Source organism: Lipophrys pholis, assembly GCF_963383615.2.
Source record: "Lipophrys pholis genome assembly, chromosome: 23".
Lineage (NCBI taxonomy): Eukaryota > Metazoa > Chordata > Actinopteri > Blenniiformes > Blenniidae > Lipophrys > Lipophrys pholis.
The window spans coordinates 5,755,009-5,810,180 of NC_137645.1; the positions used below are offsets into that span (position 1 = coordinate 5,755,009).

Consider the following 55,172-nt stretch of genomic DNA (forward strand, 5'->3'; position numbering starts at 1 on the left):
CACAGTGGACCAATCCTGAAGGAGGACACAAACACACACACACACACACACACACACACACACACACACACACACACACACACATTCCTGTTCTTACTACATCTTGTGTACGTACTCAGCAGAGCCAGTTTTAGCAAAGAAGAAAAGCATTTTGGGAAATAAATTGTACAAAATATGCAATACATTTTCCATGATACATTACATGTTATACACTTTACACACACATATACATCACACATGTCCATATTACTACACCTTCATATTCTTCACACACACACACACACACACACACACACACACACACACACACACACACACACACACACACTGCTCCACTAGTCCATGCCAAGCAGCCGTAATTGCAAACATTTGAGCCGAAATCTCCTGTTGTACATTCCTCAGACATGAGGCTGAGCTGCTGCAGCAGATGGGAATTATTGTAACCTCTCCCGTTTCACTTATGTCATCACACACACTGTATGTGAATTAAGAGTGACGTATAAATCTGTGAATGTTTGGGCCGTTCGGACTGTGTGCAGTTGATTCTCTGGCGATGATCATGCGCAGGCAGCACATGTGGAAAAATGAGAGTTCTATTCGTGATGCAGCAGTGGGATTATCAACCTGTTTTCATGGCCGTGTCTTCATAATGCATAGCGAAACGTTGCACATGCTATGCCATATTAAGCTATCAGACCATAGCTTCTACATTTCCATAACTCTCATGCATTTAGAGCGAGAGGCCGGCGGTTTCGTCTCAGTAAAGTGTTTACTGAAAGGAAACTTTCGACACAACAGGAACCAGCCTTCAATTCTTCAACAATATGATCCCGAAAACAGGAAGTGATCTGTTAAGCCAGCTCAAGTCGCCTTCGTTTGATAAATTGGATTAACTTCTAACAAAGTGTATCCTGGTTGGAAGGAGCCACACAAGCTGACAACAACAGGAAGTTTGCATGTATCATTCAGTTTGGAAACAGTTTGAGAAGCTCTCCTCTTCCCCCACAGAGCCAAAACCACATTCTGCCCCCTGCTTCTCATGCCACAAGATTAGTTTCATTGCAAATGATGCTTCTGGTTGAACAACCCACACTTTGGAAGCCAATAGTACGAGCATCTGGGAAAGAGTTTGGCTTAGAAAGGGCAATTAAGTGACTTTATAAGGAGTAGTTCATGCTGGTAATTGGACACAAATGATATTTCATGTACACACAGCGTACATGAACAGTGACTAATATGAATTCATCTTCTCCCCGTTAGTCCACATGTGTTTGTAGTGGCAGTCTGGAGACTTCCTAACTCCTCTGAATGAGACTTTAAACCTCTCCCACAGCAACCAAGAGATCTAATTTCTCCAGTGGTGTCCTGAGTCGACCCCCGGGTCTCCTCGGAGCTGGACGTGCACGTACACCTCCAAGTGGAGGCAACCATGGGGCATCCTAAAGTCTGGATCATCTCAATCTGTTCCAGTCTGGCAGCAACTATATTGGTATTGGTCCTATCATTGAAGAACTAACTCCTGGTTGCTATAATATACATAAACAACTTCTTCTTGGGGCATTTTCCTGCAAAGAGTTACCACAGATTACGGGGCAGCCACATTGCTGCCATTTCCGTCCATGATAAAACCATGTGATATGATCAATCGGTTCCAACAAATCTGAGCCGTCCCTCGAGCCTATTCATTCCTCACCCTGTCGATTTGGCTTGGTCCCAGTGAAAACCTCCACATCCTCACTTCTGACACTTTCAGTTCAGCCTCCTGTCTTTTGGTCGCTGCCGCCGTCTCTAAATCAGACAACGAATGTAACAAGTGCGACAGTTTTAATGTCAAGGTTTGTTGTCGACTTGAGTGGAGACAATTTTAAGTGTTTTAAGTGAGTGACTCACTCTTTCTGACGCATTCCCATGTTTTAACTTTTATCTGAGAAGTTGTTGAAGACATTGTGGTTGAAAGTTTCTCGTCGGGGCCTGTTTACTCACTCCCGTCCTGAAAAGCCTTCCCTTCTGCTCCTTCTTCCTTTTATTCCTTTCCCTCACTGTACAGTCTTAAGAAACATGGCGGGAAAAGCCAGGCATGCCTTTGTCTGATTGAGACGGAGGGGGGGGGGGGGGGGGGGGGGGGGGGGGCGTTCGCTTCGGACAACAGCCGACCAATAGGAGACCACCCCCCCCCCACTGCGCCAGCTGCCATGCTGTTTCACTGATCTGTGAGCATTCCTACTCATTAGTGGCCTTTGTTGTTCATTTTGTGAGTGTCCGTGTGTGTGTGCCCACTGATGAATCGACCGTGTCAGGTAAAGTGAGATGGACCGAATGAATATGCATGAGACGTCTCGGTACCCGAGAAAATATTTGTGAGGGCGTCTTTGTTCATGACAAGAAGCTGCACAGCAGGTGCAGCCCCAAGACTCATCAAGTCCCTTTCAGTGTTTGGACGGCGGCTGTGCCGAGGCTCCACCTGCGGTCAAAGGTCTGCTCTCTGAGGAGGTCCGAGGAGTGATATTCCTCCTTTCAGGCATGTTTGTGTGTGTGTGTGTGTGTGTGTGTGTGTTTATGGACAAAGCTCAAAAATGTGGCTCTTACCTCATTTTTTCACCTTTTGCCAAGTGCAAGCATGCACCCATATTTGGACACGAATGAACTTGCTCCCATTTCCTGAGCAGGAATTTTCTTATCAGTGGTTATCAATGCTGTGATAGCGTGTGCTTCTGACCCAGAGATGCCTCTGAACGGCTCTGAAAAACCACATTTCAGATCTCTTCTGATCATCTTTAGATGATCTTTAATGTAAAAATGTTGCATCAGCTCATTAATGTCCTCAGCCTGGAGCAGGTCCTCGATGTGCATGCCCAGTTTTTGCCTTTCAGAGCGGGCATAAAGGTTTTCATGCATGAGGTCAGCTCTGAGGAATGTGGGCCGCCCCTTCCTCTGTTACACTGAAACCAGCCAGATAACCTGCCCCTTTACCGGTACAATGTGTTACCACATCAAGAGGGACTTTTTCTCTCTTTCCCTCTGCCACACAACCCCGAGCTCAACCGTCGATCTGTTTTGGTGCAGAGAGCAGCCATTGTTTGGGGAATGTGGGAGAGACGGTGTGTCTATTAAGGCGAGGGCACGAGCCAGGAGAGTCACCAAGCAGCGTCACATTTTGGTGTTGGGACACGGCAAGTCATGGGTTTCAGCAGGACTGAGACCAGAATCCAAATGCGAGGACGTGTTCTCTTAAAGGAGCCGGAAGACCAATACCATCAACTTCCAAGTTTTGATTAACAGTCCTATGACATGTTTGAGGTTAATTTGTGACTTTGCACCTGCAGGTAATAAGGTCTGTGTTTACTAGGTGATAGATTGGTGGCCAGTCCAGGTGTGACCTGCTTTTAGACACATTTTTAGTCAGCAGGGATCAACCCAGCACTGGAGGGATGACATTGCTCTGTTTGCACAGACAAACATCTCAGCTTGCCTCATCTAATACCCATTTGTTTTGTTTTGTTATCAATGCACAAATGCTTTGCATGGAACTCCAAACTCTAATTACTGCCTGTGGAGGTCAGAAACCCACAAGCAATTTAACTTTTTGGTTCATAAAAGAAGGATAAAGCTGGTTCGTTGAGCTTTGGAGGTGGACACCAGCGGTCTGTCAGGATGTGAGTGGCTCTGTTGTGGATTCTGATAACAGAGAGGAAGAGGATGATGAAGACGTTCAGAATGAGAACTGATAGCGACATTTCTCCTGTTTCGAACCCTCTACACTTCTGCATTCGCCCTCACTGAGGAGGAAGTGGGAGCGCTGACTTCCCGCTGCTGAAAATGGTGTGGGCGGGGCCTGTTGTTACCCAGAATCCCTTGCACGGATTGGAAAAGCAGAAAGGCAGGAAGTGTGACCCAGGCTTGATAACAGCGGGGGTGGCTATTTGTGAAAACGGCGTGCACAGAGCAGACAAGGAGGTGTCTGTTGAGTTTCCTGTTGGTTGTTTTGTCAGATGTGAGCAGCTGAATGTGTCTTTATGTGTCAAAATGAACTGTTTGTGCTCTGAGGTCGGGCCTGCGACTCGGCGGCACACAAAGACAGCCCTACATGAGCTGTGAGATGAGCTCGGGTGGTGTTTTTTTTTTTTTTTTTCAGTTCAAAACCATGAATCCTCTTGTTGTGATCACCGTATCATTTGATCACTACAGTGAAGGAGGAGTGGATCTCAGGAAAAGGCTGCAAGGCCTTAGAAAGGTTTGATTGCCTGCAGATATTGTTGTTCAGCGTTTGAAGGAGAATTTCACGCTGTGCTTGAAAGCGGTTTGATAAAAACCTGATGTGGAATTTTGGCCCTCGTCGTCTCCTTCCTTCCTTCCTTTTTTTTTTTTTTTTTTGCCTATGACGCCAAATAAGGCCCGTTTGCCACATCTGCTGAAATTGGAGGCCTGCATTGTTGCAGTCCTTCTGCATCTCGTCATCAGACTGAAAGAAGGAGGGAAAAGGGGGAAACATGTGTTTGTGTGTTTGCTCTGCTGACTTGATCCCCTACTTTTACTATAAAATGCGAGATGACATCATCTAGTTTCTTTCCCTGCTCCCTCCTCGATCATTCCCTTGTTTTTTTTGTTTTTTTCCATTGGCCTTTTCTTTCTTTCACATGCTCGTTGTTATGTAACTGCATGCAGGCAGCCAGGACCAGATCTTGAACCTTTGCACTGAAAACATTTCCCCTTTTTCACCGCTGGCCACAGCTGCTGCGTTTCACAGACTGTCGGTATCAGAGTACACACTATTAACCCACCACTCACCGCACATTTTTGGCTTTATTTACACAGCCTAAAATGGTAACTTACAAACTCTCACCAAGTACGTCAACGGATGACATCACCTTTGGGTTGGAAAGAGGTTTGAAGATTAATCGGATCTTCTTTTTACAGAAGCTGTGAAGTTGTGATTGTTAAAATTGATCTTCAGAAGGATTGATCTTTGTAAAAGATTATTGTGCAAAGACACCAACGCTTAAGATGCTTGGTTATTGTCGTGATGCTGATTTTAGGTCAGGCTAGTTGACCAAAGTTTCAGTTAAGAATAGTGACATATGTCAGTGTCGGTATGGTTTTACACTAAAACTGTGTATGATTATTTATAGTCTGACACTTTAATGACACACCCATAAACATATAGAGGCACCTCATTTACTTAAATTACTATTTAAGGACGTTTGATATATTTTGTTTTGCTTCGCTTCTTGAGTCATGTGATCATACCTCGAGCAGCAAAGTCCTATTTGTGCAAGAGATTAGTCAAATCTGTCTGTCATATAAAGTCGGCATAGAATTCTTCAAACAGAGTTTTTAGTATGTTTTGGCGTTATTTTGGTAAAACAAACCACAACTGCAGTCTGCATGTCTCAACGCTACCTTCCTGTTAGATGCTACTTCCTCAAAGCGCTGAACACTGAACAGTATGTGTTTTTGACTTTTGAGTTCCTCTTTTGGGATGAGACGACCGCAACATGCAGGCTCAGAGTGAGGAAGTGCGCTGCAGTGATGTGGTTTACCTCCGATCACCCAAGTAGCGAAGCACTCCAGTTCAAAGCCACGGGGGGATGAACAGGGCATGACCTGTGCTCTGTCTCCACACGTCCCCACTCACAGAATGCATGTGTGCTTTTATTGTGCCAGCCTCATTGTAGGAGCAGCTTTCATCCTCCGCACAGGGTTTTCAGCCACAGATGGGATTCGGTGGCCGACGCCTCCGTCTGTCAAATCCACCGCAGAGTCCACATGTTCAGAAGTTCAGGGGTTAAATATCTGCAGAAATAACAGGGTTGAGGGAGGCACTGGTTATTTCAGACAGCCAGTCATCAAATGTCTGCAGTTGGAGGAGTTTCAGGGTGTGTGTTTATGCTGGGCATGTTTGAAGGCCTCTGCACTGCAATAATGCTATTTAATAAAAATCTAAAAAACTTTTTTAAATTAAGCACTTATTCAGTTATTTCTTCGAGGAATCTGTAATGTGGAGTTTAACTACTGAACCTGAAATCTGATTTTAAATTTGAAAAATATGCAAAAATCCCTTCAAGCTAAGGTCTGACAGAGGATTTGTTTGAGCTTTTCCAAGAAATATTACAGCCGTACGAGTGGCTCTGCATGGCTTTACTTCCCACGAACTGGACAAAGACGATGAAGTTATCTAAATTCAGGCCTGTGGTCAGAGAAAAATGTAATGCATCTAATAAGTGAAGACTTTCTATTGAAACGCAAAGAGAATTTAGGACCTAAAATGGAACCTGATGTTCTGTTTACATGGACTCTGATTGGATCATAAACAACGTAAAACCACGTCTTCACATCTGATTGTTATTTTAAGTAGATAAAGCCAATCTATTGAGTTAAAAGTGTTTACATGGGCTGACATTCATGAAATCAGCTTTTAATGGAATTATTGATGGTTTGTGTAGCCTCGGCTTGTGGAATTTGGATTTTACTTGAACCCTCATCTCATAAGACGCCTGCTTTCTAAGAAAGATCAACTCAAATATTGACTTCCTCAAATTTAGGGTACCATTATTATCTTTACCCTCTTCTGTCAGAACATGAGCTGCTGCGATCTGAACCATCAGCATCCTTAAATTACAGAATTGGTTATATCTTTACAATGTTCCTATCAGGAAAGAGATTTGGGTCACATTGTTTATATCAGCATTTACGACAACCAAAGAAGAAACCAATAATTATAGCTCACTCCGTAAATAAAAGAGAAAAATGATCTTATGGGGGACATTATTGTGCTTAATAAAGACATATACAACTGCATATCATCAACATAACAATGTAAAGAATTCCCAAAAGAATCAGTGTCAAATAGAGAAAGAACATTAGTGGCCCCAATACAGATCCTCCAGGATCTTTGATTTCTTAGTTGCAAGCATAGATTTTACAGTGTTTTTCCTCAGCTCAAACCAGAGAACTGAAGGTGTGATTGCATCTTTTTTCACATCTTATCTGCTGCCTGCTTCTCTTAACTTGACTGTGTGTGTTTGTGTGCATTCCTTTTGTTGAATACTCAAAGAGAGAGAGAGGCGACGACGCTCTATGTTTGCTCTGATGCCTTTCCCACATGACCCATCAGGATTTTGTTTCTTTCGCACATGAAAACAACACTTACACAGTTCAAGTGTGTGTGTGTGTGTGTGTGTGTGTGTGTGTGTGTGTGTGTGTGTGTGTGTGTGTGTGTGTGTGTGTGTGTGTGTGTGTGTGTGTGTGTGTGTGTGTGTGTGTGTGTGTGTGTGTGTGTGTGTGTGTGTGTGTGTGTGTGTGTGTGTGTGTGTGTGTGTGTGTGTGTGTTAAAACACACCTCGTCCCACACTTCCTCTCTCACCCCTTTCTTTTCTCATACAATATGTCCCCCTGCGGCTGAGCAGTTTGGATTCTGCGAGCCTCCAACCATCAGACGACTGGAGAGGAGGACAGGCGCCGGGAGGAGGGGTAGGGGGTGGAGGAGGGGAGGGGAGGAATGTCAAAACTGCAGGGAGGGAAGAGAGGAGCAGTGATGAGGAGGAGCAGACTGGAGACGAAGGTGAGGAGCAGGAAATGAAGCTCAATAACAAGATGGCCAGCAGAGGGGGAGGCAAAGGAGGGATCTCCATCCACACATACCAGAGGCCCGTGAATCTTAACTGTGGGATATCTGGAATTCACTCAGTCATCCAACGGAAATGACCAAAATGAGGAGTGGGGAGGGGAGGGGGGGGGGTGCAAACTGAAAATATTAAACACTGCCTCAGTCCTCTCAGACAGAAAAAAACTAGTTTGCATGAGTTTGATTGTTGGATCGCTGAACCGTGCAGACATGGATCATCTCTGTCGCGTTTTAACATCCCAACATGCAAAAGAGGTTCATAATGGTCTCAAGAGGAGGGACTTTCTTATGTTGCAAAAGCTACAGAAACTTTTGGGACTTTAAAGGTTTTCAGTTCTTTATTCATTCAGTTCTGGTGATGTTTGGGGGTTTTCTTTCAACAAATTTTAATGATCTAACTGTAGGTTTTCTTTCAGTTCTTCCTATTTAAGAAGACATCATGGGTCACACGGGGCAGAAATAGGCATTTACACACAAGGCGACACCCATCCAAACAAAGGCTCTTTCAGCTGTTATCATCCGTGTGCTTATCACGCCTGTTAAAGCCTCGTCATATAGGTAGATATTTAACAGTGTGTGGAATCTGTGTGGTTGCAGCTGTGTGTAAAGAAAGAGGGAGAGGTTATCTGTGTAATTCTATATCACAGGAGTTGGGCGTGAGCAAATCTTTGGGAAACTTCTCCCAGACAGCTGACCCACACCAAGCAGGGGATCGACCCACCTGTGCACGACCGACGATCGTGTTACAAGTCTGCTCTGATGCTGCACAACTGTGAGCCAGAAGAGAGGATGTGGTCATTTGTGACTGCCGGCCCACTGGTGGAGGATTTTCCATAAGTGCAAGCATGTGTCCAGTTGATGTATTTGTGTTAGTGGGATAGAGTGGAGAATCAATGGGGATTCAAATCAATACCGATGCTTTCTCCTATTTCAGGTCACTGCCTGGAGAGCAGTGCCAACGTACTTGCAAATAACTCACATATTTTCAGCTCTGAACTGCAAACCATGAAATGTTGTGTCGCATCAATGGACGTCTTCTTCCTCATACTTTCTTTTGTCACAGAGAGAAAATGTTATCATCATCAGCCACAGTGAGACATAACAGTCGTAGCTTTTGCGGTTTTCTTGTTTGTGTCACTTCCTGCCCGAGGCGGAGCGGGACCCTTAGTAAACACTGTTACACTTTGTCTCCATTGTAGTGATTAAATAGAAACATCGAGCTGCTCTGTAAAGCTTGCAGAGTGTCAGTCAAAACAGAAGAGGAACAACTTCCACTCCAAATGTCTGCCATCGCCCTCAAGGTCATGATGGGTGGGTGTGAGGGGACAGGCAACCCCCCCCCCCCCCCCCCCAACACACACACACACACACACACACACACACACACACACACACACTTTCTCGTAGACGCCCCTGTCAAGAGCATTCAGCTCAAATCTGCACCGAAGGCAGATTTCGCTCTCACAGCCTCAGAGAGGCGGCGACCTCGTGAATCCCAGACGTGTCAAAACAAGCAATCTAAACAGAAATCTTCATCGTCGGAATCACGTGTAATAATCTCTGTTGAATTTCAGTGGAAATTACCTGACAAATATGAAATAAATAATGCATAATGTAACAGTAGAGAAGGACTGGTGCAAACAGGATCTCAGGTTGTGTCGGGCTCTTTAATCATCTTTGTCTGAAACACAGTGCTACAGACTAAATTAACACTTTCCTGAACTGTGGTTGGAGCGGTAATCACACTAACTGAACCTCTCAGGTGTTTTTCTTCACAGGAGGGAACATCATCTGAAATGTCACAGCTTTTCAAGAGGTATGTGGAGCAGAACTGAGTGAAACCAGACTCACTTGGTTCCTGTGCTGTGAACATTTGCAAGATTTAAAGAAGAATTTATGTACTTAATGTCTTCATAATGACATATCAGTGTGAGAGAACAATTCTAAAATGTAATTTCATAGAGAAATGTTGATTTATTTGTGTTGGAAGGAAAACAAACCCTGAGACTAACCCTCCCCGTCAGCAGAATGAAAGCATGCAGCAGCCCCACTGTTTTCTCAGCCTCCCTCCCTCCTGATAATGTGTGTTACAGTCTCTCAGCGAGCTGAGTCTTACATTGACGGACACTTTGAAGCATGTTATGTCTGACTGCTCCTCCTCCCTCTACTGCTGTGTGTGTTTTACACGTGGAGAGGTGGGGGTGCCTTCAGGTTCTGGCTTGTGTTGGATGTGTGTGTGTGTGGGGGGGGGGGGGGGGGTGATTGAGGGACTTAGCATGTTGTCATGAATGTCTGCCCATGAAGAAACTGATCATTTTAACAAGAAAGCCTCCCTCCTCCCCCTGCTCCTCCTCTTCCTCCTCCTCCGGGTTTCTCAAGCTCTGGGCGGGGTTGTGTGTGTGTGTGTGTGTGTGTGTGTGTGTGTGTGTGTGTGTGTGTGTGTGTGTACTGCACTTGTGAGGTCCATGTCACCTTGTCTGGACCGAAATTGAGGATTTAGCTCCATTTCACATAGTTTCATGATACGATTTCATTGAAAGGTTGTTAAGTTTAGATTACTAAATTATGATGGTTGAGGTTTGGGATTACCATACGTCTGTCTATAAATACATGGGTGTAAGTCTGTATTACTGACATTGTGGGGACCAGTACATATTGGTACATCCATAATAGGAGGCCTTGTCCATAACATGGGGACACCAATCATCTGCTATGTGACTGAGTTGGACAAATAGTAGTCATGCTTAAGGTCTGATAAGAAAGCAGAAAATGAATGTAAGTAAACGAAAAGTCCCCTGAAGAGATAAAAACAAAACTACGCGTACACGTGCGTGTACGTGTGTACATGCATGCCATCAAGTGTGGCGTGGTCTGTGCAAGAGGCGGAGACAACAAAAGCAGGATGTGATACAGCAGGAATCCACTTCCTCATGGAGGCTCCGGGGAAACCAGCGCAGTGCAGAGAGCGCCACCTCTTGGTTAGGGCCCGTCGCAGCAGCATAATGCTGGTAAAATTCCATTCCTACAGATAAGGAGAGTGCCAGTGCAAACAGGCCGCAGTGAAGTGATTGGATCAGATCCGAGCACCCTTCTGAGTGTTTTGGGGAATTCCAGCACTGCGTGGCTGGAGGAGGAAACGCAGAGAACCTGTTGTGATAAACACCTGGAAAAAAATGAATGCTTTTGCTTCTCATTTTTGTGTTTGCCATGTGTTCACAGAAGCCTCAGCCAGACCCCACCCAATTCTCTCACTGGGAAGCCTCCTGTGCCTAAATTGTTGTGCATTGAACTCACAAAACCTTGAACACCAACTTCAGGCTTCACATTTCCTGAAGCTTCAGGTCAGAGGAGGAAAAGTTAAACATTAACGTTGCTTAAAAGCCTCCTGGAAGCCGCCTCCTCCATTTGAGGTTTTAAAAGCTGCAGTTTGAAGACTTGAGAGCCAGAAGCTATTAAGCAGTGAGACACTGTATCAATTTTCCCTCCGGGCCTCCAACGCTGCACGAATCTTAAAAGCAAATTTTTAATGTGAGATTAAGAGGGTGATGTCATATATAAGTTACATAATGCTCATCTATTTATATGTCATGGAGGTCTTTCTGCATGACTAATAAAGTGTATAACTTCAAAGGACTCCTTTTCAATGTGCTTCGCCGACTGAACAGGTAATCTGAGCTGAAACTCACTTCCTAGTGAAGTTTCTGTCTAATTTAGGGAAGTTGGACGAGCCTGGAACTGACTGTTCGTGTTCAAACACATTAATTCATCCTTTGAATATTTCACTCTGTCCACGCCTAAAAGTAGGGAAAAATGGAAATGCAGTTTTGCGTGTTTGAAAAAGTCAAACAACCCCAAAATGGTCATGCAGTCTTGAATTTGCTACCCAGGTTTGGCTTTCCAGTGAATGCATATCAGGCACACAGAGCTTCCATTTTAACCTTCTTGAACGTAACTTCGACACACTGAGGGCATCATAACAACTACCTGCAAACTGGTCAGTCCACTGCAGCAGGTCTGACGCACAGAAACACTTCTTCTCTCAGTTCCCCAACCATGAATTACCCCAGGAGCCTCTTCATCTGCTTTCACAACATGTAATTGCGCCACAGCTGACAGACTTGTCACATCATGTGTGATACTTTACTCTTTTGGATGCTGCAGGATTTGTGCTTGTTTCTGGAGCTCTAGTCCATAAACTACTCTTGCATGTCATCTATCTAGAGCTGGATATGCTCTTATTCAGAGAGTTTTGTGCGTAGTCCATCTTAAAAGCCAAATGCACACCCAGAAATCCCTGCAGTAATCCCTCAATGACATGGCTTAAGACACCTTGGTACGTAAAACACACTCTGCAGGATCAGAGTGACACTCACGTCACTAAGAATTACATTTAAAATCTGACGTGGGCCTAATTGACTTCTGCATCTGAATATTTCACGTTTGCACGTTTGTTTCCATTTGCAGAGTTTGATTATGTGAGGCTGCAGCTCCATCTAGCGGTGAATGCAGGTACTTTCCCTTCTGAGGAAACATTCAACATGGCTGCCCACATGCAGACGGGTTTCTGGTAGCAGGAAGGAGCTTCAAACCATGAAGGAACTCAGGTAAATAAACACATGCTGAGATTAACTTAATGTTGCATCATGATGAGCAGTGCATCATGGCTTCATTTTGCATCAACAGAGATCCTAGAAACAATGGTCACGTTTATTTCCCTGCCTTCATTTAAAGGATTACAGTGTTTGTCAGTTCATCTTCACTTGTTTTTCTCTGCAGCCAGCATGGATTCGAAGGAAATCGTCCGCTACGCTCTTCAGATCCAGAAACTGAAGGGCGACAGAAGCTACGGGAGCATCATGACCTTCCTCGGTGACCTTGATCGGGCTCAGATCACAGCAGAGCAGCTGGAAACCACAGACATCGTCACAGTGCTTTACAGACTCCTGAAAACGTGCTTGGACCCGAGTGTGAAGAAGACGGTCAGGAGCTTGTTGTCAAAGTGGAAGAGAGAATACAAGAAGGTGGTTTCCTCAGCAGAGGATGAAGATTCAGTACAAACCTGTGACAATAAGGACGACGCACCGTCCTCTGCAGACTGTATGTCTTCTTCTACAGTGAGAAGCAAATGTGAGCAGCTCCTCCTCGCCGCCCTCCAACCTGAACCTCCCGATGGAGCGAAGGTGGCAGAGCTGGCAGGAGCCATCGAGCAGCACATCCACCAGCTCCACACACACAACCAGGCCAAATACAAAGCCTGCGTGAGGAGCAAGGTGGCCAACTTGAGGAATCCCAAGAGTGGCCACCTTCGCAGGGGCCTCCTGAGCGGCGCCCTTTCCGCCGACGCCTTCGCCAGGATGTCTGTGGAGGAGATGGCGAGCGCGGAGCTCCGGCAGCTGAGGGAGGAGTACTCGTCTCGGGGCGTGAGCGAGCGGCAGCTTCCTCAGGCGGTTGAAGGGACGCCCACTCGGAAGATCCGCTGCAAGAGATGCGGCAGGTCCGAGTGCACGGTGACGCACGTGTCCCGGGGCGCCCTTTTCCTACCTGCGTGGGTGAGGCGGGGCGGCCCTGATGAAGACGCAATGACCTTTGTGACCTGCAGCGGGTGTGGGCAGCAGTGGTACCACAGCGGCTGGGTCTGCCTCTGAATCCCAACGTCACACCCATCAAATCAGGAATCATGACAATAACTGGATACACTCTGTTCAGCATCGGTATTTTTATTTTAAAAAATGTATGTGTTGAGTGATTGTATCATAAAACACACTAAAGATATAATTTTCAGTTTAGTTGAGTTGTTGGTGTTTCATGAAGACCCGAGGACACAAGCCTCAAAACTGCTGAGTAATGCTTTTGTGCAGCAGCAGACTGGAACCACAGCCTCGTCATCTTCACCTCGTCACTGAATCACTTCCTACTTCCTGTTCTCTCCGACAGTTCAAATCTGCTTACAGAAGCTCATTAAAGACTTTACCACAGCTTCCGCTTCCATTTTCTGTTGAAGAATCATGTAAAAGCCACTGAAGTGTTCTTTTCCTTCAATCAGGGGCCTTTTGTCCTTTGTGCAATAGTTGTCAGCGCTGACTGACATGGCTAAAATAGAATTGTTCTTGTTGTGCATCACTTAAGCCACTTAGGATTTGGTTAAATAGTTGGAAATGACACAACTTCTCATGCTCCTCACATTATTGGGGTTCCTCAGGGTTCAAATCTGGGCCCATTATTATTCACTATAAACATGCTACATGAGCCAACATGACATTAATTTATCATCCACATCATGGATTGTTTGACTAAAATAAGAAAACTTGATGACACAAACTGGAAATCAGCAATCGTCATGATTTATTCTTTTTGCTCCAACAAAGAAAATTTTAAAAATCAGCACAAATGGTCAGGCTCCTCCTTTATCACAAGAACTTAACTAATTCATTTAAGAACCTTCCTGCAGGAGGTGAGCCCACGGGAAGGTGGCGTCCAGCGTGGGACATGAACCCACTACCCTGAGATTGTGAGTCTCATGCTCTACCAACTGAGCTAGCTGGGGGACATAACTAAACTAAACTTAATTATGAGCCAATTATCAGACGGCAGCCTGACATCCTCGAGTCTGTTCTGTTTAGTTGGGCCAAAATCCCAACTCATTGAAGGCCTTTGTTCTTAAGGTTCCATAGTTGTGTAACTCATTCACTCTTTAAAAGTCAGCGTCCTCTTTCAAATCTCTCACAACTCTTTCTTTTATCCAAACTCACTAGTGAACAGAGATAAGTAACCACACGCACTCACATTCACACCTCGGGGCAATTTGGGGTCACCAATTAACCTTTGCATGCATGTTTTTGGACTGTGGGAGGAAATCATAGTACACACACAGGAAAACATGCAATCACCGCGCAGAAAGGACTGGCGTGTTTTCGAACCCATGACATTCTCGCTGTGAGACGGGAGAGCTAAGTAAATTAAAACATTTATTCCAAGAGTGAGTCATAAGGAAGGCCTGAAGTATATGGAGTCAGAGTAAAAGAAGTCTTGTTTGTCATTTTTATGGAATAAAATTTGTTGGAAATCAGTTGAATAAATGTTTCTCAAATATTGCCTTCTACTAAGTAGGCCTAATACCATAACCACAGTCTTAATATATAATATATAATATATTGCTACATCCACCGCCCCCTCTGGATCTGCCCATCTGGCCTCCAGCTGCATGTAATCAGAGTAACTGTGGGTATGAAAGTCACCTGAATTCCACTGACAATATCTCATTCATCGAAGGCAACATGTGGCATTTGTGAAGCATGTGACCTCAGAGAAGCATGTGAGGCAGTAATCTGCCTTTCGGAGCGACCCCGGGGGCAGATATCCCATGATGCTCCACTCCGACGTGGCACACTGACTCACTGTCTCATCACTGTGACGTCACACAGCAGGAGTTTTCAGGGCCAAAGTGTCATTTTTAAAGTTTGCTTATTTGTTTTTCATCATACTTATACTTAACCGGCTCGAGTTCATACCATGACTCAGCTTCTGCCAACATGACTCAGCTTCTGTCACCATGACTCAGCTTCTGTGACCATGACTCGGCTTCTGTCACCATGGCTCAGCTCCTCCATCACAACTCAGCTTCTCCATCATGACTTGGTTCATCCATCATGACTCGGCTCATCCATCATGACTCGGCTCCTTTATCATGACTCGGCTCATCCATCATGACTCGGCTCCTTTATCATGACTCGGCTCATCCATCATGTCTGGGCTCTGCATGTTGTCAGATATGAAGCTGCAGGAACTTTTCCCAGGCTGATAATCAGTCAGCCATGGTGCTTTCTTTCACACACACTAGATAAACCTACAAACCTGCAGAGATGCTGTCTTGTTTTGGACCGAGGGAAATGGTAAAGTTTTGCATCTGACAAGAAAACCAGCAGAAACTCACTAAAGACTAGAATAGATTAGAATATCAATGTGCACGTGATTTGCCTGCAGTTATCTTGGGGCCCCTCACGTGATAAAAGAAGCCCCCACTCTACATTATGTTATGCGTTTCTCATGCAGGTTTTTAAAAGTCAACTCTGTCTGTTCAATGTGAAACGTCCCCAAGCTGGTGCAGACATCCAGGGAAACGGCGGCTGACAGGAGGCGTGTCACCGCCGGTCATATGAGCGCGATCAGCGGCCGCGTGGCCAGTCAGCAGCCGGCGGACACCGGAGCACCATGTGAGCGTCCTGCTGGAAGAAACACCGGGAGATCGAAGCTCTGGGAACCGGCAGTGTTAGCAGGGATCAACAGGTACGGTGGATGAGGACTGATGTGAGTGATGAGAGCGACCAGAAGTGGGGCTTTTTGTGTTTTATTTCGCGTTTGGGAAAGTTTTGGTGGGTGCGCCCATTATCGGACGTTATTCATTAACAGAATGTCCGACAATGAGACTTTAGTGATCAACTAGAATATTATCGGACAACCTGGAGGTATTTAGAAACGAAAAGTTTTTTTTTTTAAAGTGTTGTGTCCGCCCTATATTCTATTGGACAAACGTTGGTAGCTGTTTATCCATTATTCTGTAAATAGATTGTGCTTATTTAATAGTATGTAGAAATCAATATACACACATCTTTACCAACTTGCATTTTTGTTTTGCGTGTGAAAAAAAGTAGTTTGTAAAGGAACCAGAGAAACCTGCATGCCACAACACTTACCTGCAGGTTTCTATTTTACTTGATTCTCATGAAAATGAAGGCTTGAACGTATAAATTTCATCAGGTAAAACTAGAAGCCCAGAGATTTATGTTGAGGATGATAATCCATGTAGGCACCTGATGGATGCTTTTAATTAAAACATTTTTTAAGCAAGTTGGGAAATAGAGACATGGTCCAGAATAAATGGTGATACTGTCAGAAGGCCATTTAGTTTATGTCCTGCAGCAATAATACATTTTTTTTATGAGAGTAGTACATCTGATGTTCTACAAGTAAAACGGCAATAACAGTTTTAACATCACGTGTTTAGATTAAACCACAAACAAGTCGAAACTCCTAGTCTTCCAGCGTTTCTTGCAGCTTTACATCCAGGTTCAAAGTTGCCTCACTGTCAGCTGAGGTGTGACATCTGAACCATGTGACCAAATTAGGTCACATATTTGTTGGAAGAAAAAAAAAAAAGGGGGTTTTGGAAGTAGGCGAAAGAGCAGCCGTCTCCTCAGTTACAACCCTCCTGCTGAACGAAGCACATGACCTCTGAGTGTGTGACTACGTGTTCATTCATTCCAGCTTCTTACTCTGAAATGTGCCCTTGCTGCAGATGACAGGAGCAGCTCTGTGTGTTAAAGTCCTGGGGGACGTTTGGTCCATGTGACTGGTCTCCACTCTACAGTGTATTTAAATCATGCATACTTGGTCACTTTACATACAATCTCTGTATTTATCCTGTGACCCCTGAAGGATTTAGTGAACCTGTAGTACCTGGACCTTTGCTGGTGTCCAAGATGAGAAGAAAAATGCTGATATTTCAGTTAAATACATTATTTTGATGCAGTGAATGGGGTTAAGAAGATCTGAAGAGTCTACATGGCTTAAAAGAATGGTGCAGCATTCTTTAAGTCTGCTTTTAGCCCCTTTTATGAAGAGGACATGTGGATCTAGTGTGATTTTATGGCTGTAGAATTGTCTCAAAATCAGCTGTGAATGAATCTTGCTGCTCTTAGTAATTGCTGAAAGTGTTTAACAGTTTTTGAATTTTCTATCATGAACGGTGGAGAATTGATGGTGAAGAGAAGGATGCATGCTGGGAGTTAATAAGTTACTCAGTAGAAAACTACAAACAGTAAGAATATCTGTTTGGAAAGTTATTTCTTTGTAGAAGGCTTCATGGTATTCATTCTTGTTTAAAAAAAAAAAACCAACACATTTATATTCCTTTTTAAAATGGTGACAAATTTGTAAGGACCATACATTTGTGGGATGTGCAGCAGAACCCATTAAAAACATCCCTTCTTTGCTCTTTCTTTGAGCTTCTTTCAGCTCATCCCACAAATACATGTTCCTTACCAAGAAGCTTTGATACAGAAAAGAAATGATCTTCTGAACACGTCCAGTTACTTTAAATGAAAGCATCAAAACTCCCCCGATAAAGATGAAACCTGCTGTCGACGAGGCTCGCTGGGACGTTCAGTGTCGCTGAAGCAGTGACGGCTTCAGGACTCAGATCTGCTGCAGGGCTGATGGAGAAAGTGTGTCTGTGTGTGCTGCAGGATTACATCCAGACCGAGATCCTCGGTGGGTGAATTCCTTCTAATCTGACTCTCTCTCTCTCTCTATCTCTGTCTCCCTCTCTCTCTCGCAGATTGCTGATGTGACGGTGAGCTGAAGGTTCATTATGCAGTTGGCTGACGTGCGGTCCTGTGATCTGAGTGCATGTGATGTGCTGCACGGATCATTTCACGCTTAATACATTACACAAACAGCAGCGTAATGAGCAGGCCGTGGCTTCTTTATAAGGTTATCCGGTGCACTGATGGAATCAGCTCCTTTCAGGTCAAGTTTGATCCAACATGTAAACATCGTCATGTTTTTATGGGCCGTTGATAATAAAATGGGAAAAGTAGGTTGTCGTTCCCGAGTTATCTTGAAGGCCAAAGGTAGAAAAACACTGAACTTGTGCCACACCTGCTGTTTTTCTCTGCCTGCCAAACAAATACAGCCTGACGTCAGCTTCTCTTCACAAGATAGTTCCAAACTGTAAAAGGGGATTTAGATTTTAGAATGAATTTATTTATTCAAATTTCTTATTTCAACAATTTCAAGTTTTTAAAGTTAGAAGTTATCTTCATGTTTTATCATTCATCTGGCTGTTAAAATCAGTTTTAAGGCATTTTTCTAACTTAACTAATACGTGAACCGCACACAGCTTCTTAAAGGTTTTTCTTTTTCCCCCTTCAGGTTGAGCTCTCTTCCGTCTGTCTTCAGCCCGTCTGACCGCCAGTATGACGTCCAAGTCCACTTTCCTGAAGGTGATCCTGCTGGGCGACGGCGGCGTGGGCAAGTCGTCGCTCATGAACTGCTACGTCACCAACAAGTTCGACTCGCACCTCTTCCACACCATCGGCGTGGAGTTCCTCAACAAGGAGCTGGACGTGGACGGGCACCGCGTCACCCTGCAGATCTGGGACACGGCGGGTCAGGAGCGTTTCCGCAGCCTCCGCACGCCGTTCTACCGCGGCTCCGACTGCTGCCTGCTCACCTTCAGCCTGGACGATTCACAGAGCTTCCACAACCTGGCCAACTGGAAGAAGGAGTTCACTTACTACGCTGATGTCAAAGACCCCAAGAACTTCCCGTTCGTGGTGCTGGGGAACAAACTGGACGTGGCCGAGCGACAGGTGTCGGGGGAGGACGCTCAGAAGTGGTGCCGCGAAAACGGGGGGCACCCGTACTTTGAGACCAGCGCTAAGGACGCGGTTAATGTGATGTCTGCCTTCGAGGAGGCGGTTCGTCGAATTCTGGCTTCCAGCGACCGGGACGAGCACCTCATCCACGCCAACACGGTGGACCTGCAGAGGAAGAGTGAGTCCGAGGGCGGCTGCTGCTGAGCCGGGCCGCCCGGGCCCCCCGGGCCACCCGGGCCACCAGGCAGCACGTGACGCATGCTCGGCACCACATGAGGGCTGCTCTGTGTGACTGCAGAAAGAGGAAGAACGACGCTGCATGTCCTCGGTTGCACTCAGATGCCAGATCAGCAGTGTCAAACCCGCACAGACTTTCATTTCTAGTTTGTCGCTCTTTCGACTTTTTTTTTTTGCATTTGTTCTTGCATCTTCTGCTCCCGTCGCTGTTGTTTGGCCTCGGGCAAGCTAGAGCTGGATTTGGCCTCATCTTGTGGTACAAAGTTTTATCACATGTTTTGGATTCACATACATGATATGTCAGAAATACTGTAAGTCATCAGGATCTTTATGTTTTGGTGTCTAGTTTGGCCTCAGTTAAGCTCCTGAAATGTTGCCGGTCAAATACAAATATTAATTATCTGTCAGTCAATCTCAACAGTTATATTTACTATTTCATCTTCTATGAGACTGAGGGCAAACTAGAAAATAGAGCAACTTCCAGCAAAATGCTAAATTCTCTTGAAAAACAGATATTTTGATAAGTTCTGATTACTTCATCACATTTTGAAATTTAAAGGTGTCGAGTTTGAAGTTTTTTCCCATAATAGCTGTGTTTGCTTTTTTCTAAATAAATTATTCATGGTCACTTTTTCTTACTTTATATTAGATTTAGATTCTGGGATTGAGTGAAATTATTAGCATGTCACACCTATAAAACAGGAACACTCCCTTTTATCTATATGATGAGATTGTCTGCTTCTCAATGAAAAAATCTGAGTGGATTACATCTAGAACAATTCCAATGAAATGTTTTGATTTTCAAGAGTTTTTAGTGGAATTTACATCTTTAATAGACCTAAAATTAAATTGTTGTTCACATAGATCAATAAATGTATGTGTTTTTGTATTTTGTAAGCTTGATACACACACTCTCTCTCTCACACACACACAAACATTTTTAAAGCTGTTGATGGTTTTTACAGGTGATCCCAAAAATTATCCAAAGAGGAAAAGCTGTAAAATAAACTGGCGTTATTCACAGCCTGTGTGAAGTCTTTATCACTTCTTGCTGGGCTTTAAAAAAAAAAAAAAAAAGCTTCACACTGGAAATAAATCAAACTGGAGAAGAAAAAAACGTTTAATTGTCCTTCATGTTTTGATGATTGTTGTAATATTGCGTATGACCAGAGAGGGTGCTGTTGTATCAGGAAAGAGACAAAAGGCTCTTTCTGCTCAGCCTGGTGCTGAATGGAGGTGAATACTAATGAATGACGGCCCTGCGGGCCGCCATCAGCGTTCACCTGACTGACCCAATATACCCGGATGTGACGCAAGCAGGTGTGCAGGTGCTAAGAAAGTCTCCAGGATCAGAATCAGAATCAGAAGCTGAACCAGATGCTGGACTCCAACTCTTCAGATCTGTATGTGAGTCCCATCTGTTTCCTCAGCTTTATTTACCTAATTAAATTGATAATTTTCCATGTTTCTTACTTTTTTTCTTGGTTGATCCAACTTAAGATAATTATTTCCTACATGTGATTGTGGCCTGTTGATTGTCATGGAGCATAACATTGCATGTAAGATAGTTACAGATGCACTTAACTGCATTGGTTCAGTTACTGTACTGTCCAGTCTGTCACTGATTTGGGTCTCAACCAAATTGCTACTAAACTGAGGACAGACAAATCCGTGTGGCATAATACACCATCTTGTGATAGTAATCCAATTTCATATCAAATTAAACACATTCATTAAGTCACTTTTATAAAGAAAAACAACTACTCCACATGAGTAAAGATCCAGTTCCACTGTCGGAAAACCTGCAGGATGGTACGAAAAGAGAGAGGGGAGGAAGAAAGAAGCAGAGACTAAACATATTGCAGTTTCACTCAAACAGTTCAGCTGGTTCCACATGAGAGGAGCCTGATTGCTGAAACTTCTGCCTCCCATTCTACTCTTAGAAAATCTAGGAACCTCCAGGAAGCAGCACTCTGAGAACCAAGTGTTCTTCTGGGGTGATATGGGACAGACCTCTCTTTAAGATATGATGGAGCCTGGTAGTTTAGAGCTTTGTAAGTTAAAAGAAGGATTTTAAATTATATTCTAGATTTAACAGGAAGCCAGTCAAGAGAAGCTAAAATTAGTAACTGCCAGGTTCCTCACAGTAGTACTGGAGGTCATAATACCTCTGAGTGTCACTGTGTCTTTTGACTTTTTCATACTGAGATGTTTGGGGCCAAACAGAATAACAATCTGACAATTATGAATCATGCAAACTTTTATGTCATTAAGACAAGCGTCTAATTTTACATGTTGATCAGTATCATCTGGTGTCATAGATAAATAAAATTGTGTATCATCTGCATAACAATGGAAGCAAATGGGCCGTTTCCTTATAATAGTCCCTCCGGAAATCCTGGCTTACATGGGTTTGTCTTGAAACATATGTGAATGAAAATGTACTTATACTGGTTCTTCTTGTTCTTCTAGAGGACAGGCCAAACACTCATGTTTTCTAATGCTAATCGGACTAATATCAGTATTGTAAAAATGCAAATTTTTGAGTCCATGTAAAACAAAATGCTATTATTGCAATCCTCAGACTAATTTTTTGAACTCTCACAAAAAATGCTAATACTTTTATCCTTGGCAGGCTCATATATCAATGCTTGCACTTAATTCTACAATGACAAAATGCCAATATCGAAACCCTTGCAAAAATTGCTAATATATGAATCCTAGCAAAAAAATACTAATGTCTGAACCTTTGCAAAGAATATTATCAGATTAATTAAAACAATGCTAAAATCTAAATAATTATTAAAATGTTATAATGGAAATACTTGGTAAAATGCGATTATCAAAATTCTTGCTAAAATGCTATTTTGTAGATGAAATCGTCGATCTTTTTAAATAATAATGATGAAACCAAGAACGAGGCATGAGACAAGTGGGTCACGATAATAAAAAATATCGGTTTTACTAGAGAAGGTTACAAAAATCATCACTATATAGGAGTCATAGAACTATTTCCAACTTAAAAAAAAAATCAAAGCATAATGAAACACCTACAGGGACTACAATGCCATCAAAGTACAATGGAGTTTGTTTTAGAAAAGAGTGGGGCCGTGGGGGGTCGGGGATCGGGAGGTCGAAGGAGGGGGGCAAACACCGCCTACCATAGTTGTCAGTACAATTGACTACACATCACCTGAAAAACTGCAAAGACACAGTCATGTCTCCTTCATGCAAATAACGAGGAAACAACAACACCCTGACACGCATCGTCTTATAGGAAACTCAAGTTTGCCTTTACATCAACCTGGCGGCAAAGCACGTATATTTATCAAACATAACACACATGGCAATATAGTCCTTTTTTTTTTCTACAGAATAGACAGCTGCACACATGGACGATACTGACATGCTTCATCTCATCCCAGGTCAAAAATGTCGTCTTTCTTCAGTGTTTTCTGAGGATCATCTAACCAGTGAAGAGTCCCGTTCGTGACCACTAAACAATATCTGGTTATAAAATAAACGTATGAAAATTCCTGACTTGTTTGATTTCAGAGTGTAAACATCCCAAAACAGTCTGAGAGGCATGAGGAGGAGGCGGGGGGACGGGGGGAACGACAAACAAGAGAAAGTGTCCTCAGCTCACGCGGGTCACTCATTCGGCTGAACGTGGACAACATAAGCACAAACATGATCCGTAAAATAATCGTTACCCAACCACAAGCTGCCTAAAACTGATAAAAACATTAAAAACCAACGTCGTCTTTTTTTTCTTTTTAAAGTCACATTTTGAAATGTATACGTCACATCATCCCTCCCACCACACGTCATCCAAGATGTTACGTTACAGTTTTTATATCCAATGCAGAACTAGTATTTGAGTGCTAAACACAGATCCCAAAGGGTACATTTACACATATTTGAGGAGAAAAAGAAAAGATCATGGCAAAGTAAACACTGATTGTGTTGCTCCTGATTGGAGGAGAGGTGTAACTCCATCTTTTTGGGCTATTTACAGGTGAGGAGGAGGAGGAACTGGAGGAGGAAGAGCGGGGTCTGACTGTATGATCCTGAACCCAGAAGCTTCGGAGAACACAACTGCTGAAGATCAGATTAGCTTTGATACCTGAGGTGTGTGTTTTGTTATGTTTTGATCATTTCTCTGACTTCTGCTGCCGCTGGTGACGAGTGAAGCAAAAACCCCTCACAGGCCTCCCCAGGATTAGTTTTGCTATTTACCAGGACGCGGATTCAGTCTGGAATGTAGAAATTAGCTCGCCGAGCTCATTTGCAACTGCACAATCTGACCTTGTTTCTTAAGCTTTCGCACGTTTGCACACTCGTGGCTGGAGTGTTCACACTGACCAGCTGGGAAGTGGGTCAAACAAGGGATAAAGCTCTTGCATTAATAAAACAAAACATAAAATAAAATAAATTGCTAATATCTGAATCCTTAAAAAGAAAAAGGTAATATCTAAAGCCTAGCCATTAATGCTATCATGCAAATGCTTGCAAAAATGTTAATATCTGGATCAAATTCAAACCCAAAGAGAAAAAAGTGAAATATAAATTAAAAAAAGCTTTTTGAGTCCATGCATTAAAAAAAACATGTTTATATCTAAATCTCAGTTTAAAAAAAAGGCTGAAAAGGAAGTGTTACAAAAAATGCTAATATTTGAATACTATAATATATATGCATCATTATTAAAATTGCTAATATCTAATTCCAAGAGATTAACAAAGAGGAAAAAGGGTAAAAGATGCTAATAATAACACCAAAATAAATATCTGAAACCTAGTGACAAATGCTAATATCCGTATTGAAATTGAGCACCATGTAGATAAGAAGCGCGAGGGGAAAAAAGCCAATGTATGAACACAAGCACAGAAGAAACGACAAGAAAAGTAAAATAATAAAGAATGCTAATCCTAAAGTCTCACCAGAAAACGCCTCATCAGTGTGAACACTGCCATCAACGTGTATTTGGATCGGAGCTGGATAATGTTGCTCCGATCAGCACTAATATTATTTTTGAAGTCATAAACGTCAAAGCAAATAAGCAAACTACTCCGTCAGCTTCAGTCATGGCTGCTCGTACCTCGGTGGTGAAATCAAGAGACGCTGTGACTGCAGAGAAAACCTTGAACGATCAGGTGAAATATGAGGGAAAGTGAGGAAGAGGGGGGTCGGATTGGTTTTGTGTTTTTGCAGGATTTCTGTTTCTCCCTTATTTTTTTTTGTTTGGTAAATAGTGCAACAACGTGTCGAGCATTAGCAATCAAAAGTTAAAGATGGAGAAAAAAGTAAAGGAGGAGAGAGAAAAAAAAGCCATTGTGAAGAAGACGAAAGATCAAAGTAGTACCTGGCATACTTTTCAGAGTATTAAAAAAAAACAACAACATTCGTACACATTCGCACAATATATTCATATTCATATATATATGCATATAAAACACCAAAAAAAAGAGGAAGTCGGTTGCTGCCCGGCGTCACTGTGGCCGCGGCAGACAGCCAACAATGTTTTTTTTTTAATTTTTCATATTTTTTCGGCTGTGAGGAGCTGTGTGTCGAGAGGCTGTGCTGGCTCAGGGCGCGACGTCGTCACAGCCGGGGAGGGGAGGGGGGGAGAGGACGCTTCTGAGCTGGTGTGCGGTGCTGGAGCCCCGCCCCCCGTGGGGCGAGCTCGCCCGGCCCTCAGCGTCTGCTGCCGCTCCTGACCCTCCACCCTCCGTGGCGGGTGCCCACCGCCCTCTTCACGAACACGGCGCAGGGAGGGGAGAGGGTGGAGCGTCAGGAGGCTGTCCAACATGACACGGGGTGGGGGGGGGTCATCTTACTGGAGGGAGGGAGGGGGGCGGGGGCGTGGAGGCGTGGAGAAGAGATGGGTGATGACGGAGGACGAGCTCTCGTCCTTACGAGTAGGAGGAGGAGTTCTGGCCCTCCTTGGACCGCGCCTCGGCCTCCAGGTCCTGGTCGTCCTTGGTCTTGATGTCTTGATACTCGTGCGTGGAGACGGCGCTCTTCAGATAGGCCCAGTTAGCCGCCAGAATCATCAGATAGTGGATCTGAGGGGAGAGGAGCACCAACGTCACGCTTCATTCTCATTCCTACAGATCCCGTGTCATTGGAGCGTGAACACTTCAGAGCTGTTCTAATTTTACATCATGTTTAACCTTCATCACAGCCTCCTGATGCATGCTGGGAGGAGGCGGGGCTACACACTGCAGAGGGTCTTCAATCAAGCTGCTGACCAGGTGAGTCAACGTCAAATGAAGCCAAACTGAACACCTCTGTATACGACTGGAACAGCTTCACACCTGCCCTCCTAAATATGCTTCAGATTCTTAACTCTCCACTGCGTCTTCATGTAGATTCTTCAGTCGCACTGCGAGAAGCTCTCTGCTGCCATCTAGCAGGGTGGGAAGGGGAACTACTCCGGGTTGTGAATATGTGGACTGTAATTTTGCAGCATTAATCCATTTTTAAAATACTGATAGCCTCGAGAGCTCTGACTCTCTAGATGTCTGACATCCTCTAGAACTCTTGTACCTTTGAGAGGGAAGCTGTGGCCTTTAGCCTAAATGGTGAATTATTATTATTATTATTCCAAATGACTTAATGACTCTAATTTGCATCATACCTAAGATTATAATAAATCCAGTATCTAAATGAACAATTGCTTCTTTAACTGAGCGTCTGATTGAAAGAAAAACACAGATCATATTTTCTTTCACATAACAGCAACTAAATTCCGGCAGTAAGGCATCAAACCTCGGCGCAGGCTTTCTGAGCATGCATAAATCTCTGCTTTAACCAGATGAGCGTTAGCGGAGTCGCGGCTCTCTGCTCCGTCTTTAATATTTATCTGGAGAACATCAAAGTGTGCGGGCTTCCAGGAGAGTCGGCTCAACATCTGGAGAAGTGCTTCTTGCTTTTTTTAGCATCTCCATCTCCCTGCACTCGGAAGCGTCCGCCTCTGCAGGTCGCACGTGGAGCCGGGCCGCCCATGCAGCGACACGTATGAGAAATGCCTGGTTGCTGCAGCAACAGATCTGCACGCCATGGCAACATGAAGTGACGAGCCGGATCAGCGGGAGCGTACCAACGCGATGACGGTGGCTCCGGCGCCGGCCAGCGCAACGATGTAGAGATGGTAGGACAGGTAGAACTGTGAGAGCGGGGGAGGAGTTTATTAGAACCGCAAAACCGCACAAAATGAAAACAGTAAAACTCGCATTGTGAGCTCGCCTCACCTCGCTGGTGTTACAGATCTCTCCCAGTGTGGCTCCGCAAGCTTTTCCCGGATTGGCGGTCCAGGAAATAATACCTGGAAGGATGAGAGAGATGAAAACGTCACAGAGACGAGAAGCTTTCTGCTCCCCAGGGACTGTGTGATTGAAAGCATGATGAGTTGGGCTCAGATAAAGATTAAAGGGAAAAATATGGGTCATTACTTTGAGTTTGCTTGGGAAATCACTTCCATCGTGCTTTTTAGTGTTTTAGCACCTCCGCAGGTTTATCTGCGTCCTTTAATCTCTCGTATGGACATTTAACACAGTGACGTGACGACTGCCAGTAATTGGGGTTAATATTTCATGCGGCTCACTGGTGCAGCTCTGCAGCCAATCAAGCATATGCCATCATCATCCGACTTTGCGAGCGGGCCAGCTGCCTCTCAAATGTGGGTCACATACTGTACATTAGGCCGAGGAGCAGATCAGCACAATATGGGAAGTTTGCATTGAGAGAGAAAAGCTGCTTTCTTTCAGCAGGTGAAACGGCGCAAGATGCAGCGAGACGCTCTTTGATGTGCAGTTAAAAGCTTTTAAGACGAGTACCATCTCCTTCAGTTCTGCAGAGTATGAGAATGTGCAACAAGTGTTTTGATGAACACCCATTGCCTTCGTTGTGGTCATTAAGTTTGAAAAGATTTTAACTTCACAAACAGAAACGTTGAATGTGGAGGCGGAGTCACTTACCGTACTGTCGGACGTCCACGCAGATGGAGTCGGGCGAGGTGATGTTGGCGTCGGGAGACTTCATGGCGGCGCAGGTGTTCCACATGTTGAAGAAGAGGTACACTGGGATGGCCGTGAAGCCGAAGATGGCGAGGAAGGCCAGGAAGAGGATGTAGGTCAGGAACATGAACTGAGGAGAGCGAAGCGGTTTGTCTTTTAAATGGGAAAAGGTTAATGCTATTCCTTAAAGAGCACAGAGAGGCTAATGCTCGTGGACATCTGTAGCAATTAGGCTACTCAGGAAAGGACAAACTGTGCCAGAGTCGCCCTGGAGGCTGCTGCTGGGAGCGCCAATCAGTTAAAGTGAAGTGGTTGTTCCACATCAGGAGGCCAAACTGAAGTGTAATGACAATGATTATAAACAAAGCGTGTGTGAGTGCATGTAAACATATGGAGGTGTGCCTCTGCAACTGGAAAATAGGAATCCTTTTAAAATACAGTCCAGAGTGATTTTAATGTCACTTTGACCTGTAAGTGGGTCAGAGGGTGTGGTGATCTGCAGTGTGTGTGTGTGTGTGCGTGCGTGTGTGTGTGTGTACGTACGAAGGCGGTGATGCAGCGTCCGCACACGGTGGTCTTGAAGTCGCTCTGCAGCTCCTTCTTGATGGCGCTGGTGGTGTAGAATCCCTCGGCTAACAGGATGATGGCGTAGACGAAGAAGAAGGAGGCGATGCCGTAGATGATGTACTGAAAGATCTGGATCCTGGAGAAGTGACCAAGATCAGGATTTAAACTGGAGCGGAGGCTTTTATTTTGTAATGATTATCTGGGTTTGTACTGCTGTAAATGCTGCGTTTAGCTGATTATTCGACTGTTTCAAACTGTGTCAAACTGGATCAATGTCTCATTGACGGATCCTCCACACCATTACTACCCTCTTTATCTGCACTTTATCTGTACTGGCTCAGGGACGCTCTGACTAATAGTGAGGAGATCCCAGGTTAGAGTCTGGCTGCTCTTTTCAGCCTTTCCTGTTTGATTTGACTCTCAAATATCATGAATTCAGTTTCTTTACCTTTCTCAGTTCATGACCAACGGAATCCAAAAGTTGCTCTAAATGATAGAAGCCTGCAAGACTTGCAATAAATACAAACACTTCCGTAGATGATGTTAATGTGTTGGTACTTAGAGATTGGTTTGCTCTGCTAATATCAGAAGCCGTGACTGGACGGTCTTTGTTCCTTTATCACATCTGCTTCCCATCAGAGGACTTGGTTGACTGGTGTGTTTGTGTTGAGGCGTGTTTGTGCGCGTTTCCTGAGGACTTACACCATGGCCAGGTTGGCGTGGTCACTGCTGACCCTGGAGAAATGGTTCTCCAGCATGGTCAGGGTCCCGGTCAGCGCCACGTGGCCGCAGCCGCAGAACAGCGCCACGCCGGAGAAGCAGAGGATGGTGGCCACCAGCGAGGCGTACGGCACCCCGCCCAGACACTTGATGCAGCACTCGAAGCATCCTGCAGGGGGGGAGAGGGAGCAGGATCAACTTGGAAATATGCTGATGACACTCGGCTGCAACGTTGGACGTTTTTGACGGTCTCTCGTGCAGAGACCTGCACGTTCACATGTGTGTGTGGGAACTGCTCGCCCTGTCAGGGGCGTCGAGCAGCTCGTCGTAACTCGGCGCCCAGCGAGAGCGTGTTCACTTTGAGCTCAGCTGGGAGTGCTGAATATTACATGGACGCTCTGCGCCGGCGTCGCTCGCTGTGAAAAACTGCTCTCTTATTCATGAACGAAAGAAGAAATCTCCATTATTGGCCTGTTTTATAATGTCAGTTTGATCCTGGAGTTCTGCTCCTTTATGTTCTGAACCCATCAGCCAGAACATTACGACTACTGAGAAGTGACGCAAAAAACACTGATTATCTCTTCTTCATTGGTTCATTTGACTTCAGTTTAACAAAGGTGTGTTTGTGTGTACTTTTGTATTTTCTCAAGACGTGTTTTGGATGTAGTTTATAATAAATTATAATAATTCTTGGATATATTAAACCTAATTTACACTAAATAGGCCGCGAACCACTTCAGCAGTATTTCTAAATACTTGTCGTAGCAACAAGGAACACAAGGGGAAGTATGCAATTCATCTACGTCCCTAGTGTTATGGCGCCAAATTACTTCACGGCACATACAACCTTGACGTAGGACTTGTGTTAAAGCCACGTACTTCCCAAACAGTACTGGAATATATACTAGCCTGCCTGAAACTGCACATTCCTGAAACCTTCCCCCTACAGGTCTTTCGTTTCTCTCTTTTTTCCGAAGCTCTAAAATGATGATAAATAATTGAAAGTCGTCCCACGTGCTCAAGTGCTTTCTCCACCACGCTGATGATGAATTAGTAAATTTGTTTTCCACTAACGGAGCTGGTGCCCGGCGCCTCCTTCAGGAGTTCTGGAGCTTCGGATGCGCGGGTCCCGTCGTCGTCCAGAGGAATGAAAACGATGGGGGGGTAAACACATTGTATTCAAGAGTTGCATCTTATATAACGGCTGTTTAAAAATAACTCCTCCAGCTAAGCAGGAAGTAACTCCGGGGAGAGAGAGAGAGAGCGAGAGAGGGAGGGAAAAAAAAGACAAAAACGGTTCGTCTTGTGTGCCACTTTGTTGTTTCCATGACAACCTGCTCCAATCGGCATCTCTGAAGCATCATTATTTCACAAGTTTGTTGAATCCAAACATTTCTATTTGCCTTGAACGCGTCACCTGTGCAACTCTCGGGATGATCCCACCTGACAGCCCGAGCTCAGGGAGCGACGGCGAGCATTAAAGAAGAACACACTTTCTGATGGGTCCTGCGAGAACACGCCAAGGAGCCCAGGCCGTCTGACGGCTCCTCTCAACATCAACGTCCACCGATGGACTCTGGCAGCTGATGACACGGGGCGATATCCTTCCACACTAAGCAATTAAAGCACACACACACACCCCCAGAGAGGCAGCGTGTGAGGCTAACACACACAGGAAACCGCTCCAGCAAGGATATGATACCTTTTCTTGAAAATAATCTGTGGTGTTTGCAGTTTTTTTTTAGAGATGTGAGGAGCAGAAAATCATACTTGATGTAGTTTTAGTGGGTATTCAGTGACTTTCTGGGGTGTTTCCATCGACCACAGGTGGTGTGGACGGTAGTTATCGATGGCTTTAAAAGAGAATTATTGATTTGAGCCCCCCCCCGAGGGGAGGAAAGGAGTCAATAAAAAGCAGAAACACAGCAGAGTCGGCCTAAATGTGGAAAGGATTTTATTTCAGTCGTGGCTTCAGGTGCTCCCGTTTGTGGAATATGACAAAATCTACTTGATTCGGAGAAAAAAAGACTAAACTGCTGAATGATACAAACGATGTGGCAGCAGAGAGGAAGAAGCCAGAGCAAACACTTCACTCGTCCACTCTTGATACCAGAAAACCATTTTCACTGCCGCTCACACTGAATATTAATGAGGTTTCTACTTTTGTGACCAAATGTTTGCTTCAGCAGCCCTTTGTGCTTCCTGTTAATCTGCAATTGTTTGTTGAAAGCTGAACTTTCAGATGAAGAAAGATTTGGTTTATTATTATTACCCACCGATAGTAAAATCAAAAACTCTAATATTAACAAAAAAGTAAAGATTGTAAAAAAGAATAATAGTAAAGAACTGGAGCAATAATTGTAAAAAAGAAATTTCTACTACAAAAACTAGTAAAAATGAAATAAGAAATAATGGAAGCAAGTAAAAAATACCTAAAACTTAGGAGTAAAAGCAGTCGTGAAAATAATGCAAATTCATTGGGAAAAGGTTGAAATGATAATATAAATAATTTTATCAGTAACTCTTTTCAAAAAGTTTTCAAAAAGCAACAACGAAAGAATATTAATCCAAACAATACGTATTTACATGATAGAATCTATAACAAAATGTGTATCTAAAACTTAATTTATATTATTGATTTGCTTTAAACGGTGAAATGTCCATTTATGTTCAATTATTTCACAAACTAGAATATTTCAAGATTTTTATCATTTTAGTTTTTGAGTTTATAAGTCATGAAACTAAAATAATATCTCTATGAATTTGATTTTTATTAAACCAGAGGAAATTTAAATATGAAAGAAAAGAAAAAAAGCCACAGAAAATACAGCTTTTACAAGTTTTTCCCTTCATTGTTGAATGTGTTAAATAACATAAGAAAACCTCTAAAAGTTGAGTTGTGGTGAGGAATTGCCCGCTCTGGTCGCCTGATTTGCCCCCTTTCTACCCCACGTGTGAGTGAGAATAAAAAAAAAAAAGGCGGGCTGCTGGACTCTGTTGATGAAGACTCTTCCTTGCGTAACGCCGCGGAGGCTTGTTGCGTAACAGATCCAAATCCTATTAATGTTAATGAAGGAAGCGGGATGATGGAGGAGGACAGCTGATAAGGCAGGATGGCTCTAGAAGCCTCTGAGGGCCTCCGAGGGCCCCGATGTGACTCTCTCCGCTTAGAAAAGCCTCTTTCAACAGGTACCTCAGTCTATTTCAGTGAAAAGCTGTCAGATGGAGGAAGTAATCCTGCTTTTTCAAATGCAAATCAGGAACTTGCAGGTGATTTTTATCTTAATTCACTGAGGGGGGGGGGGGGGGGGGGTTGCATATTTGAAGAGAACTTTCTGGAGCTGATCCTGACTGTGCTGTAAAGTCTCTCCTTCCCGGCTCCGAGCAGCTTCATGGATGAATTCACAGGTTTCTTTAAAACACCGAACCCCCCCGCCTCCGTCATCCGGAGCGCCCCTGGCTATGCCTGTTTGTCAGCCCGAGTTTTAAAGTGCGCTAATGGGAAGCAGACAGGCCGGAGTGGTCAGCTCCAGCCGGCCCTAATGGAAATCAATGGACTATTCATTAGAGGAGAATTGAGGTGACATGCTGAGGTCGGCCCGTGGCTCTGGTTTTTCTACCCCGATGCATCTCAGGCTTGTCTCCTTCTCCGCTCTGGTTGTGAAATATGACTGCGTGCCCACGCTGCGCTCGCAGCGAGCCAGCTGGAGTTAATCGCCGAGATGATACGTTACGCTCCTGTATCATACATCATCCAGCCCGTCTCAGCACGAGGAGCTTTCTCTTTTTTTTTAATTACATTTATAGCATTGTCATGTTTCATGATATAGCATTAAAATGTGAGGCTGATCCAGGTTTATTGGCTTTTTTGTGCTGCGCGAGCCTGATGCTTCTGTCTTATCATCCTGAGAAGTTACAACAGTACAAAAGACATTATTAAGACTTAATTTGACCACTCTGTTCATCCAGCTCTGGTCAGGAAACCTAAAATGCTGAACCTCGACACAGGAAACGCACCGTTTTCACACTTCTTTCACTTGAAAACATCTTTTTTCTTTTTTTGCTTTTATATACATAAGAATCAGTTAGAGAGTCTGAAACTGAGCAAAAACCACACACAGGACTGTAATAAATTCCTCTCTAGAGTTTTGTAAAAGATCGCCTACACACTCCCGAGTCCTAAAATCCTCCACTATCATGTGCTATTTCCAACAAAAGAGCCTCCACAGCAAGATGCAGTGGATGTGTGTTTGAAAGCTGACATACTTGTACTAGAAAGGAGCAATTACATCACATAAGTGCTTAATTTTTATTAACTGAAGGCTACATACAGAGACAAGGGCCCTCTGAACCTGAATCTGACCCGGATGAGCTTGTGTTGCAGCCCGACTCGCAAAACAAGAAATCACTTGGGTAAAAATTGCAGATAATTTGACACAAAAAGGCTGTAGTGAAGGATTATTACCACCCCCCCCCCCCCCCCCCCCCCCACCCCCCCGTTAAAGCTGCTTCTCCATGCAAAAGGGCCGCAGCAGCCTGCAGGATGAGCCGAGAAAAATACGCCGTCATGCTTCCATTAGGATTTCAATTTGCAACAGTGGTCAGGAGTTCAGTGAGGTAACAGACGTCTGCACTCTTTTGTGAATAAGCACAGAAAGATCTGCCCATATACAGACGATACTTGCATATTTCCATTAAACTGTTTATTTCCGTTTAGATAAAAAAGGAAATGAAACGATTCAGGCCTCTGATGTTATTTTCTATCATTTGTAGTGTAATGTTTTGCATTTTTCCCCAATCAAGAATTGATTTTATCGATTGTTTCAGTGATTATATGGTCGTTTTTTTGTATTTGTGCCAGTCCTGTGTGGTTTTTGTTTTTTGGGTTTCCATAGTAACAGAGAGGCGTCCTAATGCAAAGCAAAAACGTACAAATATCAATCAAATTGACCAAAAGTTCAATGTTTTCGGCTACAAATCATCTTGGAAAATAGCTGCCAATTAGAAATTCTCAGTGCCCAGCAGAATTAATTAATTTATTTTTCATAAAGATATACAACCCACGCTCTGATGAATTCAACTGCTGGTTTCTGTTCTTGCATCGTGGCTTGAAAGATTTTTCTTTTTGTTGCTGCACTAGAAGGGGATGAGAAGCAGCACCAGCGAGGTGAATGAAGCGCACAAGTGAAAAATAGAAAGCAACATAAAGAATGGAGTGAAGAGGGAGAGAGGTGAAGGAGGAGGAATGGGGGGGGGGAGAAAGTGAAAGTGAAAAGCCTTACTTGGCCCCAGGGCCGGTGTTATGGTGGCTTCTGCATGGCTGCAGAGTGGGACGTGCAGTGAAGCACTTCAGTGGGGAAAAAAAAACTGCACTTCAGCAAGAACTGATGAACTAATACAGACCTGAACATGTGTCCAGAGCACGCCATTAATGTGTCTCTGCTTTTTCTTTTTTTTTTGTGGCAGGTGTTTTGAAGAGAAAAGAACTTGAAATACACGCCAAATAATGCACCCCATCATTCATCATCACTTCGTCAATCAGATTTTATACACGTCACGAATGAACGTCTGCATGCACTAACAGTGGGGGGGGGTGCGATTATCTGCAGGCATACAGAACTCTCTATAACACCGGCGAATGGCAGTTGCCATAGCAACGTGTTACCCACGACCCAGTTCAGTGGAGTCGTCCTTCGATGCTTCATTCTCCTTATTCTCTCTCGATCTCTCTCACACTCACACACTGATGGGGTGTGATGTAACCTCCATCAGGAGCTGAAGATCGGCGGTGAGCTGTCGGACAGGATGGACGTGGAAGCAAAGTGAAGAGACGATGAGGAAGAAAGCGAGGAGGGCGACGTAAGAGGCGACCCTCCCTCCGCTCAGGCGGCAGGAATTAGGTCAAACCGAATTATTTGACTTGAAAGAAAAAGAAAGCTGCTGCTGCTTCTTCGTCGTGCACGTTCCTCTCTGGACGCACTCCTGTGCTGACTGAGCTCATGTTACAGCAGAAAAGCAAACTATTGATGGTCAATGTGCCAGAAGATGAGGTTTATATCTATCCGACATGTATGAAAGAGATTATCACCTTTCGGGTCGAAGGCTAAGCTGTGAGCAGTCACTTCATTACTGGAACATCCAGCAGGAAAAGTCAAACACGTTTTTCAGAGTCACGTCCTTGAATCCTACAAGTTTCTCTGAATTTATAAGAAAAACTTGTTTGTGCATTTAAAAATCTGAGCAATTAGTTATGATGGTAAGGTCTTCCAGTCTGGTTCTTCTTTTTCCACTATGTCTGCGCCCTTATCTGATTGGACGAGGGCGTTTCCGCCTCCTTGACTGGATAACTGAAGCCGGGCTCAGAGGGTTTCGACAGAAACTGTCACCCACTGCTGACATCTTTTGTGATTAAGCTCCGGATCCTGTCAATCATCCCACGCCCACAATTCAGAACTGAAGACGTAATCCCTCAAAGGCTCAAACTCCATTGTCACATGGTCGGTCGTTCTGGATGTGTAGCATGTGCTAAAGAAAGAAACATGCCTGCATTATGAAACGGCCATGAAACATTCATTATCAACTAACGTTGCATGAATTAACGCTTCTTATGTGAGCGGCTGCGTTGATTCAACTCCTCCAGTCTGTGAAGCGGCTTTAAATATCAGGGAGAGATTACATAGACTGGCCTCATAGTTAGTATTTCTTTTGCTATAAATTGTACAACCCAGTGGTACAGCATGATTATCGCCAACTGTTAGTGCACGCAGTGCATCTGCCAGGAGGAGCAGCGTTAATAAAGCTTGGTGAATATTTCAGAGGCCGATCTGCTCTCTGCCTGCGGCTGGATTCAAACTTATTATGGGGCAATTTCCTCACAGTTGCATTATGGGTGGATTTCCCACCAGAGTGGCGGAGGACCTCAAAGAAAGAGCGCCGATCGAGGAAAGGTGTGGGAATATACAGAGATCTTCCCTGGCTGAGATAAATAGAGAAACTGAACCGGTTTGATAGCAGCACACTTAAACTCCTCTGGATATTTTCACTTAAGTGAGGCACAAAATGCACATTTGGGCTTTGAAACATAACAAAGATTCTTGATTTTAAAATGCAAGACACATGAAAATATAGCAATATTTTCTAACGTGGAAACTTTTTAGCAACTTCACAAAAAACTTTTTTAAGGTCGTCATCATCATCATCATCATCATCACAATATCGACATTTGTCAACATATCAGAATAAATCCAATGGAACCGTACTGCTCTGCATTGTGTTAAATGGATCTATTTCACTTGGTTGTTTCAACATTTCATCATAACTGATAACAACGGGCCGGAAGAGAGAGGCACAAGAAAGTCAACAAACTGTTCAGCGATCAGAAAGAAAGAAAGAAATCTCAAACCACAAAGACGGCAACACACTGAAGATCTTCTTTTTTTATAGCATGTCATGGTCGGAGTACTGGAGCGAAGCAGCGAACTCTGATACCTTCTAGTATTCACTACACCTTTTAGAACTCTGATACCTTCTAGAACTACAATCCCTTCTTGAACCATGTAAAAACCTCTACAGAGTTTCATCATCTCATTGTACTTTAGGATTTGAAGTGATACTTTAATGCTAAAAGCAGGAAGCACAAACTACAGATTAAGAATGAAAGATAAAAGTTTGGTTGATAACATCTTTATCTGCAGGATGTTTTTGTAGAATTTCAACACTGGTGCAGTAAAAGTGAACATGGCTACATCAGCACAAAGGGGAAAAAAAAACAAACATGAGCAACTGGATAATCTGCCCGCTTGTCAACAAGCCAACAGTTCAGATTATCTATACTGGCAATAATCTCTCATTGCACCAAGTTGTCAAAGCCGATAGGCTGCAGCTACCATGATCTGCCAATAACGTTGGCAGTTAATGTCTCCAAAACACCGAGCAAAACAAGCGTCTGTGACAGCAGGAGCGGCGTTTTCAGGGCTCAGTCAGTCTTGTTGTGGCGTTCAGGCCCATTAGTGGGTGGAGGTTGGAAGCATGTCGGGGTTGTTTACAGCCTGCTGTTTTGAAATACACGCATCAAGTGTCAATAATATAATACAAAATATACAAATTACCACCTGACAACCAGCAGCGATTCACAATCCCCAACCTGAAAGGCTCACTTTTTATTTTTTCCCACGGTACATAACTGACCCTAATCTTCTGTTGAGGAACCCGCTGCCGGTGATGCAGCATTACGCGGGTCAGGAGGTCAACATCTGGCCAGGCGTAACTGAGCCTGATGGACTGCAAAATCCTGCACTCCGGTGGGCCGATCGATACTTTGATCTGCGGGGCGAGGATCGGCCCACCTCCCACTCTGGACCTCTGCGGGAGGGCGTGCTCACTCCGGCCAGCTGCACATGAGTGTTAGAAGTTTATCACCCTGGGTTTGTCTTCAGGCGTCATTCAGAGACCCTTTGCAGGGTAACAAGTGTTGCTTCTGCTCGCAGTGTGGCTACACATTTAGATACTTGAATAAAAGCTGCTGTTCAGTTGCACCATCACCTGTCCTGAGCTGCCGGCTCAGCGGAGTGACGCGTTCGCGCAGTTGAAATCTACAAAATGTGAAATGGCCCCTTTGGCCAGAAGTGCCGTGCTGGCGAACTGAATGGCTCAGCGGTTACGTAACCGCCTCGGCTAATGTGACTTTTTCTGAGACGTCAAAGAAGTTGGTGCCCCCGCCCCCCCCGATGTGATTATGGAGATTCACTTTCCATCCGCCCGGAGGACTTCGCCCAGACGTTGTGTTTGAGTGTGTGCGCGGCTCACACACGGGCCCAGCTGAGCGTGAACGCTCGCCTACGAGTCATTTACTGTAACGCAAAGCCACTTTCCGCACGGGCTGACCTCGCGTAGCTGCAACTAACGCCGCTCTGACCAACACACAAAAACAAAAAAAAACGCCGCGTGGTGTTGGGACGAGTCACCTCTCGATGTCGGCCACGGCTAATGATGACAAGTGCTAATCGGCATCGGGGCCGTTTTACGGGCTGCAGATGAGAGGAGCAGATTGGGCATCAGTGGGTGATGGAGGAAGGCCAGAGGAGGTTGGCACCACTCAGGAACAAGGCACGCTGTGCCAACCTGCCACTTGCTGCTATTCATATCCCCGCTGCAGACTGCGGTTCAAACATAGACGCAGTGTTGGAGGGTGATGCATCACCAGGACTCTTTCTGTGCGTTGGCTCGGGCTCGCGCTTCGACAGGCAAGAAATCTGTTGCTTCGTCGGAGAGCTACAAGTATTTCATGGGAATTGAAATATTCACTGTTCTGGTTTTCACTTCTGTGCATTAACGCTGAACACTGGTTCACAACCTTTGACGGATCAAAGTTTGAATCCCAGTTGAGGCAGGAAGGCGTTAATAAACCAGCCCGGTCTACACTGCAGGATGTGGTGATTTGCTTTCTGGTAAAAGAGGGAAGCTGAATAGAGGATGGGTAATGCTCAAAATATGAATGTAGGGATAAATTACTTGTAACGAGAACTGCATTACGTTAACAGCAGTTCAGACTTTTTAGAACAATCTAATACGTGTACGGGGGCGGGGGGGGGGGCTCCACACTGGAAATTGAAAGCCTAAGATGAAGTTCAAACCATCAGTGTGCATTAATTTGGACATTTTCAAGTGAAAACAGAAAACCTGCATTCTTTTGGGAGCCCGGAGCCATTGAAAATAAAACTTTTTGAAAATGGCCAATAATGTTCCATCTCCATGGAAACGGGGGGAAAAACACAACTTTTCTGATACGCTGCTACTGTAGAGGCGCACTGTACTGCACATGCTCAGTAGATGGACCAGAGGAACAATGTTTCCTCCAGAGTGTTGTGGCTCCCAGTCCATATTCTTCTGGGAATTTGTAGTTTTATTTTGACATTCACTGTGATAACAATCCAAATAAATCGCAATTGTTAATGTTTATAATGTATTCTTCTCTGCACGCATGTGTGTGTGGTCTCATTACAAAAACAAACAACAGTGCCAACTGGTGGTCTGGCATACCAACTACATTGTTTTCATTTCTGCCATTTTAATGGACATTGTTTTCAAAATCGTGTAAACAGAGCTTTATTTTACTCTTTAAACTATGTTTTGCACAGAACTTTGCAGGGGTAATTGTTTCTTCGTTGCCCCTGCGGTAAGGGTCGTTGCTGGAAGAACCTGTGCGCACATGAAGTCTGAATACAGCCGAGGAAGAGGAGGCACTCTGACCACAGCCGTGCAGCGTCGCCTCTCTTCCACATGCGTACAAAAATAGAGCTCCTCTTTCAGTGCAGGCGAAGCACTGACACACACTCTCCCCTTAACTACTCCTGGTCATTGACACGTAAACACACACACACACACACACACACACACACACACACACACACACACACACACACACACACACACACACACACACACACACACACACACACACACACACACACACACACACACACACACACACATCCAGATGGAGGCTGACAGCATGCTTTGGGCAAATGGCTTCAAATGAGGAACACATGAGCCTCTCTCTGTGTGACGGCTTTCACATGCTCCCACAACCTCACACACCTCCGGGCGAGAGGAGGAGCGGCACAGGGTGTGTGCATAAATGTGTATGTGTGTGTGAAACAGACAAGTAGGAGAACCAGGCTGAAGGGAGGCAAACAAAAGCAGCTTATTCCACCAAAACAATAGTAAAATGAGGGCTCTGCATCGTGTAGATGTGGAAGCTCATGGAGTTTAAAAGACTCCGGATTTCAACCAACGTCTTGCAACTCAAATAGGCAGCCGAGAAAATATTCCTGTGTATTTTTTAAAATTGCGTAAATAAATAGCATAATAAACACAAAAAGATTCCACTTCTTTTCATATTTTGCTTTAATTGTGTAAAATCTACATGTGGTGAAGTCTCGCCAGGATGCGATGCTCCTTCTCCTCCATTCATTTTCTCCACCGTCTCCTTTCTAACTCCTAATGAACGTCTTCATCTCTGCCACCTCCAGCTCTTCCTCCTGTCTTGTACACTGTGCCACTGTCTCCAACGTCTCACCATTGTCTTAGAAACCTTCTCTATCACTCTTCCTGCTCTCCTCCTGTCACAAGTCAGCCCAGAGACTCGTCTCTACCAGGTCAGACTCTCCTTTTTATCCACCCGCCTCCCTCTCTTTCACACGAAGAAAGAACCGATGCTTCCAAACGGTTTTGTATCGCAGGATTTGTTGAAAAATGTGCAACAAGTCCAATTTTGTTTGTGATCTGATAGTTGTACAGCAGAAGTCCTGTGGGCCTCTTTGGTGATTAGTATATGGAAACAAAGCTCCGTTTCTCTGCTTCGGGATAATTTTTGAAGCACCAGTGGAGATGGAATAACTGGAAATGTGAGAATAAAGTTCACTGCATCATTTACAAGTCTTTAAAGACTCCAGGTTAGTAAGAAAATAAAAGGTCAACTGAGGCTTTCTGCACCGCTGAAAGAGCAGGAAAAGGTTTCTGCGGGATTAAAATGTTTTGTGCAAATCAAGCGGGCGCTGCCTGATCGGTGAAGATCGCAGCGGCGCCGTCCAAATGTCAGCAGAGCCGTCACCTCGCCACCGCCGTGATCTTCAAACAGCCTCCACACTGTGGCGCTCACACGGCTTCTTCTCCATGAGAATATCAAGCGTGTCTGCGGCCCGGACGTTCACAGAAAACCAGAGCAAACTCTTGTAATCGCAGCAAATAGGGACTTTAAAAGCGTCACTTTAAACATCTGACCATGGAAAGAAGGAATGAAGGAAGAACTCTCGTAAAAGATTAAACGGCTTCTATTTGTAGGGGTTGAAAAAAGGTCAGGAGTCTCAGCCGAGGTCAATAAAACCTGGAACGGCATATGATCTACAGCTTTTTTTATCTTTTGGTTTTCTAGGTTTTCTTCCATTGAAGATCATTTTAAGTTATGTTTAGTTCCTGCATTTAATTGCGATTGGTGACGGGTTGAATGGGAGGCGTAATCCCATCAAGCACAGCCTCGCTCCGTCTGTCCAACGTTGGGTGAAAAATGACTAAACAGAAAACACATAGCGTGTTAACTTCTTTGCTTTTTAGACGTTAGCAGCCCCCCACCCCCGCCCCCACCCCCAATTCAACTAATTGTGACTCCACATTCAGCCCATAAACAGTGACAGTGTTAAAAAACCCGACATTAAACCCAAAATATTTCACTACTGCCGGCGTTTACACAACCAGCGTTTCACCTAAAAACAGCTTGTATCAAGTTTTGGGTCAAACACGGAGGATTTTGCAGTAGAAAGACGTGAAATCTGATTAAGAGGAAGTCTCTGCGTGCCTGAGGAGCTGCAGCAGCTTTGCTTTCCCCATGCAGAAAAATTCAAGTAAAACCTGCAGACGATGACGTAATCTCTTACGGTTCGGCTCTAAACTTCATAACCAAGGACGGCGAGCCAGTGCAGCATTATGTAAGAGCACACACACACACACACACACACACACACACACACACACACACACACACACACACACACACACACACACACACACACACACACACACACACACACAGACAGAGGCAAGGTACGTGTGAGCAGACCAATCATTTGCCACCAAGAGGAAGACAGAGTCCTGAGTTGAAATGCGCTCAGGGCCACTTTGAAACACTCGGAAGCTGCTTGAGGGAGCGAAAGAATCCCGACGTCGCCAGAGACGTCTGCTTTCTCTAATCACACTGTGTCATACTAATGAAATCAGATATAACTGCACCTCCGAGAGCTCAGCTGATCGTCTCGTTATCCCACTCCCGAGCACCTCCACGCACACGCAGATTACAGATTATAGGAAGCAATCAAGCAAAAGGATCAATCCATAGCCACCAAACGCTGCATCAACCCCTCCCGGATTATAAACCATGGCTGTGTTCATTTTCCAGTGTGTAATGACTCTCGGCTCTGTGTCACGCTGACATGCTGCACACAAGTGCAACCAGGATCATTGTAATTGGGGGGTTTCAGTTCAGAAACATTTAGCTGATGCCGGTTTGTTGATGCCAAACAAATGCAGCTCAGTTTCTGCTTATTTTTAATATTCCAAGATGAATACAAGAAGTTGGTTTCCCTTTGTTGTAATCTTCATCTAATGATTATACATTTTGGCCAGAATCTGAAAAAATAGTTTTTTTTTTAAATTGTCTTGCCAAGTTGCCAAAACTGATTCATGCACATCAGGCATAACATCTGATCATCAGTCACTTGCAATCAAGGGATATTTATCTATTATGGCAAAACAAATTAACGCAAGAGAAACTCTAACAATGTTAAATAATCCTCTGCTGCATAATAATTCTATTTTGACTTATCAACATTGATAGTTTAGCACATAATGGATCTTCAATCTCCTGCTTGCAGCCTTCATCCGAACCATCTGATATGTTCTGAAACTGGACAAAATAAAGACTTTGAAGAACTCCAGAGAAGATAAACTATTGTACTTCGCTGCCGATAAACTTGCCAATATTGACGTGCCGTACCAGCACAGGTGGATCATCAGTCCCTCGCTTGCAAATAGTCATACTAACCACAAAACACAAGTCTTAATATTTACACTTTTTCTTTGGTCGTGATTTGACTTGTCAGGTGCATGTGGGAGTTATCTTCCTTAATGCGACTGTTTACTCCAAACTTCATCCACGTGCGTTGTGAATCAGAAGATCTGGCACATGGCGACACAAGCTCCTTACATGACGGCTCTCGCCTTCTTGTCCCGCACTGTAAATCTTCAGCTTCTTAACGGACGCGACAAGCTTATGGTCACCATCCAGATGTCAAAGGCACACACTCAAATGATTACACCCACAGATAGGCCGCCCCCCTCCAGTACCGTGGACTTCGGTTGTGCAACATCACACCTGGAGCGCTGCAGTCTGCCGGGGTTGAGTCGGGTGAGAGCGCCGCGATGCTTTCACTGCCTCCACATAAAACAAGCTTGTTATGGAATTCAGAGGTTTAATTGCGGCCTATAAATATAGCCGTCCTTCTGCTCGAGTGTCCTCCCGGGGGCTTCGTACGAGCTCGCCCACTCTGTGAAGTGAAGTCGATGCTCTTGTCGGACGCCGGTCCGTCCGTGTGTAGCAGCGGGAGGCCTCGGGAGGGGGGGGTGATGTAACGTCTTTTTGAACGCTGAGGGACACCCCACTCTCCTGCGCCTTACGTCACAGCCCACACACTGTGACCCTGCAACATCACCGGGGCGAAGGCCGGGCGGCGCTGCAGGGGCACGGTCAGAGGAGCGAGCAAGTGTGTCACTGCAGAGTTTTGAAGTTTCAAGATGAAAGTGAAGCGTGCAATTCCCCGAATTGTGAATGCAGCATGAATATGCATGTGAATTTTGAGGAGTCGACGCTGGAAATAGCAGGCTGACCTGACCTTTTCTGAAAGAGTGAAGGAAAATAAGCTGATTTTACACTGATCTGTGCGTGCAGTAGGTAATTCTCTGCCACAAGGCTTCAGTTAAACAATGGAGGATGCTGTGAGGTGTGTGTATGCCTGTGTGTGAAACCCCTCCGGGGCCCATGCACTCTGTGTATCAGCTATCCTACCCTCTGATAGCCATCAGGGCATGAAGGCATCAGACCAGAGCGACCCCTTGCACGTAGAGAACAAAGGTGTGCCACCTCCAGTTTTTCATGTGTGCAGCAGCCATAATGGACACGTTCTGATTTATACGTCAATGTCAGTGTGCAAACTGCTCATTTATATTTAAACACCATGTAAGCAGCCTGTTGCCAGAGTTACTGGAGGATTTTACTACCAAACCAGAGAGAAAACAAATCGGTGCGTGAGCGTCCAGTCCTCCAACGCACGCAGACACGCCTACACATCGAGTGAGCAACAGTTTGCGAGCGATTTTTACCAAAAAAATGTTGAATTTCACGACATTTGATGCGATTTCTGCACAATCGTGTGAAAATGTCACGCTGGTAATTAAAACGTGAAGCTTTAGGCTACATTGTTGGGGTGTTTACAGCGGCGATGTGGGGCTTAAAGGGTGTGTGTCTCCATATTTATTTATTTTTTTAACCAACAACAGCATCTTTGGCGCATCATCGGCGGAACAGATGCGCCCTGCGCGGACGGACAACACAGACCGTTCCCGTGCGTCAAGTGCGTCTTTTCCAGCCGCGAGCGCAGCGCCGTCGACTCTGAACGCGCTCCTGGCGGATCAGACGCCAATCCTCCGTGAGGATGATGGCCGATGACAATCGGAGCGGCTGCAGCGGGAGGATCCACCTGGAGAAACAATGAGTGCGCGCACGGAGCGCGTCGCGGCGCGCGACCGCACCGTTCATCTGCCGCTCGTTAGACTCAAATAAGCTCATGATGGTGCAGCGATACAAAAGCAAATTGGCGTTAATACACGCTCCATAAACCCAGCCCGTGCACCTTCTCCAGCCCACCTCCTCCACCCCCCTCCATCTCCCTCCATCCGCCTTCAATCCCCCTTTGAAGACGCCACATAACACACACAACCTCACATTGCGCTAAAGCTGACCGGGTTTAGTCTGATCACCTGCAGCATTATTTTCCTAATAAAAAGGTGGGGAGACACGGGAGGGGAGGGGGGAGAAATCAACTCCATTGTGTCGCGCACAAGCGAGAAGCCATTGCAAGTAGGTTAAACCGCTCAGCCTGGCGCAGACGCAAATGTCTCCAATGGAAAACAAGGGGAAAAGGCGCAAACGTGTGCGTACCTTTGCTCTCCTGTCCCTCATCCTGAGTCTCCTCCGCGTTGGACTCCATGGCAGGCTTTGTCCCATCCATTATTTCAGCGGGTATTAGTCTCCTCGTACTTGCACTTGTGCCTCACAGTGTGTGTGGATGGTGGAGCCTGTTCTGGTGACTTGATGCTCTCTCTCTCTCTCTCTCTCTCTCTCTCTCTCTCTCTCTCTCTCTCTCTCTCTCTCTCTCTCTCTCTCGCACACACCCTCCCTCTCCCCTTTATCTCTCCTCCTCTGTGTTCAGGCTTAGCTCGGTCTCTCTATGTATATTAATGCACAATGCAAAGGCGCTGACAGATTGGATATATTTTGCCCATGCAGATTAGTGTCCCCCCCTAACTGATGTCAGACAACACTATTTGGTAAAATCAGCTCGAGCTGAGGGGGGAATTGCACTGATGGGGTAAAAGACTTCCTAAATGTCTCCCATGATGGTGCACGATTGCCTTCATTTGCCCCATCCTCTCCGCTCAGGATCCCGTCATGCTTCTCCATCAACTCATCCCTTTTTAGTGTCGATTGGCTCGGTGAAGGACAGAATGTGCAGGAGATGTAAATATGCAAACTCATGGGTAACCATGCATGCATGAATACTCGCACACACACACACACACATCCACACACTCACACTCACACACTCACACACTCACCGCCCCCTCTCCATCTGGTGAGTGGAGAGCGGATCTGTGTGCTACAGAAGAGTTTTCTATCACTTCAAACTGCATCCAGGCTGATCAACTCTGTACTGTCACTCTCACACACAGACACACACACACACACACACACACACACACACACACACACACACACACACACACACACACACACACACACACACACACACACACACACACACACACACACACACACACACCCACACCCACACCCACACCCACACCCACACACACACACACACACACACAGGAGGCCAGTGTTTGCTTTATTTGTAATTATTGTCATTACACTTCCAGTTTGGCCTCCTGATGTGGAACAACAGCTTCACTTCAATTGATTTGAGCTCTGATTGGACCTCGTCCACCAATCGCAGCCTGTGGACTGTCTAACAGCCATGTGTCCTGAAGAGGGGACTCTTTGTTTGCCTCCCAGCTCGCCCTCCGATTGGCCCGTCCCTCAATCCAATAAGAAATCAAGCAAAGGTGAGTCCCCAGTTTCCATTATTCACCCCGTTTTCTAATAATAAACACATCCCACAACAATGGGACACCATCTGTCCTGAATCCTCTTAAATGAGGTTTTAATTCAGGCCCCACGTGGCCTTGTTCCAGACAAAGCCCCGCTCACACAACAGTTCAGGATCCCCCCACCACCACGCCCAGAGGTGACCCCCACCAGCCCCTGATGTTTCAGTCCAACACAACATGAGACGCAAGAACGGCTAACATGACACGGGATGACATTTAGTGGAGCCATTCCCCCTCAAGGCTGGAATTAACACCCACCCTGCACCAGATGCTGCTCAATCAAACAGTCTCCCCCGTCAGGCCGACTTCCTGAGACACGAGGAAACACGAGCCACTGCAAAAGTTCTGCCGGCGTGAGACCTGACACCGATCTGCAGGGGACGCAGTGTGTAAACAACAATGGTCGCAGATTTTCTACAGATAGTAGGAGCAGAATGAAAGTGTTGGTCAAAGTCCAGATTTAACTCCTCTACTTAAGGTAAAGTAAAAAAGAAAAATGTTCTGATTGCAGGAGGAGCCACACAGATTAGATTGAGCTGCAAAAGACTTAAAGTGGCAGGAAAATGTTGAATTTTGGTTATTATAAATGCAGGAACACGTCACATTTAATTTCCTGGCCGATGAGTCGACCAGCTGAAGGAGTTAGAGTATAAACTATTATTTGCTAGGAGAAGGTAAAGTCTCAGTTGTTCCAGGTTCATCCACAAACATGCCGTTATTTTAATAATGGGTGTCATTGTCAAAGCTCAGAGTCTGAATGAATGCAGCTTCATGAGCGATAAATACTAAACAATCCATAAAATGTGATTTCTTTTTTTCCACCCCCCTCCTGCTTGCATAAGACGTCATTACATTAAAGCATGATGGTATCAGGATTAATTTAATGGAATGACTAAATATAGAAAAGGAGAGAAAACATTAAAAACAATCATAATGTTCATGTGACGTGTTGGTGAGCTTCTATAAATCAGAGCTTCCTCATGAGTGTTTTCAAGTGAATTCAAGTCTTAAGAAGAAAATTCCCTTTAGATTTTTTTCAATTTGCAAGGAATTTAAAATGCAAAGTGACACAAGCTACAAACTGTCAGTTAGCTCGCTTTTTTTCCCCCTCCCAGAACCCCCATAATCCCCTGCAGGGCCGCACAGATTAAGGACTTGTCCAGAAGATGAGATACAGTGCTCCCTGGCACCCTTCACCATCGCCCTGTCACACACACACACACACACACACACACACACACACACACACACACACACACACACACACACACACACACACACACACACACACGCTTTTATTTACTGCAACAATTCAATATGTTTGGTAACTTCCTCCTGTACGTGTGTTGTTGCCTCTCAGGGCGTCACGCGGGGAATCTTATCAAATACTTGATATTTGATTCAGACCTTGTTACTATTGTCTTTCTACTCAATAATACTAAATCTCCTAACGTAGGTCAAGTCTTGACCTCGAGTGTGTGCGTTGAAATATCTTTACTCCCAACATTTTCAGCGCGCTCATGCAGCCACTTCATGTCCGGGATTAGCGAAGGTTCTGCGCTCGCTCACCAAATTACACAGCAATCCATTTAAAAACAGATATTGTGATGTGGAGCAGCGATGACGTCCCCAGAGCCGCGCTGCATTGTTTCCCCCTGAATGCTCGGATTGAGAGATTTGTAAGAAAGGGAATGATTTCGCTCCGCAAAGCTCCTCGTATCAAAGGGATGTGTTCTGTGTCTGTTGGAGGCAATGATCAGGTTTTCATGCATAATCCCCTCCAGCCATACGACCGCTCCTGTGTGCAGTGTATTATCGGGCTTTACGGTGGACAAAGGACGTGAAAGATCAAGCCGAGGCCTCCGGTTTCAAACAGACGCAGTGTGTTTGTTTGGGAGTTTCTGTTTGCGTTGGCATTTGCGCTGACCGAATCGTCAGAGCTTCAGGAGGAACACAAACTTTCTTCTCCGCACATCGGTGAAGACATGACGAGCTTGAAAGGAATTCCAAACTGCAACGGAAGGCGACTAACGCACCAACTCCATCGTTTTTTTCCTGCTTATCCCACCTAATATATGCTTGATTAGATTGAGATCTCGGAAATATGGCATATGTATTAAAAGATAGTTTGAAATACATCAAAACAGGTCTTAAATATCTAAAAACAAATTTGAAATGCATCCAAAAATGTTCCCAAATATGTCCAAAATCATCCTGAAATACAACTAAAGCCAGTTTTAAATATGTCCAGAAACCGATTTTAAATAAATAAAAACTACTGTCAAATATTATAAAAATATTACATCCAAAAACTAGTCTGGAATAACACAAAAATTTGTCCCTGGTCCGTCCAAGAACTAATACCAAATAGTTGAATAACTAGTCTTGAATATGCTGACAGATACGTTAAAAATACATACAATAAGTAGTTTCAAATCGTCTAATAACTAATCTTGAATAAATCCAAAAAGTGGGCTTGAAAATGTCAAAAATGTAGTCTTGAATATGTTTCAAGTCGTCCAATAACTAGTCCTTAATATGCTTACAAACTAATTGGGAATATGTCCAATAACTAATCTTGACAATGTTCAAAAGCTAGTCTGAACTAAATCCTTAACTAGTCTCAAATATGTGTCAAAACTCGTCTCCAAGTAGGCCAAAACTAGTTCCCGTTATATTGTAAAGTGTGAAATAAGCATGACTGCTGCTTTCTGCACTTTCCAGTTGAAAGATGAAATCAGTAACGTCCACATGGAGTGCAGGATACCAAGTTCCCCCAGAAGAACATCACATCACGTGAGGATTTATGACACTAAACAGTGATAATCACCTGAAAGTGGTGGTAATGTTATGGCTCATCCGAGCAGGCTGCGTTCGTGGCTCTGCTGTTGCCATGGAGACGTGAAACCGGCAGTAGAGACCCTTCGATCAGTTCCTAGAAATCCTCTCACAAGACAGCCCTGTTGTACAATATTTCAATTTATGAAAAGTAATAAAGTGGAGAAAACGACAGATTATGTTGTTTTGTGAATTACGTTTAGGAAAGTTACCAAATATCAGAAATGGATCAAGTTTGCGCCTCGTCTCATCACAGCTCGTCACGTTTCGCTGTTTTATCGTCGGTGACGAAAACAGGCCATCACTTAAACAAGTGTGAACATGCAAAGACACCGTGACACACACACACACACACACACACACACACACACACACACACACACACACACACACACACACACACACAAGCGGTGTCGCAGCGACGGCTTTATGAGCCTCCCGCTGCCTCTTAAGTCTAATCCTTGCCATTTTAATGGGCTTCTGGCTTTCTGTAAAAGGGAAACCTTTGGCAACTCGCGCGTCTCTCACCTGACACCGTGTGTTTGTATGTGTGTGTGTGTGTGTGCGTGTGTGTGTGTGTGTGTGTGCGTCCAGATCCGGGGCCCTTAATCTGTGATGGTGATGATGACCCAGTTTAGCCCCCGCCCTCAGCTGGCGGTCGCCAAGGAGACGCTTCCTCTCTCATCCCTGAACAGAACCATCACATGCAGACAAAGGTTAATCCATAACACACACACACACACACACACACACACACACACACACACACACACACACACACACACACACACACACACACACACACACACACAGAGATCAGCCAAAACATTAAGACCGCTGACAGGTGAATAACAACACTCCAGCCTTCTCTCTGATTTATTTTAAACTAGTTAGGGAAACAATTGAGATTAGTATAAGGACACGCTGAAGAACAGTTGAGGACGCCCTCAACTTTTAGTTTACTTTAGGACTAATTTCAGACGAGTCTGGGAGACATTTTTGTCTTAGACTAGTTTCATACTTACTATTTTAGACAACTTGTGGGCATTTTAATGACTAGTTTGTGTATCACATGAGGCAAGTTTGGGAAATATTTGAGACGAGTTTAGGACACATTGAAGAATAGAGTGGGTTTTATTTTCCACTGCTTTGAGACGTATTTCAGACTAGTTTGTGGAGAATTAGAGAGGAGCTTGGGGCATACTAAGCACTATTTTGGGAAACATTTGAGACTAGTTTGGGTCTTACATCAGACTAGTTTAGGGCATACTTAAGACTGCTTTCCTACATATCTTTCACTAGTCAGGGGTATATTTTACACTACTGTCTGACTTATTTTTGACTAGTTTGGGAAACGTTTGAGGCGAGTTTGGGGCATATTTGGAGCCTATTTTTCACTGGTTTTGGAGCCATTTTAGACTTGTTTCAGACGTATTTCAGTCACAGAATTGTTTCAGGAACCGACCAATTTAAAGTGTTCATGTGGCCTCTGCAGAACTCAGTCCAATGGTGCATTTGTAAGATGTGCTGGTCAAACCAGTGTGATCTCGGCGGTTCCGCCTCAGAATTTGCATGACATAATGGATCTACTGCTGCACGGCCTCAGAGATCTAAAGGAGTCTCTGCCTCGATGGGTCAGGGCTTAACAGGTGGTCATAATGTTCTGGCTGATGAGAACATCTATGAATGCAGGTTCTGTCTTTCAGGGTTTTTTTTCGTGAGCGACTTTGATGCAAATTCATGCAAACTAATCACATCAGACTCTGTCTCCATCTCGAAGACACCTGCACTTCAGCGTGTGCTCTTAATTTGCATCTGATTGCGAACGTTCCCCTCTGATGTGCGATGATGCAACGCGGCGCCGAGCGTTCATGCCCGGGCGCCGTCGCGCTCGCACCATCCTAACTGAGCGAGCGCCCACCTTCTTCAGCAGCCAGGAATACTACTGCACCCATTTATCTCATCTTATTTACAATATCTGACTCCTATTGGTACGGATGGCTTAACTCACACACACACGCACACACACACCTACGCACACACTCACTCACGCACGCAGACCTACACACCCCTCCCCCCTCCATTCAGCAATTTATCCGACGAGCCGCTAATCCCGCTGGCCCAGATTTGGTCCACAGTCTGCTCCACGGTGCTACGTTACATCCCAACAACTGCACACACACACACACACACACACACAGCGTCCACCCCCCCCACACCCCTCTTCAGGCTGCCTGCATGCGTCATGTGACCTCTAGGAGAGTCATGTGACTCCTGAGCTTCACCTGTGACCTACTGTACACACACACACACACACACACACACACACACACACACACATACACATACACATACACATACACACACTAGCGGCGATGATGATGAGGATGTACGTGGGATAAAATCCAACGTGAGTCACTCTGTGGAGGAAATGCAAAGCGAGTGAGCTCATTGTCTTCATCATCATCATCATCATCATCATGGTTGCAGAGGTGGGCGAGCAGCACGTTGGGGTGGGAGGGATAGGGGGTGGGGGGGCGGCACTGGGTGAGGGACAGTTTCATCCCATGCCGTCTGTGGGTCAAACACATCTCTATTTTCTGCCTGCGTGGGCCTCGCGCGATCCACGATCCGAGGTGACGTCGGGCCCGGAGCACTACGCTTCGCCATGTTGCCGTGGCAACGGGTCCTCTCACATGAGGGGAGAGGAAAAAAGAGCGGGCGCAAATACGAGGGGTGGAAACCTCCACATCCTGATTCAACCAGCAGCTTGGCGCAAATACAGGAAGCCTCCAACTGCACATATGAGATACAAAATTCTCCAGCGTGTAAAAGGGGAGAAATCAATATAATAATCAATGAAGCGGCGGCAGGAGGCAGCGTTATGTAACAAACCTAAAAGTAAAGGAATGTCTTGTATGAAGATTTCACAAGAACGTGCAGATTTCTGTGAAAATAAATCAGAAAATCATGAAAATTCAAGACCAAATTCCACTTTGTGGATGATTGTGATATAACCCTGCAACATGAATATGAATTAATACAGATGTTGAATGGTACTTCTATGTGAGTGAAGCTCATCTATTTTTAGCTTCTGTCCCAAGTACATCGTAAAAAATTTATATTTCCCTTGAAAATGTAAAAATAAAAAAACTCTCACATTTAAAATCTAATGCATTTTTTTAATGTTGCATTGGGAATTGAAATGTTTTCATTAATCTTTAAGAGCATTCCAACTATTTTGAAATAGAATTGTAGATCTTTTTTGGGGAACGTTTGAGTTTCCTGTGTATCTCTGATTAAATCTTGAGTAACTGGTGATTCATCGGGCCACAGAAGTGAAAAGTTTGGTCCGTCAGTCCTCATCTTTTTGTTTGTCTGTTATTATATAAATTAACGTGTGTTGTAAAACACATATGTGTCCATCAAGTGATTGAAACATGCTGAATTCAGACTTCCACTGCCGCAGTTTGATGCCTCGAATGAGGTCAGTGGATCGTTCCTCGCTCCCTTTCTTATTTCCATCTGAGTGATCATTAATTCCTTCAGAATGAGACGCTAAAGTCCCAGAGCTGGTCGGCTGTCGGCCTCCATCCTGCAGGAGAGGAGACACGTTTTCCACAAAGACGGAGGGAAAAGTAATGAGGGAGCAGACGAACGATGAGGCGCTTTTTTTTTTTTTCTGGTGGGGGGATGAAATATGGAAGCTTGAAGGAGGTTTACACGGCACTCCTGCAGGAAAGCGACTCGCCATCCGTCTAAATCACGTGGCTACATCCTGTCGTGTTCTTGACTCCTCCCCCCCCGGCCTGCAGCCTGATCTGAAACAGATGTTCTGAATGGGAGCGGGTGGAGGAGGTGAAGAGCAGGTACCGACTGATAAAATCTCACTTCATGCAAGTTTCTTTCAACAAAACAGCCGGAGTAACTAACAGAAGGCTGTTTTTGAGCATTAGTGTTGCAACTTTAGTACTCGTATTGCAGTTTTTGTATCTATATCGAAGGTCTGGAATTGATGTAGTAGCTTTTGTATTCATGGCGTGTATGTTGTAGTGTCGCTGCAGCTTTTACGTTAGTGTTAAAACTTTTGTATTCATGTTGCCGCTTTAGAATTGTGATGCAACTTTTGTTTGCATGTGCAACTTTAAAAGTAGTTTTTATTTGATGGCAGCTTGTACATTCATGATGCAGCTTTTGTATTTATGTTGAAGCTCTTTTTCATGTTGCAGCTTTTGTGTTGAAGTTACTGCTTTTGCGCATGAGATGCAGCTTTCCATTTCACATTGCAACGTTTTATTCATACGTTGCATAACTGTGTCTTTTGTAGGGACTTGTAGCTTTTGTATTTGTGCCTTTTGCATTTATTTGAGTGGATTTTCTAAGACTGGAACCACCTCATTAGATTCTTTGTGTAAAATCTTCCTTTTGTTTTCTCTCCTGCGCACAGCAGTAATTGTCTTCCGTGTTTCGAGCCGGTCCATTCTGATAATCCAGCGAGGGAGCCGATCACTCCTCCATAATCCAATCAAGTCTCACATGAGCAGCTACCGTGGGGAGGACGGGGCTCATGTAGAAATGTCTGACAAGAGGCGCAAGTGTCACAAAAGGGAATTTATGTTGTAATAACGAAGACATGCCATGAAGGAATCGGTCACTTGCATCTGTTAAAGATTCAAACACGGCCACTATGATGTGCAACTTACAAACACAACAGATCAATGCACATTTTCTCTGCGCTTCCCGGGAACTCGCGCTTTATGAATGGCGCACATGTGAAAGTGCCGAGACGAGAGAACGCGGCGGCGCGCTGACAGGAGGACGGGAGGCAAATCAGGTCGAAACGGTTAAAGTTACCAGACTGAGCGGGTTTTACTGGTGTGAGCCTTTAAAGTGATTAGCAGCAAAATACGAGCCTGCGACTCTCGGCAGTGCGTCACGAGCAAACAAGCCGAATAACTTTTTCTCAACATAAATTGTGTGGAGGAAACAAAGAAAGGTGCAAAGTGCAGGTGTCCTACCCATTGTCCCGCAGCTCCTGGGGGGAAAAGTTGTGAAGTGGCCGTGATGGTGCGCACAGGCTGTGTGAAGGAAGGAGGCGCGGCACGGGAAACTACTGGAGGAGGAGGATCAAGGACTTAAACCGAGGATGTTTGTAATGTGTGGCAAGAGGGCGAACCACTACACCACCATGCTCTCTCCATTAGAACCAGTGAGAATTAAACTATAATTCTCTTGTGTGCATGTTGAAACTTGTAGAAATATCCCCTTTAAATTTAATCTATTTTGAATATTGTGCCTGAAAGACCAACAGAGGCAGATAACGCACACACACCATAACTGTGTGTTTGACCCACATTTCATGCAAATAGAAAGGATTTGCATACCCAGACTTGTTTGTGCTCAGTTATTCTTTGATTTTTGACTGAAATGCTCCCTGAATGGACTCAGTCATCACTCAGCGTGGCCTCAAACACTTTATTAGACACTCATTTGATTTAAAAAAAAAAACAAAAAACACAAACATCTTTCAGTCCTTGGTTGCAAACATAAGAGAAGAGAGTACTTCCCGCTTCACTCTGCTTAAACTGAGTCGACGGGCAGAAGAGGAGCGACTGCAGCATGAAGCATCTCCAGGCTGCAGAGGAGAACATTTACTGTCCCTCTGACCTCGATGTGACGCTTGTTGCTGCTCTGCGGAGCCTCAGTTTGACCGGGGCCTTCAGTTCGGTGCATGTGGTAGAAAAAAACCCACAGTCCTTGAACGCATCGCTCCCCTGAAGGTTTGCATGTGGAGCAGCAGCTGACAGGTCAGTGACATTTGTGTCCGACTGAGCAGAAACTCATTAATGCAACTTTTTTTACTTGGTGCTTGTGACGCTCGTTTGACCCAAACTGTCGCTTCTCCATCAGCAGCTGGGACGTGACGAAGCGTCGCTGGTCCCGTCTCCTCGTCAGAGCTTCAGAGGGATCACAGGCCAGTACTTGGGCCGCTTCAGGTCGCAGTTCCGCTCGAAGGTGAGCTGCATGGCCGCCTCCATGGCCAGGATCTTAGACGCGTCCTCGCCGTACAGCTTCTTCATCTCGGCGGCGCGGCGCTCGCCGGGCCGCTCGTTAGGCGGGGCCACGCTGCTCCGCCAGGAGGCGCCGTGGAGGTCGTGGTCGGCCGGGACGTAGCAGTCCTGCTCCTCGGCCTCCAGCTGCTTCTCTGCAAAGAGAAAGTAGATCCACACGTCACCTGCGGGAAAGTTTTAGAGGTTTTAAAGACTCGTGGCTGCTTTGTTCACTCACTCAGCTCCTCTCTGTGTCTCTCGGTCTCGGCGAAGTACTGCCGCAGCTCCTCGCTGATCTCCATGTTGCTCACGTCGCACTCGATCTCGCTGTCTGAGCTGCTCTCCTCGTCCCCGTCCTCCTGCCAGTCGGCGTAGCGCCGCTCCCGGGGGTGCCGAGGGTGCCGGGGGCCGTAGGCGGCCTCCCAGGCCTTGCTGTAGGCCCGCCTGTGCCTCTGGTACCAGGCCATGGCCTGCTGGTAGTGCTGCCAGTAGCGGGTGTACATGGGGTCAGAAAACCAGGACATCACAGCGCTTCCGTCCTCCTGATGAGAAGGTTTCCATTGTCAGTTTCACTTTTTAAATGGCACAATAACAAAAGATGGTGTAAGCAAAACAAATGTATTAGTCTTTTTACAACTGATTGAGTGAATGAAAATTAAACATTTGAATGTCAAATGTGTTAAAAGTTGAATATATTATCCAATAAAAAGTAAATAATGTTGACACGGCGCACAAATTATTCGAAACTGC

The 55,172-nt window shown here is 44.9% G+C and overlaps 4 protein-coding genes across 9 annotated transcripts in view; 2 read left to right on the top strand and 2 right to left on the bottom strand.

Moving 5' to 3' along the window:
* The first annotated feature begins 9,243 nt into the window (after positions 1-9,243).
* Positions 9,244-13,597, top strand: tceanc (transcription elongation factor A N-terminal and central domain containing). Its single transcript, XM_080492688.1, has 3 exons — positions 9,244-9,437; positions 12,086-12,225; positions 12,398-13,597. The coding sequence occupies exon 3, from the start codon at positions 12,403-12,405 to the stop codon at positions 13,264-13,266; it is 864 nt and encodes a 287-aa protein (XP_080348814.1). The 5' UTR covers positions 9,244-9,437; positions 12,086-12,225; positions 12,398-12,402; the 3' UTR covers positions 13,267-13,597.
* A 2,180-nt stretch (positions 13,598-15,777) lies between these two features.
* LOC308127868 (ras-related protein Rab-9A-like) lies at positions 15,778-20,694 on the top strand. Of its 4 annotated transcripts, none has more exons than XM_080493250.1 (3): positions 15,801-15,904; positions 17,955-18,145; positions 18,551-20,340. In XM_080493250.1, the coding sequence occupies exon 3, from the start codon at positions 18,595-18,597 to the stop codon at positions 19,198-19,200; it is 606 nt and encodes a 201-aa protein (XP_080349376.1). In that variant the 5' UTR covers positions 15,801-15,904; positions 17,955-18,145; positions 18,551-18,594; the 3' UTR covers positions 19,201-20,340. The 4 variants fall into 4 exon arrangements, with proteins under 4 accessions (XP_080349374.1, XP_080349375.1, XP_080349376.1 ...); XM_080493247.1 differs by having other exon boundaries at positions 17,955-17,969; positions 18,551-20,334; XM_080493248.1 differs by lacking the exon at positions 17,955-18,145 and having other exon boundaries at positions 15,778-15,909; positions 18,551-20,694.
* A 2,317-nt stretch (positions 20,695-23,011) lies between these two features.
* LOC308127509 (neuronal membrane glycoprotein M6-b-like) lies at positions 23,012-44,480 on the bottom strand. Its single transcript, XM_080492599.1, has 7 exons — positions 44,306-44,480; positions 28,522-28,708; positions 27,796-27,955; positions 27,214-27,382; positions 26,488-26,561; positions 26,337-26,402; positions 23,012-25,299 (listed from the first exon to the last, which is right to left on the bottom strand). Exons 1-7 carry the CDS (start codon positions 44,373-44,375, stop codon positions 25,147-25,149), a joined length of 879 nt encoding a protein of 292 aa, XP_080348725.1. The 5' UTR covers positions 44,376-44,480; the 3' UTR covers positions 23,012-25,146.
* A 9,348-nt stretch (positions 44,481-53,828) lies between these two features.
* The window catches only part of gemin8 (gem (nuclear organelle) associated protein 8), a 1,873-nt gene continuing 529 nt past the window's right edge, over positions 53,829-55,172 (bottom strand). Inside the window, exons 3-4 of one of the 3 annotated variants that reach the window (XM_080493328.1) lie at positions 54,661-54,964; positions 53,829-54,577 (exon numbers count right to left, since the gene is read on the bottom strand). In XM_080493328.1, coding sequence (XP_080349454.1) covers positions 54,324-54,577; positions 54,661-54,964 — 558 coding nt within the window. In that variant the 3' untranslated portion in view covers positions 53,829-54,323. The remainder of the gene's footprint in view (positions 54,578-54,660; positions 54,965-55,172) is intronic. The other 2 variants (XM_080493330.1, XM_080493329.1) reach the window with 2 other exon arrangements.

Bases quoted from the DNA above. Each gene is read 5' to 3' on its own strand.
- tceanc (XM_080492688.1), top strand. From the start codon at position 12,403: ATGGATTCGAAGGAAATCGTCCGCTACGCTCTTCAGATCCAGAAACTG.
- LOC308127868 (XM_080493248.1), top strand. From the start codon at position 18,595: ATGACGTCCAAGTCCACTTTCCTGAAGGTGATCCTGCTGGGCGACGGC.
- LOC308127509 (XM_080492599.1), bottom strand. From the start codon at position 44,375: ATGGATGGGACAAAGCCTGCCATGGAGTCCAACGCGGAGGAGACTCAG. The intron at 28,709-44,305 runs GTACGCACACGT...CCCCCCCTGCAG, and splicing joins TGAGGGACAGGAGAGCAAAG to GATGCTTCGAGTGCTGCATC. The intron at 25,300-26,336 runs GTACGCTCCCGC...CTCTCCCCTCAG, and splicing joins GAGCCACCGTCATCGCGTTG to ATCCACTATCTGATGATTCT.